Genomic DNA, 69,764 nt, shown 5'->3' with positions numbered 1-69,764 from the left:
TCTTGGTGCGCTTGGACCATGTTAGTTTGTTGGTGATGTGGACACCAAGGACACCTCTCAACTGTGGACACCACTCAACTGGCTCCACTGCAGCCCCGTCGATGAGAATGGGGGCATGCTCGGGCCTCTTTTTCCTGTAGTCCACAATCATCCCCTTTGTCTTGATCACGTTGAGGGAGAGGTTATTGTCCTGGCATCACACAGCCAGGTCTCTGACCTCCTCCCTATAGGCTGTCTCATTATTTTCGGTGATCAGGCCAACCATCAACCAATCAAATTAATTTATAAAGCCCTTCTTACATCAGCTGATGACACAAAGTGCTGTTCAGAAATCCAGCCTAAAACCACAAACAGCAAGCATTGCAGGTGTAGAAGCACGGTGGCTAGGAAAAACTCCCTAGAAAGGCCAGAATCTAGGAAGAAACCTAGAGAGGAACCAGGCTATGAGGAGTGGCCAGCCCTCTTCTGGCTGTGCCGATTGGAGATTATAACAGAACATGGCCAAGATGTTCAAATGTTCATAGATGACCAGCAGGGTCAAATAATAATAATCACAGTGGTTGTAGAGGGTGCAACAGGTCAGCACCTCAGGAGAAAATGTCAGTTGGCTTTTCATAGCCGGTCATTCAGAGTATCTCTACCGCTCCTGCTGTCTCTAGAGATTTGAAAACAGCAGGTCTGGGACAGGTAGCACATCCGGTGAACAGGTCAGGGTTCCATAGCTGCAGGCAGAACAGTTGAAACTGGAGCAGCAGCACGACCAGGTGGACTGGGGACAGCAAGAAGTCATCAGACCAGGTAGTCCTGAGGGCATGGTCCTAGGGCTCAGGTCCTCCGAGAGAGAGAAAGAAAGAAAGAGAGCGAAAGAGAGAGCATACTTAAATTCACACAGGACACCGGATAAGACAGGAGAAGTACTCCAGATATAACAGACTGACCCTAGCCCCCTGACACATGAACTATTGCAGCATAAATACTGGCGGCTGAGACAGGAGGGGTCGGGCCTCCCGGGTGGCGCAGTGGTTAATTAAGGGGGCTGTACTGCAGCGACAGCTGTGCCACCAGAGACTCTGGGTTCGCGCCTAGGCTCTGTCGTAACCAGACGCGACCAGGAGGTCCGTGGGGCGACGCACAATTGGCCTAGCGTCGTCCGGGTTAGGGAGGTTTGGCTGGTAGGGATATCCTTGTCTCATCGTGCACCAGCGACTCCTGTGGTGGGCCGGGCGAAGTGCGCGCTAACCAAGGTTGTCAGGTGCACGGTGTTTCCTCCGACACATTGGTGCGGCTGGCTTCCGGGTTGGTTGCGCGCTGTGTTAAGAAGCAGTGCGGCTTGGTTGGGTTGTGTATTGGAGGACGCATGACTTTCAACCTTCGTCTCTCCCGAGCCTGTACGGGGGTTGTAGCGATGAGACAAGATAGTAGCTACTAAAAACAATTGGATACCACGAAATTGGAGAGAAAAAGGGGTAAAATTCAACAACAAAAAAACAACAACAAAAAAAGAGACAGGAGGGGTCAGGAGACACAGTGGCCCCATCCTACGATACCCGGTGATACATGGCCAAACAGATATAACCCCACCCACTTTGCCAAAGCACAGCCCCCACACCACTAGGGTGATATCTCCAACCCCCAACTTACCATCCAGAGACAAGGCCAAGTATAGCCCACAAAGATCTCCCCCACGGCACAACAACTGTTGTGTCATCTGCAAATTTTATGACGGTGTTGGATATTGTGCCCTGCCGTGCAGTCATGAGTGAACAGGGAGTACAGGAGGGGTCTGAGCACGCACCCCTGAGGGGCCCCCGTGTTGTGGATCAGCGTAGCGGATGTGTTGTTACCTACCCTTACCACCTGGGGGCAGCCCGTCAGGAAGTCCCGGATCCAGTTGCAGAAGTAGGTTTTTAGTCCCAGGTTCCTTAGCTTATTGATGAGCTTTGTGAGCACTATGGTGTTGAATGCTGAGCTGTAGTCAATGAATAGCATTCTCACATAGGTGTTCCTTTTGTCCAGGTGGGAAAGGGCAGTGTGGAGTGCAATAGAGACTGCATCATCTGTGGATCTGTTGGGGTGGTATGGAAATTGGAGTGGGTCTAGGGTTTCTGGGATAATGGTGTTGATGTGAGCCATGACCAGCCTTTCAAAGCACTTCATGGCTACAGACGTGAGTGCTACAGGTTGGTAGTCATTTAGGCAGGTTACCTTAGTGTTCTTGGGCACAGGCACTTTGGTGGTCTGCTTAAAACATGTTGGTAGTACAGACTCGGACAGGGAGAGGTTGAAAATGTCAGTGAAGACACTTGCTAGTTGGTCAGCGCATGCTCGCAGTACACGTCCTGGTAATCTGTCTATGTTGACCTGGCTAAAGGTCTTACTCACATCGGCTGCGGAGAGGGTGGTCACACAGTCTTTCGGTACAGCTGGTGCTCTCATGCATGTTTCAGTGTTATTTACCTCGAAGCGAGCATAGAAGTAGTTTAGCTTGTCCGGTAGGCATGTGTCACTGGGCAGTTTTCGGCCGTGCTTCCCTTTGTAGTCTGTAATGGTTTGCAGGACCTGCCACATCCGACGAGCATCAGAACCGGTGTGGTATGACTCGATCTTAGTCCTGTATTGAAGCTTTGCCTGTTTGATGGTTCATCGGAGGGCATAGCGGGATATCTTATAAGCTTCCAGTGTAGAGTCCCGCTTTTTGAAAGCGGCAGCTCTAGCCTTTAGCTCAGTGCGGATGCTGCCTGTAATCCATGGCTTGTAGTTGGGGTATGTACGTACGGTCACTGTGGGGACGACGTCATCGGTGCACTTATCGATGAAGCCAATGACTGATGTGGTGTACTTCTCCATGCCATCAGAGGAATCCCAGAACATATTCCAGTCTGTGCTAGCAAAACAGTCCTGTAGCTTAGCATCTGCTTCATCTGACCACTTTTTTATTGATCTAGTCACTGGTGCTTCCTGCTTTAATTTTTGGTTGTAAGCAGGAATCAGGAGGATGGAATTATGGTCAGATTTGCCAAATGGAGGGCGAGGGAGAGCTTTGTATGCATCTCTGTGTGTGGAGTATAGATGGTCCAGAGTTATTTTCCCTCTGGTGGCACGTTTAGCATGCTGTTAGAAATCTGGTAAAACTGATTTAAGTTTCCCTGCATTAAAGTCCCGGCTCCTAGGAGCACCCCCTCTGGGTGAGCGTTTTCTTGTTTGCTTATGGCGGAATACAGCTCATTTAATGTTGTTATCTTAGTGTCAGCCTCTTACTGTCCTGGTATGTAAAACAGCTACCAAGAATATAGATGAAAACTCTCTGGGTAGGTAATGTGGTCTACAGCTTATCATGAGAAACTCTACCTCAGGCGAGCAATGGCTCGAGACTTCCTTAGATATCGTGCACAAGCTCATCATCAAGCTCGGGGTCCTGGATCTGAACACACCCTGGGCAACTGGGTCCTGGACTTCCTGACTAGCAGCCTCCAGGTGGGTAAGGTAGGAAACAATACCTCCACTTCACAGGTCCTTAACACAGGGGCCCAACAAGGATGCGTGTTCAGCCCACTCCTGTACTCCCTGTTCACCCATGACTGCGTGGCCACACACACCCCCAACTCAATCGTCAAGTTTGCAGATGACACAACAATAGTAGGCCTGATTGCTAATAATGACGAGACAGCCTGCAAGGAGGAGGCGAGATCCCTGGCAGAGCGGTGCCAGGAAAATAACCCTCAACGTCAACAAAATGAAAGAGCTGATTGTGGACTTCAGGAAAAAGCAGAGGCAGGTCGCCCCTATCCACATTGACGGAACCGCAGTGGAGAAGGTGGAAAGCTTCATGTTCCTCGGCTGATGATCTGAAATGGTCCACCTACACAAACAAAGTGGTGAAGATGGCTCAACAGCGCCTCTTCAATATCAGAAGGCTGAAGAAATCTGGCTTGGCCCCTAAGACCCTCATACTTTCACAGATGCACAATTGAGAGCATCCTGTCAGGCTGTATCAACCGCAGAGCTCTTGACAAGGTGGTCTGCACTAAGCATTCCCTGGGGCACACTGCCTGTCCTCCTGGACACCTACAGCACCCGATGTCACAGGAAGGCCAAAAAGATCATCAAGGACATCAACCACACGAGCCATGGCCTGTTCACCCCACTATCATCCAGAAGGCGAGGTCAGTACAGGTGCACCAAAGCTGGGACCGAGAGACTGTAAAACAGCTTCTATCTGATGACCATCAGACTGTTAAATAGCCATCACTAGCCGGCTACCACTTTGTTACTCAACCCTGAACCTTAGAGGCTTCTGCCCTATATACATAGACATGGAATCACTGGTCACTTTAGTAATGTTTAAAAACCGCTTTAGTCATGTCATGTGTATATAATGTATTGTATTCTACTGTATTTTAGTCAATGCCACTCCTATCAAGTTATAAGGTAAGACCCAGATGCAGACTGTAACAATGTTTATTACAAAAGGGGCAGGCAAACGACAGGTCAGGTCAGGCAGAGGTCGGTAATCCAGAGTAGTAGGGCAGCAGGCAGGCTCAGTGCAGGCAGAATGGTCAGAACTGGGAAACTAGAAAACAAGAGCAAGCAACAGGGAGCATGGAAACAAAATGCTGGTAGGTTCTACGAACAAAACAATCTGGCAACAGACAAAGAGAGAACACAGGTATAAATGCACAGGGGATAATGGGTGACACCTGGAGTGGGGTGGAAACAGGAAGGACAGGGGAAACAGATCAGGGCGTGACAGTACCCCCCTTCTAGGGACGCCACCTCGCGTCCTACTGGGCGCATACCTGGTTGAGCGGGGTGCCGGCGTTGTAACTCAGAGATGAGGCCTGGGTCCAGGATGTCCCTAGCAGAGACCCAGCACCTTTCGTCCGGGCAATAACCCTCCGAGTCACCCAGGTACTGGAATCTCCTGCCCCTAGTCAAACCTTCAGGAGTCAAAGGGCTGTGAGACATGGTTTTAATTCTAGACACAGGAAAGGTAGGAAGTATACGGAGGGTACAAGGCAACAGAGGACCAACAGCAGAGGGGTTAATGATCTTGGAGCAGGGGGGAAAGGTCTCGGCTTCCGGGAGTGTAGCCGCAGGACAATAGCAACAAACACAAAGATAGGTGAAACAGATCAGGGAATGACAACTCCGACAATGCTCGTCCTAATATTAATATGTTTCTTAATTCCATTATTTTACTTTTAGATTTGTGTGTATTGTTGTGAATTGTTAGATATTACTGCATTGTTGGAGCTAGGAACACAAGAATTTCGCAACACCCGCAATAACATCTGCTAAATATGTGTATGTGACCAATAGAATTTGATTTGATTTGGAGTGGCCAGATGTAAGCCACTCCTCAGTAAAAGGCACTTGACAGCCTGCTTGGATTTTGCCAAAAGCCACCCATGAGAAACAGATAATGAGAAACAAGATTCTCTGGTCCGATTGAACCTGAATGGCATGAATGCCAAGCGTCTGGAGGAAACCTGGCACAGTTAATCACCTGGTCAATACCATCCCTACGGTGAAGCATGGTGATGGCAGCATCATGCTGTGGGGATCTTTTCAGCGTCAGGGACCGGGAGACTAGTCAGGCTTGAGGGAAAGATGAATGGAGTCTCTGAATGTCCTTGAGTAGCCCAGCCAGAGCCCAGACTTGAACCCGATCAAACATATCTGGAGAGACCTGAAAATAGCGACACTCCCCATCCAACCTGACAGAGCTTGAGGATCTGCAGAAAAGAATGGAGAAACTCCCCAAATACAGGTGTGTAAAGCTTGTACCATTATACCCAAGAAGACTCGAGGCTGTAATCACTGACAAAGGTGCTTCAACAAAGTACTAAGTAAAGGGTCTGAATACTTATGTAAATGTAATATTTCAGTTTTTGTATATATATATATATATACACATTCGCAAACATTTCTAAAAACCTGTTTTTGCTGTCATTATGGAGTATTGTGTGAAGATTAATTACAATTTCAAAATATATTTTTTAGAACAACAAAAGTGAAGGGGTCTGAATCCTTTCCCGAATGCACTGTATACAATGGTGGTTTACATTTACTTTGTTAACAAACATCAGAGTAAATAAAACAAGCTTATATTTTGGGTTGTGATGGGGTAGTTCCTGAGGAAATATAAGTTATATTCTTCAAGAAAATTCTTTTTTAAAATTATTATTGAAACATTATCTTCCAACAAAAAAAATAGGATGGAATATTGTTTTCAAAGAAAAAAACTCAAATGTAGCTGGACCGCTTGCTAACGTTATGTGCATGATCTTATTATTCGTATCTCAAAGCCATTTTCTTGGAGAGTTATAGCCTAATGTTAGCTATTTAACATGGAACCTGGTTGATTAGTTACCTGCAGATTCATGCAGGGTAGTAACGTCATGAGTTGGGATTATGGTTCATTGTTTAGCTACATGTCTTTACAAAAGACTCCATCCACTATGCAAGTAATCATTTCAGCTGCATTCGTAAATTCAGTCTGGCCATCTACTCCAATTTCAGAGCACTCTTGTCTGAGTGTGCCAGAGCGCAGAATAACTAATTAATTTAAGAACACTCAACACCCGTTGAATATGGCCAATGTCAGTAAACGTTGGCCAAAAAAAAGTCATTCAATTGTTGCCAGCAGCCCAGTTACAGTCACCAACGCCCTGGATAACATGAAAACAGCCTAACCAGCTCTGCTAGGGCGAATAAAATGGTCAGAGTTTGGGTGGTGGCTAAAGTTTAAGAGGGTGTGAGTAGGTACCAGAACATTCAAAAGCCATTTTCTCAAAAGTGAGGTTACAAGTTTATCAACTTTCAAAGCAGAATTACTTTCCCATTGTTCCTCAAATGATATACCATTTTATAACTCTGTGTCTGCTTTTATCCAATGTAAAAAACACAATTTCAAATAAACCTGAATCAAGGCGGTTGGTCACAAATGTGTGCAGTAGAAGGTTAATTTACAACTAAAGATTCTAGCTTGAAGTTACAGTGAATAATGTCTTTATAACAGTCTCGGTGACAAAATCTGATTACAGTCATTTGAATATGTCAAATTATTGGTCATAGCAGAACAATGTGGATGCATTATAAGATACTTTTTTTTACCTCGATGTAAGAAAAAGACAAAAAGGAGACAATGACATAATTGGTGTCCTGTCTGTCCATTGTGGTAGGTCTATTTAATTCTTACATGAACCAGGATTGAGTCATCCTATGAGTAATTGCAGTTCCCTCTGAATTCGCATGGTCCATTTTTACTGTGTGAAACACCCCACACTATCCCGACTCAATGCTTTATCAGGAAAATACTCATTCTCATCTCAATGTCATTTCCGGGGAGAAAAAAAACAACATTTTATTTTCATCCCCATCATCTCAAAGAGGTGTGACCGTAGCACTGGAAAGAGACTTTATAGCTGTGGTCTTTACAGAGTACACCCTGAGTTTTTAGGAGATTTCTCCATCACACTTGCAGCAGCATGAGGCCATGTTTCCCATCACTGGTCTTCAACTATGTTTAGGAAGTGACTTGTTTTTATATGCATTTGTATATCCATCCAATGTCTGTCATATTTGATGTCACCTACAGTAACTGCTTTCTCCATATTTCATAACTCAATGGACATTATAATGGATGCTGATGAATATGCGATGTTGTATAACTCTTGAGTAAATAAGATTTGGGGAGGTCTTTAGGGGGAGGTCCTTAGCCATGTCCATAGTAAATTTCCATTGTTGTAAATAAATGGGTTCTTAACTGCCTTGCCTAGTTAAATAAAGGTTAAAAAAGTTTTTTTTTTAAATAAAAATTAAAAAAATTATAAGAAAATGTATTTTTGCTTTCTTTGTAACAACTACAGTAGTAGAGATGTACATAAAATACTAGAGATTTTCACAAACTTTTATTAGTAGCCATGTGTTCTTTAGTCATACAGTTGAAACAATGACAGAAACATGTTTTACCATAGAGAGCTGGAAACAAAAGTGTATCATAAAATGCAAATACTGAAAGAAAAGCAATACTGTAGTTCAGCAAAGAACACCAATACTGTAAAAATAATAATAACAAAAGTTTAAATAAATGTAATATAATCATGTACTTAAACCTGGAATCCTTAATGGTGAAACAACCACGTCCTTTTGCGATATTACAACAACAAATAAGTTACTGTAAACAACAAACAGTTTCTTCCCCCCCGGATATCATTGCACGTGTGATAGAACAGCACAATATGTACTGCAATTTTCTTAGCATGCTGTGCGAAGCTCCTCAACTCTGCAACAAAAACAATAACAGCAGTGGAGGGGCGGACAGTGGCGCTGATTCCATCTTTAATATCTGTCTCTCATACAATTCCTTACGACACTACATTTCCTGTGGGGCTCAGTTTTTAAAAGGAAGAGAAAATGTTGAAAGATAATATGTATGCATACATTTATGTATGTACAGTGCATTCGGAAAATATTCAGACCCCTTGACTTTTTCCAAACTTCGTTACATTATTACAGCCTTATTCTAAAATGGATTAAATTGTTTTTTCCCCTCATCAATCTACACTCCACATAATGACAAAAACAGGTTTTTAGAAATGTTAGCAAATGTATTACAAACAAAAACATCACATTTACATAAGTATTCGGACCCTTTACCTACTAGATTGTTAAAGCACCTTCGGCAGCGATGACAGCTTCAAGTATTTTGAGGTATGACGCTACAAGCTTGGCACACCTGTACTTGAGGTGTTTCTTCCATTCTTCTCTGCAGATCCTCTTGGATGGGGCGCGCCGCTGCACAGCTATTTTCAGTTCTCTCCAGAGATGTTAGATCGGGATCAAGTCTGGGCTGTGGCCGGGCCACTCAAGGACATTCAGAGCTCTGGAGAAGGTTTTCATCAAGGATCTCTCTGCACTTTGCTCTGTTCATCTTTCCCTCGATCCTGACGAGTCCCTGCTGCTGAAAAACATTCTCCAGCCACCACCCTTTTTCACCGTAGGGATGGTGCCAGGTTTCCTCCAGACGTGACGCTTGGCCTTCAGGCCAAAGAGCTCAATCTTTGTTTCATCAGACCAGAGAATCTTGTTTCTCATGGTCTGAGAGTCTTTAGGTGCCTTTTGACAAACTCCAGCGGGCTGTGTTGTGCCTTTTACTGAGGAGTGGCTTCTGTCTGGCCACTCTACCATAAAGGCCTGATTGGTGAAGTGCTGCTGAGATGGTTGTCCTTCTTGAAGGTTCTCCCATCTACAGAGGAACTCTGGAGCTCTGTCAGCGTGACCATCGGGTTCTAGGCCACCTCCCCGACCAAGGCCCTTCTCTACCGATTTCTCAGTTTGGCCTGGGGGCCAGCTCCAGGAAGAGTCTTTGTGGTTCCAAACTTATTCCATTTAAGAATTATGGAGGCCACTGTGTTCTTGGGGGCCTTCAATGCTGCAGCCATTTTTTGGTACCCTTTCCCAGATCTGTGCTTCGACATAATCCTGTCCCCGGAGCTCTACGGACAATTATTTTGACCTCATGGCTTGGTTTTTGCTTTGACATGCACTGTCAACTGTGGGACCTTATATAGACAGGTGTGTGCCTTTCCAATCAATTTAATTTACCACAGGTGGACTCCAATCAAGTTGTAGAAACATCTCAAGGATGATCAATAGAAACAGGAAGCACCTGAGCTCTATTTGGAGTCTCATAGCAAAGGATCTGAATACTTATGTAAGGTTTTCTGTTCAAAAGAAAATGATATATTTGCAAAAATGTCTCGCTTCATCATTATGGGTATTTTGTGTAGATTTTTGTTTTGGGTAAAAAATAATATTTAATCCCTTTTAGAATAAGGCTGTAACGTAACAAAATATGTGAAAAGTGAAGGGGTCGGAATACTTTCCGAATACCTGTGTGTTTATTTGCAGGAACATTATGCAACAATAGATCAACTAAATAAAAAGGCCCATACCGTTTGGACAAATTGTTTAATTTGCTGGGACAAACAAACAAAACAACAACCGTGTTTGCTAGTCAACTGGTGGTGGTAAAAGGAAGGAGACAAAAAGAGGCAAAACATCCACTACCACTGAATGTACAGATGGAGTGAGAGGACAATAACATGAGGGAGCCAATCAGATTCCAGCCCCCACCCACTCTGATTTAATCTCTGCAGTAAATAATCTGATAGAAAGAGTGGCCCGTGGGCATAAAAACACAACCGCAGTCTCTCCATCCCCATCCTGACTATACTGAGCACACAGCACAGCGCTTCCTTCAGTCCTGCTTGCAGAGCTCAGAGTGAACGGTCATACTCTCCCAGGCCTCTAAATCGAGTGCAGAGTTCATCCCCCTAGTCCAACAAGGCGGGTGGAGAGGGAGCTAAACCAAATCCAATCCAATCGAATGAAGATAAACCACAAAATGTTGTTTAGATTTATTAGCCTATGGATCTCAGATTTTAGACAACACAAGGAATCCGGTGAAAATACCACAATTTGAAACTCCAGTGAACAAGATAACCATAAATTACATAGTAAAGTGTATAAAATATATATTTTTTTCTCGTCTGTATGGTTTCTCAGCACTCAGACATAAATAGTATGGATGCTGTTTCACAATATTCAGTAATGACAACGACTGAAGTAAAACTTTGAAAAAAGGACAACTATTTTCAAAAATCCATTTAGCTTTTTTTTTTAAATCCCAACGGGTTAAGCCAACCCCGGAAACATTCTGTTTGGTAAATCACATTAATAAATAACTTAAACGCCCCCCTTTAGTGTCCTTTTAATGTTATTGCAACCCAATTAGAGTCTGAAAAAGTATGATAACGTGTTGTGTACAGCACTGGCTAAGATTATTTCCAGATATCACTTCCTTGGTATGCAAAACACACACCTCTCATTCTAACTTGATCCACATTGAGATTAAGAACAGAATCCCAATCTCCTGCTTTATGTACAAGAAAAGATCAAGCATTCACCACTGGTTGGTCATCCATGAGAAGCAGCAAGTCTCTAATGCTCTCGTAGCAACCCGGCTCTCTATCCTCCCCCCAAAAAACTGCATGTAGAAAACAGAGCAGAGGACTCCACCCCCTACTCTCCAACCCAAGCCTTTTATCTCCTACGTTTTTATGGTCTTTGACATGTTTTTCTTCCCCCTCTCTTCCTCCATTTCCAAACCATGATGCGATGGATGAATAATCCATAACTTGGGATATGATCTGCTCCGTCCCCCTTCTGGTGATCAGGCTGGGGATTGGCGGAGAGACACAGTAGTGCGAAAAGCCTCCATAACCCTCCTCCTTATCACCATGGTTTCTTGGTTTCTTTAGCAGCAACTACGCAAAGTCTGTTTTTTGTTATTTAAAGCTTGGGTTGATTTGGTGGACTTAAACCGGAAGGTGGTTTAGGTTTAAGGTAATCCAACAGTATGAGTCCAGACAGTGTAGAAACTCTATGGTATTTCAGGGTCAACATCCTACTGTACCCACAGACCAAGCAGAATGAGGAGAGGACAAACTCGCAGATGTATCTTTTCGCCAGTTAATGTGTGGTTATAACTGAGCGTAAGACAGAGGTTCATGGGAGAATCACAGTCCCACTATCTGTCCCAGTTGCATTATCCATCCATTTCCATGAGTCCTCAATGCCACCAGGCGGCGCTGATGCCACTAAACGTCAGTGCTGATGCTGCAGCTGCGGTTGAACATGTCCCTCATAGTGACCGACCGGGTCAGGTTGAGTTTGTGGTAGCTGGGGATCTCTAAGGGCAGGTCCAGGTCGTGTTGCTGGACACTGCGGTAGCTGACGCGGTCGCCGCCGTTCCGCAGTCCGTCTGGGTGCTGCAGGTAGAAGGGCAGCTCATGGTGCGTGCACGACGGGCAGAATGTCTGCGAGCGCGTCAGTTTACGCGCCAACGGCGGGGTGAAGAGGGCGGGGCCGTTGGGGTTGGAGGCGGCGGCCGACGCCGCCACGATGTTGTGGTTGGCGTGTACAGGCGGGAGGCGGGACGTCACCGCGAAGTCGGGCTCCTCCTCCTCCGACTCAGACTCCTCCTTCTTACAGCAATAATACTGTCGGGGGGACAAGAAACGAGGAGAACTTCAATATTCACTGCATATCCTTGAGATTAAGAAATCTTCTCCTTCGTACAGCAATAATAAGGTCAGAGAGAGGGAAATAGGGGAGACTGAAGAGATAAGGACATGAATGATCACAGCATGTCTGTCACTAAGAATAAAAAAAAAAGTTTTAGGTCTATTTGATCTGTGACCAACCAATAGTTTAAGACTTAAAATTCTCTTTTGTAAAGTCCACTACCAACATGAAGATAAACAATAATTGGTATTCAAAGTGCAGGTGACAGCAAAACATTCAGGAGATGACACAAAGAGCAATCCATTAAAGTGTACAGCTACATTACTTGAATGAGATGGCAGGCCTTTTTTAAAATCTCTGCTGCCTTTATGATACTGTCTCATGTGGCACACATTGAAGTTTGGTAAGCTGTTACCAAACATTACATTGAGCTATTACACAACATTACACTGAGAGGGAGTCAGGAATAGAGCGTAAGCATGCATGAGATGGAGATTAACCGACTATTTATACAATTACACTAACATGACTCTGAGAAAAGGAGCTGGATGTCTGTCTATTAGCTGAATGGAATAAGAATGGGTGGTTCGTTAATTAAATGTCCTCTCTTTCTGACCCACTTACTGTCTTATGGTAATACATTGTAATGGAAAAAATGTCTCAACACCCCCCACTCTCCCCTACCAGGTTTTACACTACAGTTTAAACAAGACTCCAAACATACCCCACTCTCCCCTACCCAGAACACTCTCCCCTACCCAGAACACAAGTCTTTATACCTTATAATGTCAAAAGTGGCCAGATTTACCCCACTCTCCCCTCCTCAGTTCTACACACAGCCTCTGTACACTACATTGTACAACTTGTCTCAAGACACCCCACCCTCCCCTACCCAATTCTATCTACACGCTGAAGGTTTGATGATCACAAAACCATCAGGTGTTCCAGAACCAAAGAACCCTTCTGCGTCAAAACATATAGTCTAGTGAGAGACTTCTGAATGCTCTGAGAAACACGTACCCGGCAAGCTGTGCGAGGGGGAACATACCCAAGTCAGTATGTGCAGCTTGAATATACAAAGGGGGGTGTGATGTTGTGATGTCTAACGGCTTCCTGTACCACATAGCCTGACCTCAGTGAAGAGGGGGACAGTCCAGAGGGGCACACCTTGATGAAGACACGTTTGCTGAAGTGCGCCAGTGTGCAAGGAAACTAAATAAAGGCTTTTCGATCTAGATCGAATTACGTGGTGTAATTTCTTTTAGCCTTTTTGTTTTTGGCTTTCAGCAGATTACTAAGCACCCAGTCAGAGGTCTCCATCAGAGGTATAGAGGGACTTGATGCTTATTGTGACAGTAACAGTTCAGTGACAGTACATGGCCTGACCACAATGAAGAGAGGACCAGAGCGTTGTAAGAGGGGCTTACCTGCAGCCTACAGTAACACAGTACTGCGATGATGCACAGTAAGATAACTGTAGCTAAAATACCGCCTGTGATGACCACTGTCCCGGCTGTCATTCGAAATCCTCTCCATCAACAGCCTACAGAAAAGAAAGAATGAAAGAGGAGGGGGGGGGAATTGAGAGAGAGCAAGAGCGAGAGAGAATGGAACAAGAGAGAGGGAGAGAGAGAGAGAATGGAACAAGAGAGAGGGAAAGAAAGGGTGAAGAGATAGATAGCGAGGTAGAGCAAGAGAGAGAGAGAGAGCGAGTGCATTGTGTTCATTAAGTGGATTAACTCTGTGTCATCCCCAGTAACGCTCATTGAATTATCCTTCCTATACATAATCTAGACTTTGTCTCACTGCTTGAAACACAGATAGAGGAGATAAAGAAACAGGAGAATGAGTCGTGGAAGGACAGATAGAGAGAAGGATGAAAGAGGTGGGATGAAAGGGAGGGAGAGATGGGGAGATGGAAGGGAGATGAATAGAGTGAGACGGAGGGCAAAGAGGTATAAGTGGAAAGACAGAGCGTAGAGCGATTGAGAGGAGAGATAGAGAGGAAAGGGAGGAGAGATGGGAAGACAGCGTGATAGAAGGAAAGAAGGTCAATATAAGCTGTGCGGTGAGGTTGGTTGGTAGGATGGAAAGATGGAAAAGATAAAATAAAAGGAGAGGGAGAGGATGGGTGGAAAGGTTTTGAGGAGAGAGATGAGAGTAGAGGGACCGGTTCATAAAAGAGATGGGAAAGGGAAAGGGGGATACCTAGTCAGTTGTACAACTGAATGCATTCAACTGAAATGCGTCTTCTGCATTTAGCCCAACCCCTCAATCAGAGAGGTGCGGGGGGCTGCCATAGAGATGGATGGATGGAGAGCGAGAGAGATTTGAGGAGAGATGGATGGATGGAGAGCGAGAGAGAGGTTTGAGGAGAGATGGATGGATGGAGAGCGAGAGAGGTTTGAGGAGAGATGGATGGATGGAGAGCGAGAGAGAGGTTTGAGGAGAGATGGATGGATGGAGAGCGAGAGAGAGGTTTGAGGAGAGATGGATGGATGGAGAGCAAGAGAGAGGTTTGAGGAGAAATGGATGGAGAGCGAGAGAGAGAGGTTTGAGGAGAGATGGATGGAGAGCGAGAGAGAGAGGTTTGAGGAGAGATGGATGGAGAGCGAGAGAGAGAAGTTTGAGGAGAGATGGATGGAGAGCGAGAGAGAGGTTTGAGGAGAGATGGATGGAGAGCGAGAGAGAGGTTTGAGGAGAGATGGATGGAGAGCGAGAGAGAGAGAGGTTTGAGGAGAGGTGGGTGAAGAGCGAGAGAGGTTTGAGGAGAGATGGGTGAAGAGCGAGAGAGGTTTGAGGAGAGATGGATGGAGAGCGAGAGAGAGAGAGGTTTGAGGAGAGATGGATGGAGAGCGAGAGAGAGAGAGGTTTGAGGAGAGATGGATGGAGAGAGTGAGAGAGAGAGGTTTGAGGAGAGATGGATGGAGAGCGAGAGAGAGGTTTGAGGAGAGATGGATGGAGAGCGAGAGAGAGAGAGGTTTGAGGAGAGATGGGTGGATGGAGAGCGAGAGAGAGAGAGGGGGGGGGGTAAAATCAAAAGTAACAGTAACAGATGCATTAAGTACTGCAGTGCATCTCCTCCTCATGGAATTCACCAGATTTTCCAGTACTTGCTGTGAGATGTTACCCCACTCTTCCACCAAGGCACCTGCAAGTTCCCGGACATTGCTGGGGGGAATGGCCCTAGCCCTCACCCTCCAATCCAACAGGTCCCAGAAGTGCTTAATGGGATTGAGATCTATGGGCTCTTCGCTGGCCATGGCAGAACACTGATATTCCTGTCTTGCAGGAAATCACGCACAGAACGAGCAGTACGGCTGATGGCATTGTCGTGCTGGAGGGTCATGCCAGGATGAGCTTGCAGGAAGGGTACCAGATGAGGGAGGAGGATGTCTTATCTGTAACGCACAGGGTTGAGATTGCCTGCAATGACAACAAACTCAGTCCGATGATGCTGTGACACACTGCCCCAGACCATGACGGACACTCCACCTCTAAATTGATCCCGCTCCAGAGTACAGGCCTCGGTGTAACGCTCATTCCTTCAACGATAAACACGAATCTTACCATCACCTCTGGTGAGACAAAACCGCGACTCGTATGTGAAGAGCACTTTTTGCCATTGGTCCAACGACGGTGGGTTTGTGCCCGTAGGCGACATTGTTGCCGGTGATGTCTGGTGAGGACCTGCCTTACAACAGGCCTACAAGCCCTCAGTCCAGCCTTTCTCAGCCTATTAAGGACAGTCTGAGCACTGATGGAGGGCTTGTGCGTTCCTGGTGTAACCCGGGCAGTTGTTGTTGCCATCCTTTACCTGTCCCGCAGGTGTGATGTTCGGATGTACCGATCCTGTGGAGGTGTTGTTACACGTGGTCTGCCACTGCGAGGACGATCAGCTGTCCATCCTGTCTCCTTGTAGCACTGTCTTAGGCGTCTCACAGTACAGACATGGCAATTTATTGCCCTCGCCACATCTGCAGTCCTCATGCCTCCTTGCAGCATGCCTAAGGCACGTTCACGCAGATGAGCAGGGACCCTGGGCATTTTTATTTTGGTGTTTTTCAGAGTCTGTAGAAAGTCCTCTTTAGTGTCCTAAGTTTTCATACCTGTAACCTTAATTGCCTATCGCCTGTAAGCTGTTAGTGTCTTAACGACCGTTCCACAGGTGCATGTTCATTAATTATTTATGGTTCATTGAACAAGCACGGGTGTCACAACTTCCGCCGAAGTCGGCTCCTCTCCTTGTTCGGGAGGCTTTTGGCGGTCGACGTCACCGGCTTTCTAGCCATCTCCGCTCCATTTTTCATGTATCCATTTGTTTTGTCTTGTTCCCTGCACACCTGGTTTTCATTCCCCAATCAATCTACATGTATTTATTCCTCTGTTCCTCATCATGTGTAAGATTGTCATCATTGTTTAAGATTGTTTGTGTTACGTGTTTATTGTTGACGCGCCAGACTGGTGTGTTTTTCCCCGTGGTATTTCACGAAGATGTTTATTGTTAAACATTATTCTTGTGACTGTTTTGCGCGTTTTGCCTCAAAGTGTGCGCCTGTTCACAAATCTCTGCTCTCCTGCACCTGACTTCGCTACCAGTACGTACACACCTGACAACGGGAAGCAGTGTTTAAACCCTTTACAATTAAGATCTGTGAAGATATTTAGATTTTTTACAAATTATCTTTGAAAGACAGGGTCCTGAAAAAGGGACGTTTCTTTTTTTTGCTGAGTTTATAATGGCAACGGTGGTAGTCCAGATATCACATCATAACAACTGAATTAACAGCTAAAGTAACAACTTAACCAACGAACCTTAGCACTGACTGACACACCAATCTGAGACTGCACTCACTGACCGTCCAACCAACCTAACCTCTTCTCCTGTCCAGCTACAGTGTGTTTGGGTCCAATGAGAGAGAGCAAGAACCTGTCTTTGCCAAAGGCCCTTTACTTTGTTTGGCCCGGCGGATCTGATCAAGTCAATCTAGCAAGCTGTCTACAAACAGCACATACCTACCGGATGGACTCTAATTTGACAAATCTAATTTACAGGTCAAGCCCTCAAATGAAATCAATAGATCTGTGCTAAGGATTGGAAAGAGAAGAAACAGAAAATACAATTTAAAACAGACAAACAGAATAAAAGTCTCATACAGAAAGGACAGAGGGTAGTGTTAAAATATATATATATATATAATAAAAAGAGTATTGTACTACAAAATATGACAAATATCTTTGGGTAATATGTCTGTGTGTGTTTCTGGGAGTATTGACCATAGACATAAAATCACTCTATTCTAGCTATATCATTCAATTTAAAATGGCACTGACTTGGTTGTGCTGACCAGCTAGTTTTGGGTCAATGCTCTTTAACCCAATGAATCCCACCGTAACGTCGGCAGGTTTTCAACTTCTAACCCCTTTTTAAACATTTTGTGTTTGGGCTACAGACTTCTGGGTTGTACCATTGGATTAATCTATTTCTTCTGTATCCGTTAGTCTGTGTGATTAACGGGGGCTGAGCTAGAGCGACAAGGGGCCCGGGGCCTGGTCTTTTTTTTACCAAAAACGTCTGTCGAGTCTGAATGTCTTGACCACATGTTTTGCTCTATGATGCTCACAAGCTACACAAGAGTCGTTCGAATTTGAGGGGGTTCTTCTACGTGGACAATCATAGAAAATCCGAGGACATAGTTTATTACAGTATTATAGACACTAACACAAGTGATCGTGAGATTTTAATACGGTTTTAAATACCTCTATGGACCGTAAAGGAAATCACACTACAAACTATCACCCTCAGACACTTAAGGAAATCATGAACGTCATGGATATATTGGAATTTGTGGAAATATGCAGGCTTAAATACCCAGATCTTGTGAGATACACATGGCGGAGGCTCGATCAAGCTACTCGTCTTGATTACTTTCTTATGTCATTCTCTATGGTACCAAAAGTTGAAACAAAGTGATGATAGGGGACAGAATGCAGTCGGACCATCACATAATTGGCATATACTGTATATTACTCTTACAGAATTTCCACGTGGGTGAGGGTATTGGAAATTTAATCGAAGCCTACTGGATGATAACTTGTTTTTAACTAGGACAGAAGAATTTATAACTAACTTTTTCCTGCATAACACAAGTACAGCAGATCCCATTTTTGTATGGGACACTTTTAAATGTGCCTTTAGAGGCCATGCAATTCAGTACTCACTTATAAAACAAAAGCAATTTAGGTCAAGAGTCCATATTAACAAAGAAAATTGAAGGACTAACAGTACAGATAGATAGCAATAAAAACTGTACCATAGAGGCTCAGAGTAAGTTGGAGGAAAAACAAAAAGAAATGGAGGAACTTATTCAAGAAAGATCCAGTGTGATGTATTATAAAAATAAAGCTAACTGGATGGAATATGGGGAAAAATGCAGACAAATTATTTTTCAATCTTCAACATAGAAATGCTACCAATAACTTTTCGCTGTAACTTGTGACAAATCATTGAGTCACTCATGATTCCATGAATGATCATTTGAAAGAGGAAGTAAAGTACTTTAAGGATCCTCTTAAGGATCTGTCCCTAAAATGACATACCCAAATCTAACTGCCTGTAGCTCAGGCCCTGAGGCAAGGATATGCACATTCTTGGTACCATTTGAAAGGAAACACTTTGATGTTTGTGGAAATGTAAAAGGAAAGTAGGATAATATAACACAATAGATCTGGTAAAGATAATACAAAGAAAAAACAACCATTATTTTGTATTTTTTTTGTACCATCATCATTGAAATGCAAGAGATAGGCCATAATGTACAGTGCCTTGCGAAAGTATTCGGCCCCCTTGAACTTTGCGACCTTTTGCCACATTTCAGGCTTCAAACATAAAGATATAAAACTGTATTTTTTTGTGAAGAATCAACAACAAGTGGGACACAATCATGAAGAGGAACGACATTTATTGGATATTTAAAACTTTTTTAACAAATCAAAAACTGAAAAATTGGGCGTGCAAAATTATTCAGCCCCTTTACTTTCAGTGCAGCAAACTTTCTCCAGAAGTTCAGTGAGGATCTCTGAATGATCCAATGTTGACCTAAATGACTAATGATGATAAATACAATCCACCTGTGTGTAATCAAGTCTCCGTATAAATGCACCTGCACTGTGATAGTCTCAGAGGTCCGTTAAAAGCGCAGAGAGCATCATGAAGAACAAGGAACACACCAGGCAGGTCCGAGATACTGTTGTGAAGAAGTTTAAAGCCGGATTTGGATACAAAAAGATTTCCCAAGCTTTAAACATCCCAATGAGCACTGTGCAAGCGATAATATTGAAATGGAAGGAGTATCAGACCACTGCAAATCTACCAAGACCTGGCCGTCCCTCTAACCTTTCAGCTCATACAAGGAGAAGACTGATCAGAGATGCAGCCAAGAGGCCCATGATCACTCTGGATGAACTGCAGAGATCTACAGCTGAGGTGGGAGACTCTGTCCATAGGACAACAATCAGTCGTATATTGCACAAATCTGGCCTTTATGGAAGAGTGGCAAGAAGAAAGCCATTTCTTAAAGATATCCATAAAAAGTGTCGTTTAAAGTTTGCCACAAGCCACCTGGGAGACACACCAAACATGTGGAAGAAGGTGCTCTGGTCAGATGAAACCAAAATTGAACTTTTTGGCAACAATACAAAACGTTATGTTTGGCGTAAAAGCAACACAGCTGAACACACCATCCCCACTGTCAAACATGGTGGTGGCAGCATCATGGTTTGGGCCTGCTTTTCTTCAGCAGGGACAGGGAAGATGGTTCAAATTGATGGGAAGATGAATGGAGCCAAATACAGGACCATTCTGGAAGAAAACCAGAAAACCTGATGGAGTCTGCAAAAGACCTGAGACTGGGACGGAGATTTGTCTTCCAGCAAGACAATGATCCAAAACATAAAGCAAAATCTACAATGGAATGGTTCAAAAATAAACATATCCAGGTGTTAGAATGGCCAAGTCAAAGTCCAGACCTGAATCCAATCGAGAATCTGTGGAAAGAACTGAAAACTGCTGTTCACAAATGCTCTCCATCCAACCTCACTGAGCTCGAGCTGTTTTGCAAGGAGGAATGGGAAAAAAATTCAGTCTCTCGATGTGCAAAACTGATAGAGACATACCCCAAGCGACTTACAGCTGTAATCGCAGCAAAAGGTGGCGCTACAAAGTATTAACTTAAGGGGGCTGAATAATTTTGCACGCCCAATTTTTCAGTTTTTGATTTGTTAAAAAAGTTTGAAATATCCAATAAATGTCGTTCCACTTCATGATTGTGTCCCACTTGTTGTTGATTCTTCACAAAAAAATACAGTTTTATATCTTTATGTTTGAAGCCTGAAATGTGGCAAAAGGTCGCAAAGTTCAAGGGGGCCAAATACTTTCGCAAGGCACTGTATTATTCCAGCCCAGGTGCAATTTAGCAGTGTATGCGCAAAGTTTTAGACTGATCCAATGAACCATTGCATTTCTGTTCAAACGTTTGTATCAAGACTGCCCAAATGTGCCTAATTTGTTTATTAAAAACTTTTCATGTTCAAAATTGTGCACTCTCCTCAAACAATAGCATGGTATTATTTCACTATACTAGCTACTGAAAATTGGACAGTGCAGTTAGATGAACAAGAATTTAAGCTTTCTGACAGTATTAGATATGTCTATGTCCTGGGAAATGTTCTTGTTACTTACAACTTCGTGCTAATCACATTAGCCAACTTTAGCTCAACCGTCCTCTGGATGGGACACTGATCCTGAAGAAGATTTATTAAGAATGTTTTCCCTTCAGTCTCCTCCATCTCCACTAACCGAAGCTAATTGTATGGATTATTTTCCTATAAACAATGTAAAATGAACATCTGTACAGAAAGACTCATGTGAAGGCCAAATTATAGAGGAGGAACTTCATGATGCAATTAAAGTCTGGAAAAACTCCAGGGCTGGATGGCATATCAGTGGAAGTATACCTATTTTTTTTTATATACTCAGAGGACCATTATTAGCATGTTTTAACCACTCCTATATTAACAGAAGATTATCGGACACGCAACAAGAAGGTCTGATTTCATTATTATTGAAAGTGGTATATATAAAGATCCAGTCCATTTAAAAAAATTGGAGGCCTCTTACACTTCAGTGTTGTGATGCAAAAATTCTAGCTAAATGCTTAGCGCATACAATTGAAAAGGTTTTGTCAGATATTATTCATCCTAATCAGACAGTTTTTTTTACATGGACGATACATTGGAGATAATATAGGACAAGTACTGGAAACAATAGAATACTATGAAATATTAGGGAATCCAGGCCTGGTTTTCATAGCTGACTTTGAAAAGGCTTTTGATCAAGTACAGCTGGAGTTCATATATAAATGCCTGGAAAGTTTCAATTTTTGAAAATCTCTTATAAAATGGGTTAAAGTTATGTATAGTAAAGCTAGGTGTAAAATAGTAAATAATGGCTACATCTCAGAAAGTTTTCAACTGTTAAGAGGAGCGAAACAAGGTTGTCCACTATAGACATATCTATTTATTATTGCCATCGAAATGTTAGCTGTTAAAATGAGATCCAACAATAATATTAATGGATTATAAATCCGTGTCTTAAAAACAATTATAATCCCTCCACAGCCTCATAGAGGATCTAGATAATTTGTCTAACCTCTCTGGATTAAAACCAAAGTGTACTATATTACGTATTGGATCACAAAAAAATGCTACTTTTACATTACCGTGTAATGGTCTGATGGGGATGTGGACATATTTGGTATACATATCCCGAAAGAAAGAAATTATCTCGCTCCAATACATTTTAATAAAAGTTATCAAAAATAGATAAGATCTTGCTACCATGGAGAGGAAAATACCTGTCTACTTGTGGAAAAATCCCCCTGATTAACTTTTCAGTCACATCACGGTTGACCTATTTGCTTTGCCTACACCTAGCGACCTGCTTTTTAAATTATATGAGCAAAAGATATTCAATTTTATTTGGAATGGCAAGCCAGACAAAATTAAAAGGTCCTATTTATATAATGAATATGAATTCAGAGGGCAGAACTTATTAAATATTAAAGCAATAGACCTCTCACTAAAGGCATCAGTCATACAAAAATTATACTTAAATCCAAAATAGTTCTCTAGTAAATTAGTAAGAACATCTCACCCCATGTTCAAGAATGGCCTTTTTCTCTTTATTCAGATTACAACCGCTCACTTTCGGTTATTTGAAAACTAAATAATCTCCAAAATATAGTTATTTTTTAAACAAGCCATAGGTTGCAATTTCAGTTTAATCCACCTGAAAAGACAGAACAAATAATACAAAAAATATTGTGGTTAAACTCAAGTATACAAATTGATTTAAAAAATGAAGTATTTTTCAATAAAATAAAAAAGGTCTAATCTTTGTAAATGATATCATAAATAGGACTGGTAGATTTATGTCACACATGCAGGTAACACAGACTTATGGAAAAGTCTGCTCTACCCAAAATCACAACTAACTAATTGCAGCATTACCAGAAAAATGGAAGAGGCAAGTGGAAGGGGGAAAAGTAAGGAACTTGTCTGTCGGCCCTGAATTAAAGACCAACAATGGTTCAAGAAAATTGTGAGAAATAAAAATACATACTAGTTTCATTTAAGGACCAAAAAATTGACAGCTGTGCCATATAAATTGCAAAATAGTTCGGAAGAGATTTTCGATGTACCAAATCCATGGCACATGGTGGCTGAATGGTTTATGAAATATCGCCAGATTCAAAACACAAGCATTTTCATTTTTTTAATGCATTTTTTATTTAACCTTTTTTTCAAACTAGGCAAGTCAGTTAAGAACAAATTATTATTTTCATTGACGCCAAACCCGGACGACGCTGGGCCAATTGTGCACCGCCCTATGGGATTCCCAATCATGGCCGGATGTGATGCAACCTGGATTTAAATGTAAATTATTATAAAAATGTATTGCAACCAATAGAATGTTAATATATGGGGGATTCAATCTTCCCAGCTCTGCCGATTTTTCTGCGAGGAGGCAGAGTTATTAGATCATTTATTTTAGTACTGTTCATATGCAGCTCGTTTTTTGGTCACAGGTCCAGGAATGGCTGAAGAATTGCAACATTTACCTAAAACTAACACTGCAGATAGCAATACTGGGTGACTTAAAAAGTCATAGTCAATCTAACGATAATATAATAATTGTTTAATTAATTTACAATCTGTAGAATCTATGAGAATAGAAAGGTTCAGTAGTTTTGTGAAGCATCACAGCACAGTTGAAAAATATATGGCAAATGGAAGTCCAAAATGGATGGTGTTAAGAGATAGATGGGAGGGGTTGAATGGAGCTGAAGGGTGGGACTAATAACAAGATAGCAAATAAATCATTCTCTCTATAATTATTCTGACATTTCACATTCTAAAAATAAAGTGGTGATCCTAACTGACCTAAGACAGGGAATTTTTGCTGGGATTAAATGTCAGGAATTGTGAAAAACTGAGTTTAAATGTATTTGGCTACGGTGTATGTAAACTTCTGACTTCAACTGTAGATACTTTTGTACCGGTTTCCTCCAGCACCTTCACAAGGTCCTTTGCTTTTGTTCTGGGATTGATTTACTCTTTTCGCACCAAAGTACGTTCATCACTAGGAGATCATCCTGAGCAGTATGACGGCTGCGTGGTCCCATGGTGTTTATAGTTGCGTACTATTGTTTGTACAGATGAACGTGGTACCTTCAGGCATTTGGAAATTGCTTCCAAGGATGAACCAGACTTGTGGAGGTCTACAAAAAAAATTCTGAGGTCTTGGCTGATTTCTTTTGATTTTCCCATGATGTCAAACGAAGAGGCACTGAGTTTGAAGGCAGGCCTTGAAATACATCCACAGATACACCTCCCATTGACTCAAATGATGTCAATTAACCTACCAGAAGCTTCTAAAGCCATGACATCATTTTCTGGAATTTTCCAATCTGTTTAAAGGCGCAGTCAACTTAGTGTATGTAAACTTCTGACCCACTGGAATTGTGATACAGTGAATTATAAGTGAAATAATCTGTCTGGAAACAATTGTTGGAAGAATTACTTGTGTCATGCACAAAGTAGAAGTCCTAACTGACTTGCCAAAACTATAGTTAACAAGAAATTTGTGGAGTGGTTGAAAAACGAGTTTTAATGACTCCAACCTAAGTGTATGCAATCTTCCAACTTCAACTGTATGTGGGTATGTGCATGTATATATATGGATATACACTACCGTTCAAAAGTTTGGGGGCACTTGAAATGTTCTTGTTATTGAAAGAAAAGCACATTTTTGTCCATTAAAATAACAAAATTTATCAGAAATACAGTGTAGACTTTGTTAATGTTGTAAATGACTATTGTAGCTGGAAACGGCAGATTTTTTTATGGAATATCTACATAGGCATACAAAGGCCCATTACCAGCAACCATCCCTCCTGAGTTCCAATGGCACGATGAGTTAGAAAATCAAAGTTTATCATTTTAAAAGGCTAATTGATCATTAGAAAACCCCTTTGTCAATTAAGTTAGCACAGCTGAAAACTGTTCTGATTAAAGAAGCAATACAGCTGGCATTCTTTAGACTAGTTTAATATCTGGAGCATCAGCATTTGTGGATTTGATTACAGGCTCAAAATGGCCAGAAACATAGACTTTCTTGTGAAACTGGTCAGCCTACTCCATGCAAGAAATTGTCAAGAAACTGAAGATCTCATACAATGCTTCGTACTACTCCCTTCACAGAACAGCGCAAACTGGCTCTAACCAGAATATAAAGAGGAGTGGGAGGCCCTGGTGCACAACTGAGCTAGAGGACAAGTACATTAGAGTGTCTAGTTTGAGAAACAGACGTCTCACAAGTCCTCAACTGGAAGATTCATTAAATAGTACTAGCCTAACACCAATCTCAATGTCAACAGTGAGGAGGCGACTCCGGGATGCTGCCCTTCTAGGCAGAGTTGCAAAGAAAAAGCCATATCTCAGACTGGCCAATAAAAAGAAAAGATTAAGATGGGCAAAAAAACACAGACACTGGACAGAGGAACTCTGCCTAGACGGCCAGAATCCCGGAGTCGCCTCTTCGCTGTTGACGTTGAGACTGGTGTTTTACGGGTACTATTTCAAACATATATATAAAAAAACACAAGTGATTGCGTTAGCTCCATTGTTGGCTAGCTCCTCTGGACAACAGCATCCTGACGAATGAGTACATTTTCTATGCCAGGTGAAATCACGCCTCATTAGCTCATTGTTATCGATGTACCCAAATAAATGTCACTAGAAAACAGCTAAAACAAACGCAAATGCGACTTCTTTGCTGTTATTCTGCCTGCACTTTTTGAAGTGACTAAGTTACAGTAGTTGGCTAGCTAGCTAGCTAGCAAGGGATAACTACGTTGCCAGCCAGTATGGCAATGGAACATTTAGAACGGACGACTGGGTCGCGTCAATAGACACAGAACAAAAAGATGACTGGGTCGCTTCTCTAGCAACAGAACCATAGAACAAACAACCAGCAACCCTAGATTTGTGTCGGGACTATGTCTTGTGGAAGGATGGAATAGTGTGAATAAATTCACCAAAATAATTTTTTGAATTAAAATATGTTGATCATTATTTTATGTTGGTAACCTGTTGTATACAAGTGATAATGCCCTCAAAGCCAGTATTTGGAGGATATATTGGTACGGTTTGCTGGCCATTGTCTTTGTCTCGGGCCTAACAACACCCGTGCCAATATATTCTTCAAACACCAGCTTCTCGGGCATTATCACTCAACTCCAAACTCCAAACAGTTATCACATTTACCAGTGAGCAAACAATTTCTGTACTTACAGCATTCATTTAAATTCCCTTTTATCAGGTTTTTGTTTTGGCAGACCTAATTGATGTTAGTGAAATTTGTCAAAAGTCCTGAATGCAACTATTTATGTGAAATTGTCCTGGTTGTCCTGAAAAGAAGATGGTAAAACACTTCATTGTGAGGCTAAATATAAGGGCTGGACATGCAGATAAATTCAAGTCCTGGGGTCTCAGGACTGATAGGTTTAACCTCTGTGTCACACCCTGATCTGTTTCACCTGTCCCTGTGCTTGTCACCACCCCCTCCAGGTGTCACCCATCTTCCCCATTATCCCCTGGGTATTTATGCCTGTGCTTTCTGTCTGTATGTGCCAGTTCGTCTTGTCAAGTCAACCAGCGTGTTACTCCGTGCGCCTGCTTTTTCCTTTTCACAGATTTCTTCTAGACCTCCCAGTTTTGACCCTTGCCTGCCTTCACTCTGAACCCGCCTGCCTGACTATACTGCCTGCCCTGACCTCGAGCCTGCCTGCCACTCTGTACCTCCTGGACTCTGACCTTGTTATGATCTTTGGCCTGTCCTTGACCATTCACTTGCCTGCCCCTTGGATACTAATAAATATCAGTGACTCGAACCATATGCCTCCCGTGTCTGCATCTGGGTCTCACCCTGTGCCTCTATACTCTGACCTGTGGCTAATTATGTTGCGGGTACTAAATTACCCAAACCCCACACAGACCAGGAAAATCTGATCAGACTCCCACTCACAGAAGATTGAGGAAGCTACCAATGCAAATACCTTTTCCCTCAGTCTTCTGTGAGTAGGGGGTCTTGATCAGCTTTTCCTGGTCCGTGGGGATTTGGGTAATTTAGCACATGTACAGTATGTGTTATAATCACACAAACTCACGTGCACACGCAGGGAGAACCACAGCGCTGCGGAGGCCGAACCCCTAGTGTCCCCTAGGGATGACCTAATGATAGCGTGCGAGAGATGTGTTGCCGTAACACGACGTGCTGCGTTAATTATTTACCACAGACACACCGGAAGGCGTGTAATCAGAAAAACATAAAGCGTGTCCCGCCACAAACTACAGGAGACACACCATTGTTCAACAATGGAGAAATCTTGTTGGCTCAGCTCCTGTGTGTCTTATGGAATAACAGATGTAAGGGGTGGTGTTGTGTACAGTGCACACACACACAATGCAGACATTCTCACAGGTACACACAGTGGTACAGAGACAGAGACACACTAAAAAACAGACTATAGACACACACACACACACACCTCTCTCGTCCCCTCCTTCTGCTCCCCTCTCTCTATCCCGCTTTCTCACTCTGTTCTACACACAAACTGACATACAGTAGTTCTAGCTCTAACACACACAGACAGTGGGTCGGAAGGAATAAGTTGGTACGTTAATGTAACATGGCACAAACCACAATAGGAGTCTTGCCAATTACTTTCGACAATCATAAAGTTGAAAAGGGAGAGAGAGAGAATACACGGGCGGGGGTGAAAGACACGCACCGGGAAATAGGGATACTACCACAGGGGCTGATTCAACAAAGCTAGCTCAGAGAAACAAAATAATTAACTAGAAGTGTTCTCACTCCTATAAAGTTCTTTCTTTTTAACAGTGACAACCTAATCTCGTCCAATGGCCGCCTCTCTCTCTCTCTCTGACGAACCGTCTGGTTTCACAGCGCCTCAGAATGGGACTTGACTGGAAGTCTCTAGCTAGCCTATGTGGTTTCGACAGAAAACGCTAACATCGGGCTTTCAGGGATCTTCCCCTGGAAAAACTGAAGTGGGAACTCCGCTCAGGTATCTTTCTACGGCTGCTACGTTAGGTTAGTCTATTTTCCTGGCTACCCAGGAAATGTCCTTTTATTCATCATTAGCTTTGATACTTTGATTGGTTAAAGATGATCCATTCGCTGATGATTTTGCTTTGTACAACACCCCTCATTTTGACATCACCACAATCTACTTCAACGATTGTAGTCTCAGACTGAATTACGTAGCCAACGATAGGAGCAGTGGAATAATTCAGTTAGTCTATAGCGCCAGGCAATTAGTCTATAGCAGGAGCATACGAAACAATCGCTGGTTTAATTGGCTGATCTCTCAGTCCATCGCCATCTAGAATTTGAGATCAAACCGGATGTGATATGTGTTCAAGAAACATGGCTTATACCACATCTTGATTTGTATTATTCTTGGCTATTGTTCAATCAGATCTGATAGATCAATTGGACAGGGTGGTGGTTGTGCTACATTCATAAGGGAAGGTCTTGTATATCGTAACATACCTGTCCCATCTGAATATGAATGCTTGATGGTGGAAATCTACAGTCCAGTTAGTAATATTAAAGTGTGTTTTTTATTTACAACCCTTGTCGTCAACTATCTGTAGCGATGTTTGATGAAATATCAAGAGACATGGTGCGGCAACTTCCATGCACAGAATAGTTTATGGGGAAGCACACATACAGATGCTAATGGTACTATTGTGGAAGATAGGATGGAAACAAGAGCATCAGTATGTCTTAACGATGGATGTGGTACAGGAGTTGATGTTGTTAGAGGGGTGACATACTGCCTGGACCCCGCACTGGCTTCTAACTCTATTGCATCTACGTGAGAATGGAATGTAATGAATGATTCTGTTGGATCATTTCCTGATTTTGTGTACCATGAACCTTGATGTTACTATTCCAGATAGGGTACCGTTCTGCTTTCATAAAGCAGACTGGGAAAAGTTTGGTGATCATTGCTTATTAAAAGTCTGTTGGAGAGTTGTCTTTCGAGGGGCCGGTTGATGTTTGTGCTGCCTCTGTGATCTCTCTTGATTTTGAGTGCTGCGAATTTATATGTACCAGTGAGTGAAATGGGTGAGAAAAAGAAGAAGGTTCCTTGTTGGACCGAGGAGTGCACTGCGGCTATTCGAGAAAGAAATATGGCTTACAGAGGAATATGACTCTGAAAAATATAGTTGATTTTGAAAGGAAGAGAGCTTTAGTACGTAGGGTCATTAAGTCTGTCAAGAGCAATGCATGGAGACAGTTCTGCTCTACAATAGGCAGAGGGTACTGAGCTGTGGGGTGTATGGTCTATATTGAAGAAGATGACTGGAAGAAGCAAGTCCACGCAAATTGCAGTTTTGGTTGTGGGTCCAGAAAATGTCCCTAATTGATGATGAAAAAGGTGTGAGATTTGGAATGTTCATGTCTATAAGGAAAGGGATACGGTTGACTCTTCTTTGGATGCTGTTTTTACCATACATGAGATGCATTCAGCCTTAATAGGTTGTGGATATACAGCCTCAGGTCATAATCAGTTGTGCTTGTTTTTTAAACTAGGCAAGTGAGTTAAGAACATATTCTTATTTACAATGACGGCCTAGGAACTGCCTTGTTCAGGGGGCAGAATGACAGATCTTTACCTTGTCACCTCAGGGATTCGATCTAGCAACCTTTCGGTTATTCGCCCAACGCTCTAATCACTAGGCTACATGCCACCCCGCTCATCTACCTGATTGTGTCATACATGTTCTCTTGAGATTATTTAACAAGATTTGTAGTGAGGGGGTTATAGCTTCTGGTTGGAAACGTCCGGTAATATTACCTTTTGTAAAGCCTGGTAAGGACACTTCATGTGCTGATAGTTACAGACCAATAGCACTGACCTCAAACTTGTGTAAACTGATGGAAAAGATGATTGTCATATTTCCTGGAACATGAAGGTTTATTGAGTCAATGTCAAAGCGGATAGCGTAAAGGTAGATCTATTTTGGATGCATTAGTAAAAGGTGAGCAATGAAATGGAAAAAATCTCTGAAAGTCTTATTTTTTTTATTTTCTTTACATTGAATATGCTCATGACACCACTGTGTGGAGAGAAGGCCTACTGATTAAGATGGAAATACTTGGTATTGGTGGGAGATTATATAACTGGGTTTGGCCTTCTTATTTAATCTAGGATTGCTACCCAAACCGGCTGGTCAATCGTTCTATCCATTTCATTTTATGCCTATGGAGTAGACAATGGTACTCCTCAAGGCAGTGCTATCAGTCCTATTTTGTTAAACATTATGATTAACAATGTGTTTTCAATGTAGGTAGGAGTATTGGGGCTTCCCTATATGCTGATGGAGATATTTGGAAGAGGGGAAGGAATATCTCTCGTGATCAAATCTATTCAACAAGCTATAGTGGATGTTGAAATATGTTGTATATTCTTCTTGAAGAATAAAGTTGATAATATACAGTTGTTTCTGTATGGACAGCCTATGGGGAGGGTTTCTAAGTACAAATAATTGTGTCTATGGTTCAATAAGCGATATACTGTATATGGAAAGATCATGTCATACATTTTGAAACAAAGTGGTGAATCTTATGCTCTCGGTCTCTGGATATGAATGGGGTGTTGATAGATAATCGTTGATGGATATTTATAGAGCTCTGATCAGGGCAATTTATTACGGGTGTATAGTTTATGGAACACTGAAGTGTATGGTCATTGAGGTTGGAAGGGATTTGGGGGATGGGGATTGTATACTAGAAGTTAGTAGGGCTCTTTTTTAATTTTCTCAGAAGTACTGAGTTTGGTAGGAGGATTTAGAAATGTTGTAAACTGTGACCACACACTCCAGCACAGCAGGTGGTGGCATGAACCTTTAACGTTTGTTTGTGGACCGCCATTATATCATAGAAGAAAAAGATTTGAACAAGGAAGTGAGTTTGGAAAATCTGAAAGTACGCATCTTAGAAATAGTTTTCCCATATTAACTTTATATGCCCGAACTCAGAATCCTTTCAGCTTTCCAAAAATAATATGGTCAATTTGATATAAGATTGATTTTGATTGAAAAATGTTGAAAATCTGCAAATCTCATCTAATACAGCTGTAGCGGGCTCACTCCCTCTACTGCCTCAATTTTAACCACAACCCTTTTCAAGTTCCACTTTGCTGCAGTGTCACCAGGCTGTATGAGCCCGCAATTCGAGCCTGGGGACGAGGTTAGTGACAACCCGACAACTTGAATGTTCTTGGCTTGGCTGTCTTCTTCACTCTGTAAGGCATAGAAAGTACACACTTTAATCTCTCCGTACAAACCTCCCGTAGCTCTATCTCACCAAGAACCCACCTAATGCACCATAAAGTGCCAGAAGAAATGGTGCTATAACCAAACAGGTTTTCAATGGCTTGGTTCACCCTCAAAAAGGTTATATAGAACCGCAAAGTACTCTTGTATTTTTAGCAGTGCACACCTAAGCACAAGAGACCATTCGTTAGCCTTTACAGAGTCACCTCCAGTCCATGTCAATAGTAAATAAATCCAATCCTAACAGTCGAGGTGTGCTGTAAAACCTTTCGTTGTACTGTACTGATTTTAATTGATGCAACTCCTTATTTCCCCCTCCACTGAATAGGCTCAAATAAGAGACGAATTCTAAAGTTATTTGTAGGACAGAGAGGTACACTAATTTCCTGAACACATGAATGACAGTGGAGGGGGAAAGGAATGGATTGGGCATCCTTGGCAGCATCCCAAATGGCACCCTATTCCTATAGGGCTCTGGTCAAAAGTGTTGCACTATATAGAGAATAGCGTCCCATTTGGGACAAAAACCTTGTGGTCCGACCTACACTGCATAACCCTTCTCAAGGCACCATCTAACCAAATAGCATTAGTAAATGAAGGATAGGCTTTGTCGCTATGCCTTTAAATGTAGAAACATTAAGACATTTCAAAACGGATGAAACATATACCCAGGGGAATATTCTTGATTTATGGATCACAAAGTCCATTTTTTTCACCTGTTCAGACCTTCAAGTAGATTTATTCCAGGATATTAGGCAGCCTTTTGGCGTTGCGCTTTAAGTTTTTATTACAGAGAGAAATTTAGTTCCTTGAGGATGGCGATATATATATATTTAAAAAAAGCAATCGCAGCTGAGCACATGACTGACCAGGTAACAAAACCCTTGGGTCAGTGGCACACAGAAACTGAGATTTCCTAATTGCATGAAAAATAAATGCTGCCGCTACTTCGCCTCCAAACCAAGTTGCATGAACCGTAGAGCCGACTGAAGTTGGGGGGGAAAAAATGAACCAACACTTTTTACTTTAACCATCAACCTTTACGTTATGCTACATTTGCAATCTTTCAATAAGTCCCAGTATATAGGCCTACTGACCTAGGTAAGGAATCACAAAGCAGCCAGCGTTCTTCCTGTACCGTATAACTAAAATCAATAAACGTCAGCTTTCCCCTGAAATATTCAGACTCTAAACTGACACTTCCCTGAGCCTGGGTATGAAGATGCTCTAATAAAAGCCTGTCCATGCAATCCATTATAAAACTACCCACTTTTCCTCCTTCAAAGACACTTTTCCCATCTTCTGTCTCTTTTTTCCTAACCCCCATTCATTTTCTTCTTCAAGGACACCATGTCATCTCCCTGACACCTGTCCCTCTGCTCTGACAGACTACAATTAAAACATAGTTTCAATGCTTTGAACCTCGGCGCTTTCATGAGCATTAGTCCACATTGTGTCTCTCCTTTCATCTACGTCTCTCTCTTGCTCTCTAGCTCTCCCCCTCTCTTTCTGGTCCTGTCTTCTTTCTTTCACTGTTTCTCTCTCCCCACCCTCTGATGGTTGCCAAAGTCCCCATGGCAACCAGCAGATACAGTACCTGAAACAATTCACAAGCTTATTTGAGCATACAGGTGCAGTGTGTGTGTGTGTGTGCGTGCGTGCGTGCGTGTGTGTGTGTTGACTAGACGTGTGGGGTTGGAGGATAGGAGATAGGGCGAGAGAGGACGAATGCAACATGAAATTCATCAAGATAAACAAAATGTACCTGAGCAGAACGAGCGTCTGCTAGCCCCAGGATATTGTTTATTATGCTTCCTGCTCTTCATTTCTCTCCCTTTCACACGAAACATGTTACATCCTTGTCTCATGGGTTTCACCTCTACCCATGATAACAGCCAGTAAACTAACACCTTGTCTCTTCCACCATGGCCTTTACATTTAAATGTTGTGACAGAACATTCTTCTGAGTCAACACACTAACAACAGCAAGGTTGACACTATCCATAAAGTGCTGGGACGGGACATGAGTGACTGAGTTCACCAACTTAACATGACTACATTGCGAAATGGACTGTTATATAAGACCACAGCATACGTCCCAAATGGCACCGTACTCTCTACAACACTATTTAGGGAATAGGGTGCCATTTAGGATGCACCCCATATAACCATTCAACCCTTCAACCCATGTCTAGCTAATTAATATATGATATGATTGCACTGTATGTATAGGCTATATACAGTCAGGTCCATAATTATTGGCACCCTTGATGAAGATGATCCAAGATGGCGTAGCAGTAGGACGTATTGTCGTGTAGTGTCCCTTGTATATATCGTTTGTTTTCGTTTTTTTCTTCACATATCTTTAAAACTCTTTGCTGAACCTCAACTTCTTCTAAATACTCTCCTGCAACCCGCCTCACCCAACGTAGCTATTTTTCCTAAAGTATTTATATTTACTTCGGACCTGGAACCCCTCAACTGAAGCTAGCCAACGAACTACCAGCTTCAGCAAAACATTGCTAGCGGTCTTCAGCTAACCGGTCATCAGCTAACCTTTAGCTCGGAAAGCTCTCGCCAGTTCGAACAACGCGACTCTAACCAGAGCATAACGGACCTATTTATTATTTTATTTTTATTTTTCATCCCCGGATTCCCATCGCAAACGGAACATTTTGAGCTCCTGGGCTACAATATCCAGACCCACGACCGGTCCATCGATGTCACTGCATGAAGAGGAATAAACAGATACCCCCATCGCGACGTCCCCAAAGGCTAACTCTCTAGCCCTTGCTATCTCCTTGCTTGCAAATTCGGCCTGCTAACTGCTAGCTTGTTTAGCCCGGTCCGCTAACTGCTACCGTGTTTAGCACCGTCTACTAACTGTTAGCTTGTTAGCACAGGCCTGCTAACCGTCTGAATCGCCGCGTCCCAAACACTCACTGAACCCATATTTACTTTCTATCCCTTTTCGATTTTTAATTTGTTTATACCTTCCGGTAACCTGCCTCACCCAATGTGATACGGAACCGCTATTATCTTTACATTTTTAGAACACACTCAAGAACCTCCAGAAGCTAACCAGCTAACTGGCTACAAGCTATTTGGTCATTGTTAGTTTTCTAACCTGGATAATCACTCGCCAGTCCAGCTTCCCTGCCCCATCCACCGCTGCCCCTTGGACACTGATTCACTTGGCTACATAGCTGATGCATGCTGGACTGTCCATTAATCACGGTAATCCATTCTGCTTGTTTATGTTTTATCTGTCGGCCCCAGCCGCACTTAGGCTCTGTGTGTAGTTAATCCGACCCTCTCTGCCTAATCAATCGCCATTCTACCTGCTGTTGTTGTGCTAGCTGATTAGCTGTTGTCTCACCTACTGTTTTAGCTAGCTCTCCCAATTCAACACCTGTGATTACTGTATGCCTCGCTGTATGTCTCTCTCATATGTCAATATGCCCTGTATACTGTTGTGCAGGTTAGTTATCATTGTTTTAGTTTACAATGGAGCCCCTAGTTCCACTCTTTATACCCCTGTTACCTCCTTTGTCCCACCCCCCACACATGCGGTGACCTCACCCATTACAACCAGCATGTCCAGAGATACAACCTCTCTCATCATCACCCAGTGCCTGGGCTTACCTCCGCTGTACCCGCACCCCACCATACCCCTGTTTGCGCATTATGCCCTGAATATATTCTACCATGCCCAGAAACCTGCTCCTCTTATTCTCTGTCCCCAACGCCCTAGGCGACCAGTTTTGATAGCCTTCAGCCGCACCCTCATACTACTCCTTCTCTGTTCCGCGGGTGATGTGGAGGTAAACCCAGGCCCTGCATGTCCCCAGGCACCCTCATTTGTTGACTTCTGTGATCGAAAAAGCCTTGGTTTCATGCATGTCAACATCAGAAGCCTCCTCCCTAAGTTTGTCTTACTCACTGCTCTAGCACACTCTGCTAACCCTGATGTCCTTGCCGTGTCTGAATCCTGGCTCAGGAAGGCCACCAAAAATTCTGAGATTTCCATACCCAACTATAACATCTTCCGTCAAGATAGAACTGCCAAAGGAGGAGGAGTTGCAGTCTACTGCAGAGAGAGCCTGCAAAGTAATGTCATACTTTCCAGGTCCATACCCAAACAGTTCGAACTACTAATTTTGAAAATTACTCTCTCCAGAAATAAGTCTCTCACTGTTGCCGCCTGCTACCGACCCCCCTCAGCTCCCAGCTGTGCCCTGGACACCATTTGTGAATTGATCGCCCCCCATCTAGCTTCAGAGTTTGTTCTGTTAGGTGACCTAAACTGGGATATGCTTAACACCCCGGCAGTCCTACAATCTAAGCTAGATGCCCTCAATCTCACTCAAATCATCAAGGAACCCACCAGGTACAACCCTAACTCTGTAAACAAGGGCACCCTCATTGACGTCATCCTGACCAACCGGCCCTCCAAATACACCTCCGCTGTCTTCAACCAGGATCTCAGCGATCACTGCCTCATTGCCTGTATCCGCTACGGAGCCGCAGTCAAACGACCACCCCTCATCACTGTCAAACGCTCCCTAAAACACTTCTGTGAGCAGGCCTTTCTAATCGACCTGGCCCGGGTATCCTGGAAGGACATTGACCTCATCCCGTCAGTTGAGGATGCCTGGTCTTTCTTTAAAAGTAACTTCCTCACCATTTTGGATAAGCATGCTCCGTTCAAAAAATGCAGAACTAAGAACAGATATAGCCCCTGGTTCACTCCAGACCTGACTGCCCTCGACCAGCACAAAAACATCCTGTGGCGGACTGCACTAACATCGAACAGTCCCCGCGATATGCAACTGTTCAGGGAAGTCAGGAACCAATACACACAGTCAGTCAGGAAAGCTAAAGCCAACTTCTTCAGGCAGAAGTTTGCATCCTGTAGCTCCAACTCCAAAAAGTTCTGGGACACTGTGAAGTCCATGGAGAACAAGAGCACCTCCTCCCAGCTGCCCACTGCACTGAGGCTAGGTAACACGGTCACCACCGATAAATCCATGATTATCGAAAACTTCAACAAGCATTTCTCAACGGCTGGCCATGCCTTCCGCCTGGCTACTCCAACCTCGTCCAACAGCTCCCCCCCCCCCCGCAGCTACTCGCCCAAGCCTCTCCAGGTTCTCCTTTACCCAAATCCAGATAGCAGATGTTCTGAAAGAGCTGCAAAACCTGGACCCGTACAAATCAGCTGGGCTTGACAATCTGGACCCTCTATTCCTGAAACTATCCGCCGCCATTGTCGCAACCCCTATTACCAGCCTGTTCAACCTCTCTTTCATATCGTCTGAGATCCCCAAGGATTGGAAAGCTGCCGCAGTCATCCCCCTCTTCAAAGGGGGCGACACCCTGGACCCAAACTGTTACAGACCAATATCCATCCTGCCCTGCCTATCTAAGGTCTTCGAAAGCCAAGTCAACAAACAGATCACTGACCATCTTGAATCCCACCGTACCTTCTCCGCTGTGCAATCTGGTTTCCGAGCTGGTCACGGGTGTACCTCAGCCACGCTCAAGGTGCTAAACGATATCATAACCGCCATCGATAAAAGACAGTACTGTGCAGCCGTCTTCATAGACCTTGCCAAGGCTTTCGACTCTGTCAATCACCGTATTCTTATTGGCAGACTCAGTAGCCTCGGTTTTTCGGATGACTGCCTTGCCTGGTTCACCAATTACTTTGCAGACAGAGTTCAGTGTGTCAAATCGGAGGGCATGCTGTCCGGTCCTCTGGCAGTCTCTATGGGGGTGCCACAGGGTTCAATTCTCGGGCCGACTCTTTTCTCTGTATATATCAATGATGTTTCTCATGCTGCGGGCGATTCCCTGATCCACCTCTACGCAGACGACACCATTCTATATACTTCCGGCCCGTCCTTGGACACTGTGCTATCTAACCTCCAAACGAGCTTCAATGCCATACAGCACTCCTTCCGTGGCCTCCAACTGCTCTTAAACGCTAGTAAAACCAAATGCATGCTTTTCAACCGTTCGCTGCCTGCACCCGCACGCCTGACCAGCATCACCACCCTGGATGGTTCCGACCTTGAATATGTGGACATCTATAAGTACCTAGGTGTCTGGCTAGACTCTAAACTCTCCTTCCAGACCCATATCAAACATCTCCAATCGAAAATCAAATCAAGAGTCGGCTTTCTATTCCGCAACAAAGCCTCCTTCACTCACGCCGCCAAACTTACCCTAGTAAAACTGACTATCCTACCGATCCTCGACTTCGGCGATGTCATCTACAAAATTGCTTCCAACACTCTACTCAGCAAACTGGATGCAGTTTATCACAGTGCCATCCGTTTTGTCACTAAAGCACCTTATACCACCCACCACTGCGACTTGTATGCTCTAATCGGCTGGCCCTCGCTACATATTCGTCGCCAGACCCACTGGCTCCAGCTCATCTACAAGTCCATGCTAGGTAAAGCTCCGCCTTATCTCAGTTCACTGGTTACGATGGCAACACCCATCCGTAGCACGCGCTCCAGCAGGTGTATCTCACTGATCATCCCTAAAGCCAACACCTCATTTGGCCGCCTTTCGTTCCAGTTCTCTGCTGCCTGTGATTGGAACGAATTGCAAAAATCACTGAAGTTGGAGACTTTTATCTCCCTCACCAACTTCAAACATCTGCTATCTGAGCAGCTAACCGATCGCTGCAGCTGTACATAGTCTATTGGTAAATAGCCCACCCATTTTCACCTACCTCATCCCCATACTGTTTTTATTTATTTATTTTTCTGCTCTTTTGCACACCAATATCTCTACCTTTACATAACCATCTGATCATTTATCACTCCAGTGTTAATCTGCATAATTGTAATTATTTGCCTACCTTCTCATGCCTTTTGCACACAATGTATATATAGACTCCCCCTTTTTTCTACTGTGTTATTGACTTGTTAATTGTTTACTCCATGTGTAACTCTGTGTTGTCTGTTCACACTGCTATGCCTTATCTTGGCCAGGTCGCAGTTGCAAATGAGAACTTGTTCTCAACTAGCCTACCTGGTTAAATAAAGGTGAAATAAAAATAAAAAAAAAAATGAGCAAAAGAAAGACTATCAAATAAAATATTAAATGAAATATTATTTTATACTAATGAAATTGCTCCCCAAAGAATATACTGTTTATCAACGCCCAAACCACCACTGGTGTGCGTGGCCAAAGAGCTCTATTTTCGTGTCATCTGACCATAGCACCGCCTGGAGTTTGATAAAACGTCATTGGCACTTGGATTGGAACCGGTGCTACGGCATATATGGCATAAAAATAGAGCTCTTTGGTCACGCACACAAGTGGTGGGTTTGGCGTTGAAAAACACAAGCATATGAAGAAAAGTACCTCACACAGTAAAATATGGTGGTGGATCTTTGTTGTGGGGCTATTTTGCTTCCAGTGGTGGAAAAAGTACTCAATTGTCATACTCGAGTAAAAGTAAAGATACCATAATAGAAAATGACTCAAGTAAATGTGAGTCACCCAGTAAAATATTACTTGAGTAAAAGTCTAAAGGAGTCTGGTTTTAAATGTACTTAGTGGTGGAAAAAGTACTCAATTGCAGCATTCGAAATGTAGGTACTTTGGGGTGTCAGGGAAAATGTATGGAAGTAAAAAGTACATATTTTCTTTAGGAATGTAATGGAGTAAAAGTAAATGTTTTCAAAAATATAAATGGTAAATACCTTACAGTGAAATGCTTACTTACAGGCTCTAACCAATGGAGCGGGGAAAAAGGTATGTGTGTACAGTGGGGCAAAAAAGTATTTAGTCAGCCACCAATTGTGCAAGTTCTCCCACTTAAAAAGATGAGAGAGGCCTGTAATTTTCATCATAGGTACACTTCAACTATGACAGACAAAATGAGAAAAGAAAATCCAGAAAATCACATTGTAGGATTTTTAATTAATTTATTTGCAAATTATGGTGGAAAATAAGTATAATCACTAGCCTGCTATTCCGTGGAGTGGCTGTGTGGTCCCTTATCTCGGATGATCTTTTCCAAGTTTAAAATGATAAACATTCAACATTGGCCATGCTGTCAATGAAGCATGATTTGAGTTGTAAATCTGGCCTCTTTCTAGAGCTACGACCTGAAGATCAATGACGTCATCATGATTGGGCCCAGTTTTCTTTCAAGTTCCCAGTTGTTTTGAAAGCACCATAAAGTCAGAGAATTACAGACTTTGATGACAAAATTGCCCACAAAGGACCGCCGTGCCACCTTCCTGTTCAAGTGAGCACAGCACAACAAGGTGAGTTCAAAAATGTATTGTATGCTGCTGCATAAATGATGTAATATGCCAGGGAGAAATGTATACTGTAGCTTCGAAAAGTAATACTAAATGTATATAGTGTAGTAAGATGTTAGTAGACCGTGTGCGTCACCATAATAATTTGGTCTATTGGTGGTGCACATGTAGCCTATAATCTGTTTTAGAGAAATGTAATCATCAAATATTGTAAGAGCTTTTATTGTCTGGTTATATGCCGCCTTTATTTATCCTACGGTTCTGACTTGGTGTACAGGGAGAGCACTGTAAGAACGGCTCATGTTCTAAATTCTGTCGCTGTACATTTCAATAGTTATTTTGCCTTTGTCCGTCCTAGCTCGCTCATTAATGTCTTCAACAAAATTACGGATTGCCTCTTATCCGCTTGTCATCCCCTTATGCCATAGTTTGTAACCTGAATTGTCATTAGAAACCACATTTGTTTAAGCAAGTCAGCCATATAAGCTATGTTTTTTTAAAGGAAGTAAATGAGGCTGAATGAACTGTTTCGTTGCTAGACAAGGCTCCGCTGATAGCAAGGTGTAACAGTGGTAAAGTGTTGTGACTGCTGTTGGGAAAGCTTTATGTAGGCCCAACAGTTTGTGGGCACCGTTTGTCACCGTGGTGGTGTAGTGGCTTTGCTGGCATGCATCCCACTTCTTTTTTTTTTTTGCCCCACCAAGATTAACATGCTAAAATCGCCACTGAATTCTGTACATTTTGCCATGTCTAATGTGTATTTATGCGATATTTGAGTGACTAAAAAAATTACAACAATGTCTATGGGCTAAAAAAAACGAAATAAAAAAACAGCTGACTTGGGCTAGTTGATCTGGACATTTCTGACAAGTTAGAAATAGCTCTGTAAGGTATGCCATTGACTAACATGACAAGAGGAACTGATGAAGCACTACCCAATTTCGAAATCTCACCTTATGCATTCTGCTATTACAACTTTTGAGAGTAAGTTTAAAGCCTGAGTTGCTTAGAAGAAAAAAAAAATTAAGAAGTTAGGACAAGTTTGCCATTTATCGCAACAATTTGTGTGACAACTATCGGTAGAAAAAAGCAACGGAAACACATTAAACTCATGTTTTATATTCGGTACATGAAAACTACACTGCAGGAAATGTTAAACTTGTAGTGAATTTGAGGTTGGAAAAAAGTGTCTGAAGTTTGTAATTTGCACTTTTTTCCCCTTACGAAAAATCAACATAATATTTAGCATTTCCTGTTGCTGCATATTTTCTCAAATTAAGATCCCATATCTGTACAGACTTTAATGCGCAACAAAGTGAGTCTGATGGAAACAACTCTGGTGGCAAAATGTCCATCTTTTAAATTAAAATAAATAAATAATATTCACATGAAAATCTGTCACAAATTGGATGGAAATCTAGCTAAAGATTAAGACATGAACACAACAGTTCCCTCTTTCTTCCTCCTATCATCCCGTCATCTCCCTCCTCCAGCGTCTGCGAGGCATGGCGCAGTTGTGAGGCAGGTGGCGGAATAGAGAGAGAGAGAAAGAGAGAGCGCGCACCCGAAAGAAAAAAGAGAGGTCCATCAATCCCCACCACGACTGGACAAATGAGGCACACAAAGAGAGAGGGGGGGGGGGGGGGGGGGGGTGAGTTTATCAGAGAGACAGAGACACCACAGGGCCAGGTAAACATGATGCTGCCAGTGACACGGTGACACAGCTAAAATATGCCCAACTGACCAAGACAGTGTAAACCAACTGTTATACAGGCTCGGGAGTTCATCAAGTTCCATATTTTTTATGTGGTGGTGCCGCACCATGAATTATTGCAAAGTACCTGGACATTTCTCAGAACTATGGCACACAGTTTTAACATAACGCGCAAATATATTTCCATTATACATGTTTTTTTGTGAGCTGTCAGTAAAATATAGACTGAGGTGAAGTGTCATGGTGGATACCCAACCCTATACTTCCAAGGGGGGCCAAAAGGACTGAGCCATATACTTACTGTGAAAGCCAATTTATGCTTGATCCAAAGATGTGGTCGGAGGCTTCGGAGGCCAAATCAAATTTTGTAACAATGCGGATGGCTCCGTATAGCTCCGCATTTACATGATTGGTTGACGGTAGGTGCGGGCGGTACGTCCTGTTTAAACACAAACTCACTTCATTGACAACCTCCTTCACAGTAGCTCTGCTCTGCTAAGCACAAGAAGTATGAAAGCCCTGAAGTTTGCGGAGAGCGGCATCGCAGTAAATGGTGTACAGCCAATTCTGACATCAGACTGACCATGCAACGCCTTTAAGTCAGATCTGTATCTTTAGACAAAGACAAACTAGTTTTGCCTGTGGCCCCCCTGTCTGGGAACATATATGACCATGATGTCTTATATTACATATGCCCGCTAGTCTATGTATACAGAACGTACACAGCTCGAGAAGCCAACACATTCAGTACATCAGGATCATACTATGGCCATTCAACCGTCCCCAACCTTGCCCTCTGACAGGTCAACATGACATCCTTACTATAACAGACACATCAGTTCCCACCCCTTGGAGCACAAAATGTCAGCCTGTAGTCATGGCAACAGCATATTAACATGTACCCTTGGCTTCTGGTGTTGAGAGGCTGAGGCGAGTCGTTACAACCCACGCATTCCATAGTGCTGTGATGCACGTAGCTAGTGTGTGTGTGTGAAAGACGGGGCCAAGAAGGTACGCACCAAGTCACACATAAATGAGACACACAATTCAATTAAGCCTGAATTGCACTTTTGTGATCTTGTGATTCATCAGCATTGTTCCAAGAAGACACACAGTAAGAAACACTGACAGAGGCAGACACGTATAGCTCAAACACCCGACTTGACAATGGTCACCATCTAGCTACCACCAACCAATCTATGGGGAGATCTCTGGCACCACACGACTACATGGTGAATAACTCCGCCGAAGGAACGCAGAGATAAAACAGGAAATAGATCAGACATCAGACAGCTGACCAAAGCTTTGTCCTGACCTGGAGCAAATTGTGTTCCCACATAGCGTATGCCTCCAGGACGGAAGACGATTGATGGAAAATGAATAGAGAGCAAATTGTGTGCAGAGTCCAAAGGTTATCCATTTACTGTGCCTAGCACTAATTAAACTTCGAGCAGAGGAGTTTCCATCTAAAACCAAGAAGACCTCATACACTACTGTTCAAAAGTTTGGGGTCACTTAGAAATGTCCATGTTAAAAATCTGCCGTTTCCAGCTACAATAGTCATTTACAACATTAACCATGTCTATACTGTATTTCTGATCAATTTGATGTTATTTTAAAATGGACAGAAAATGTGCTTTTCTTTCAAAAACAAGGACATTTCTAAGTGACCCCAAACTTTTGAACAGTAGTGTATATAGAGGCCATTTATTTCATATGATGCAAGAGGGACTGGATTAGGATTGGACATGTGCCTTTTCACTATAAACTGATTATTACAATGCCATAATAACGCTATAACTAACAGTTCTATATTAGAATGGACTCTAGAATCATCAACAGTATAATATGAAGACTAGAATCATCAACAGTTTATATAATATGAAGACTAGAATCAACCGTTTATATAATATGAAGACTAGAATCATCAACAGTATATATAACATGAAGACTAGAATCATCAACCGTTTATATAATATGAAGACTAGAATCAACCGTTTATATAATATGAAGACTAGAATCATCAACCGTTTATATAATATGAAGACTAGAATCAACCGTTTATATAATATGAAGACTAGAATCATCAACCGTTTATATAATATGAAGACTAGAATCATCAACCGTATATATAATATGAAGACTAGAATCATCAACAGTATATATAATATGAAGACTAGAATCATCAACAGTATACAGTGGGGAGAACAAGTATTTGATAACCTTCCTATTTACAAAGCATGTAGAGGTCTGTCATTTTTATCATAGGTACACTTCAACTGTGAGAGACGGATTTTAAAACAAAAATTCAGAAAAACACATTGTATGATTTTTAAGCAATTAATTTGCATTTATTGCATGACATAAATATTTGATACATCAGAAAAGCAGAGCTTAATATTTGGGACAGAAACCTTTGTTTGCAATTACAGAGATCATACGTTCCCTGTAGTTCCCACTCCTCCATACAGACCTTCTCCAGATCCTTCAGGTTTCGGGCTGTCGCTGGGCAATACGGACTTTCAGCTCCCTCCAAAGATTTTCTATTGGGTTCAGGTCTGGAGTCTGGCTAGGCCACTCCAGGACCTTGAGATGCTTCTTACGGAGCCACTCCTTAGTTGCCCTGGCTGTGTGTTTCGGGTCGTTGTCATGCTGGAAAACCCAGCCACAACCCATCTTCTTCTTGAGGGAAGGAGGTTGTTGGCCAAGATCTCGCGATACATGGCCCCATCCATCCTCCCCTCAATACGGTGCAGTAGTCCTGTCCCCTTTGCAGAAAAGCATCCCCAAAGAATGATGTTTCCACCTCTATGCTTCACGGTTGGGATGGTGTTCTTGGGATTGTACTCATCCTTCTTCTTCCTCCAAACACAGCGAGTGGAGTTTAGACCAAAAAGCTCTGTTTATGTCTCATCAGACCACATGACCTTCTCCCATTCCTCCTCTGGATCATCCAGATGGTCATTGGCAAACTTCAGACGGGCCTGGACATGTGCTGGCTAGAGCAGGGGGACCTGATTTTTAATACATGACGGCGTAGTGTGTTACCAATGGTTTTCTTTGAGACGTGGTCCCAGCTCTCTTCAGGTCATTGACCAGGTCCTGCCGTGTAGTTCTGGGCTGATCCCTCACCTTCCTCATGATCATTGATGCCCCACGAGGTGAGATCTTGCATGGAGCCCCAGACCGAGGGTGATTGACCGTCATCTTGAACTTCTTCCATTTTCTAATATTTGCGCCAACAGTTGTTGCCTTCTCACCAAGCTGCTTGCCTATTGTCCTGTAGTCCATCCCAGCCTTGTGCAGGTCTACAATTTATCCCTGATGTCCTTACACAGCTCTCTGGTCTTGGCCATTGTGGAGAGGTTGGAGTCTGTTTGATTGAGTGTGTGGACAGGTGTCTTTTATACAGGTAACGAGTTCAAACAGGTGCAGTTAATACAGGTAATGAGTGGAGAACAGGAGGGATTCTTAAAGAAAAACTAACAGGTCTGTGAGAGCCGGAATTCTTACTGGTTGGTAGGTGATCAAATACTTATGTCATGCAATAAAATGCAAATTAATTACTTAAAAATCATACAATGTGATTTTCTGGATTTTTGTTTTAGATTCCGTCTCTCACAGTTGAAGTGTACCTATGATAAAAATTCCAGACCTGTACATGCTTTGTAAGTGGGAAAACCTGCAAAATCGGCTGTGTATGAAATACTTGTTCTGCCCACTGTATATAATATGAAGACTGGAATCATCAACAGTATAATAAGAAGACTAGAATCATCAACAGTATAATATGATCAGTAGATGCCTACTGGACACATTTTCTTTGTATTGCTTTTAAATCTTTTTAATTAATTGTTTTTATCTTATTAACACTTTGTTCTAGCTAACTATTTGTGTAGGTAGCTATCAAGTAAACACAATGATATAGAATCATCAGCAGTGGCCACAAGGAATTCTTCTAATCATATCTAGCAGCCTCATACTGGATATAATGACTGTAGTTGGTCTCTTATGAAGAGAGACTATGGAAAAACACACACAAGAGGCAGGCAACAGGGCCTGACAATCATAACTATGCAAACAAGCTTTCAGTCTAGCATTACATTACGCATGTGTGTGTCTACTTTCATCAATAATACTGTCAACTGAGCTCTGTCTCTCTCTAACACATCTTACAAACGGCCATGCCACTGCTGGACCAGAACGCTGAGGATATAATAACTCACTGCCCTGGAACAAATTTAATTCACCATTTTTTTTAAATTCTCAGGAGTCTCAGTAGAATTAAAATTGATTATATTACACTAGCTCCCCGATGCCATACAATCAGATAATCCTAATGATTTTCCCTCAATCTTTTTCGTCTTAACACAGGACCAATCAAATCAGACCCAATCAGAGAGACTGGTTATTGGTTGGTTTCAGCTTGGAGGGCGGGGTCATGTCAGTTGACACCCCAGGCAGAGTAGGAAATGGGTTTGTACAGACAGACAACAGACATTTAGATGCACAAATACACATACATATTGTAAAACAGAGACATAGAAGCACGCACACAGACACACCTGACCTACAGTACCTGTACCCAGCCAAACCTTATAATACACAAGAGGCAGGCAACAAAGATGATATGAGTGGGTAGGTTTCTGAGAAAAGATCCAAGATCCATATTACATCATGAAAACCTTGTTAGCTAGTCCTCACTTCCAAATGACCCCAAAAGTGGGCTAAGGCCTTTCTCTTCGAGCAGGAGGGGAAGATCGAACTGTAAGTAGCACATTGTCAGCAGACAGATGGACTCCCCACACACACACACTTTGCCTAGAAGGCAGACAGCTTAATGTCAACGTAAAGATCCTGGCAAGCACACAGACAGACACTCCATAAGAAGAGCTCAGCTTGCCAAACTGTCATCCATCATATATACAATACGAAACCCAGAACACCACATTGCATGGAATCACATGATGGGTTCTAGAATGAGAACATTACAAAAGAACACTATCGATCACCGTCCCCATCAGACAGACATCACGGTTGTTGTATCCTGAATATATGTGTAGAGAACGTACACCGTGCAGGATTACGTCATGTCTGGCATTCAATGATCTGATCGTCTGTGAACCTTTGAAGAGTTGGTCTGTGCTGTGTGAAACTTCACTGTCTTGTTAGTGTTGATTATTCACTGCTATACGTCATTGCTGGTTCTAAACATGGGGTGCTAGTACCCACAGACCATATGTACAGTGGGGTGAACAAGTATTTGATAAACTGCAAAATCTGCAGTGTTTCCTACTTACAAAGCATGTAGTGGTCTGTAATTGTAATCATAGGTACACTTCAACTGAGACGGAATCTAAAACAAAAATCCAGAAAATCACATTGTATGAATTAGTAATTAATTTGCATTTCATTGCATGACATAAGTATTTGATACATCAGAAAAGCAGAACTTAATATTTGGTACAGTAACCTTTGTTTGCAATTACAGAGATCATACGTTTCCTGTAGTTCTTGACCAGGTTTGCACACACAGCGGCAGGGATTTTGGCCCACTCCTCCATACAGACCTTCTCCAGATCCTTCAGGTTTCGGGGCTGTCGCTGGGCAATACGGACTTTTAGCTCCCTCCAAAGATGTTCTATTGGGTTCAAGTCTGGAGACTGGCTAGGCCACTCCAGGACCTTGAGATGCTTCATACAGAGCCACTCCTTAGTTGCCCTGGCTGTGTGTTTCAGGTCATTGTCATGCTGGAAGACCCAGCCACGACCCACCTCTATGCTTCATGGTTGGGATGGTGTTCTTGGGGTTGTACTCATCCTTCTTCTTCCTCCAAACACGGCGAGTGGAGTTTAGACCAAAAAGCTCTATTTATGTCTCATAAGACCACATGACCTTCTCCCATTCCTCCTCTGGATCATCCAGATGGTCATTGGCAAACTTCAGACGGGCCTGGACATGCGCTGGCTAGAGCAGGGGGACCTTGCGTGCGCTGCAGGATTTTAATCATGACGGCGTAGTGTGTTACTAATGGTTTTCTTTGAGACTGTGGTCCCAGCTCTCTTCAGGTCATTGACCAGGTCCTGCCGTGTAGTTCTGGGCTGATCCCTCACCTTCCTCATGATCATTGATGCCCCACGAGGTGAGATCTTGCGTGGAGCCCCAGACCGAGGGTGATTGACCGTCATCTTGAACTTCTTCCATGTTCTAATATTTGCGCCAACAGTTGTTGCCTTCTCACCAAGCTGCTTGCCTATTGTCCTGCAGCCCACCCCAGCCTTGTGCAGGTCTACAATTTATCCCTGATGTCCTTACATAGCTCTCTGGTCTTGGCCATTGAGGAGAGGTTGGAGTCTGTTTGATTGAGTGTGTGGACAGGTGTCTTTTATACAGGTAACGAGTTCAAACAGGTGCAGTTAATACAGGTAATGAGTGGAGAACAGGAGGGATTCTTAAAGAAAAACTAACAGGTCTGTGAGAGCCGGAATTCTTACTGGTTGGTAGGTGATCAAATACTTATGTCATGCAATAAAATGCTAATTAATTACTTAAAAATCATACAATGTGATTTTCTGGATTTTTGTTTTAAATTCCGTCTCTCACAGTTGAAGTGTACCTATGATAAAAAATTACAGACCTCTACATGCTTTGTAAGTAGGAAAACCTGCAAAATCGGCAGTGTATCAAATACTTGTTCTCCCCAATGTAGGTGCTATATAATATCAGCCTATCTAGTATTCTATATCTATGCTAGTACCCCTGAGGATACCCAGACTAAGCCTTGTTAAACCAGCTTGATCTCGAGAGCAGCTCAAAGGGAAGTGGAACTTAACGTGAGCAAAGCAGTCAGTCTGGTTTCACAAGGCTATCCTCAAATCAAATCAAATGTATTTGTCACATACACATGGTTAGCAGATGTTAATGCGAGTGTAGCGAAATGCTTGTGCTTCTAGTTCCGACAATGCAGTAATAACCAACGAGTAATCTAACTAACAATTCCAAAACTACTACCTTATACACACACAAGTGTAAAGGGATAAAGAATATGTACATAAAGATATATGAATGAGTGATGGTACAGAGCGGCATAGGCAAGATGCTGGCCTATTCACAGTGTATAAAGTGGGGAAGACTCATAAGAGAAATTGTGTGGTTAACTGTATAGATAAAAGGCAACATTGTGCTGCCCTCTTCATTGACCTGTCAAAGGCTTTCGATACTGTTCACTCGTTGCTAATTCAGAGGCTTTTCTCAATTGGCCTAGACCAGGCTGCATGTAACTGTCTTAACAATAACTTGACAGATAGAACTCAATGCATATCTACTGATGGTGTTATATCAGGTTTCCTGGATATTATGAAAGGTGTCCCGCAGGGCTTGATTCCGGGTTCTATACTTTTTACATTAACAATATTGACGTGTCTGTAAAAAAAATGTAACCTGCCCTTGTATGCCGATGATACTGCTATGTATGCTATTGCCCCCACGGTTGACCAGGCTCTATCTGAACTACAGTCTGCCTTCATTGTATTACCGAAAACTTTATCGACCTGAAATTAGTATTGAATGCAGGCAAAACGAAGTACATGTTGTTATCTAGAGCACATAAAAATAACTCTGATGATTTAAGAATATGTACTATATATGTCTATATTGATAGTGTCACTGATACATATATCTGGTCACTTGGATAGATGAAAAGCTGTTTTTTTTTATAACATTTTACTGCAGTGGCCAGATTAGGGTCACATAGACCCAGTAATCTTGAACAAATCTACTTTGAAACAAAAGTATACACCTCCCACACATGGTTAAGGGCTTAAAAAATAAGACACCTGTACCATGTCAGATACAGAGTTGAAATGTATAACATTTTTAGTTTGCATCCCAACATTACACTTTATATAGATCACAGAAGACTGAAAAATAACAAAACCGTTTAACATGGAAACGCCAGAATTTCAGTGGGTTTTCAGAAATAATGTTTATTAATGATGAAAAATATTAATAACATTACGCCCATAAGGCCAATAGCGGGCAATTTGGTCATTTGACCGCAGGAAAGGGTTGAAAAACCATATCCATGAGTTGAAGCTAAGAATAAAAATGTCCGTCTTCTATAACAGGCCCTGCCTCCTGCTAAATTGTAGAAAGCAGATTATTCAGTCAACGTTCCTATGGCGACATCATCTATATGAATGCAGCTGCCACTTCATTAAAGCTGTTAGATGCAGGTTGTCATAGCGCTTTATTAAGGGCAACAGTTTTAGTACTCATCACTGCATTCTCTACCAGTAAGTTGGTTGACCCACTTTGATGTCAAGTCGGTTGATACATTGCTATGTTTTCATTTATAAAGCCCTTTTGCAAAAAAAGCCCCACTGTATCTAACATCGTTACTAAACTTAAGACATAAGAGTTACCACACCCGGTCTCAGGGACGGCTAACTCTGAAAAAAATTCCTTTGTTCTCTACTGAGTGGAGTAAATGAGCTTTTAGTTTTTATGCACCTTATTTGTGGAACAATCTTCAAAATGTTCTTAGAATGTGATGTGCTGGTGTCTCTAGGGCAATTCAGAAAGCTGATTGAGGACCTTTTACCGATTAATGTTATTTTTTTTGTGTCCTTGTTTTTCTTTCGGCTTGCATTTTGTATTTATAGTTTGATGTGTGTATTTTTTTTTCTGTAATTTCTGTAATTCAGGGTTCATCTGTAAAAGAGACCTTGGGCTCAGTATGACTCCCCGATAAAATAAAGGTGAAATTATTTTTTGTTAATGGCACCCTATTCCCTGGGTCTCGTTTCCCAAAGCCTTCGTAGTGTTAAGACCTCGTTAGAGCCAAGGTGTTTCCATGAGCCTTCGTTAGTAACCTTCGCACATCTATGATCGATCCAGACCACTCATAGAGCAGCCAAAGTGCATCATTAGATGCTTTTTTTGCTCGTCCTCATCACTTTATTCACAGAACATCTCAGCTAAACATGGAATCAATATGTTTATGCCATCTGTCTGACTGTGACTGCCAATATCTTCAGAACGAAGTTGACTACAAATACAACGTTACCGAAGTATTGGCAATTGTTACATCAAGTGAAAGATAAAATGAAAACTGAGATGATGGCATGAAAATATAGCCTATTTACAGCCATAGGTGGTAATTTCTCTCTAGGTCAGGAGCTGATCGGTTATCAGTATTGTGGAATATTTTTGAAGTTAAAGTACGTTTTGAATGGAGAAAGCTGATCCGAGAGCAGCACTGCTTTTCTTTTTATCCTATCAGTATCCAAATGACACACTTAGCGAACGTTCTCTCTACTTGATTGCTTGTTTGGGAAATTCGCTGGTACTTTTGTATACTTTTTAGGCAGTATTTGTCCCAGAAAATTGCACACTAAGTCACAAATGTGAAAATGTGGGCATGATATTATTGCTCTCGCGCTCTCTGCTGTGTGTGCCTCATGCTACCTGCCACTCAAATGCCGAGGGGGGGGGGGGGGGGGGGGGGGGTAAATGTCAAGAAAATGGTGCCACACAGCTTCTAGAAAACAGTTGCTTTCAAACTAGGGATGTCTTGGCTAATTGAGGTGAGACAGTAACTCTGCTCATAGAACTACACATTGACACATCCAGCCCAAAGTGTGAGGTTTAGAAAACACTTACTAGTCACCAAAGTACAGGATAATGTCTTTAAGTTACAAGCAACTGGGAAATTAGGCCCTGATCCCTATGGGCCCTGGCCAATAGTGGTGCACAGTGTTCCATTTTGGACGCAGACTTGTCCTAATGGCCAGTTGCACATGAGGGGGTACTCCCTGGGCAGAACAACATGTAAGCCTGGGTTACATGGGAGCCTGGGTTACATGTAACAAAAGAAGGTTGAGACTGTTGGCTGAGTGAATATCAACAGAGGTCATTTATTAGAAGCTGAAGGTTAACCTCCGAGCTCTGCCTTCTATTTTACTGGAAAAGTTGTCTCCTCTAACTTCTGTTTACCAGAATGAAATAAAAAGACCCTTTGTCAGCACACGCTGTGTGCATGTTTTTTTTGTCACCTCTCCCTCTTCCTCTTTACAGAGTGGCTTCTGTAGGGCAAGCGTGTACAGTCAGCGCCACTAAAATAGTTGATTTTCTTCATCTTTTTATATCTCCATCCTCTGTTTTGGCAGGCCGCCATTCAAGTATTTTTCTTGTTATTTATTCCGGCCCCCTTTCTCGCTCTCTTGCTGTTTGCCTCTGTGTTGCTGTGGTGACTGTAGGCGGCGGTGCATTGAAACATCGCTCGGAGAAATGTCGGATATGGACTAACCACTATGTTCTGACACACAGATACACGGTTGTAACCTGCTGTCTTTACATTCAACAGCAACAACAACATGCACATTCAAATTGCTACCACTAAGCCAGTACAGCATAACAAAAGGTACATTTAAATCCTCCAAGAGTCATCCAACAGCCATCCAACAAGAAAGGAGTTGAGATGTATCCTGTCTGCCTACTGTGCAAAGAACATACGATGCTGGTAACAACAAGGTTGCTTGTTTGATTCTTACGTGTGCCGTATCCTGAATATTTTGTATGCGTCACCGTTAACTGGCAGTTCTGTAAGTCGCTTTGGATAAAAGTGTCCGCTAATTTACCATACGATCGTACCACGCTCAAAGTCACTTAGGTCATCCGTTTTGCCCATTCTAACTTTCCATGAACGGGGTGGTGTACCTAATAAACGGGGCAAAACAGTGACAAACCATCCAAGAAATGACTTGAGAAATGCCCTGTATGTACTTCGTCCTGTACGACAAACACATCACAGACCATGTGACATTCGGGGTTATAACACAGACCGGGGAACATTACATCCCAGTGCCTTGATATCCATTGAATTAATTTCCAAAGGCCCTTTCTTTATGGGCTGGTGAGTCTAATGTGGAGACTTTGATGTCTTCCAAAATGGCACCCTATTCTTTAGTGCACAACCTTGGACCAGAGCCCAGTCAAAAATAATGCACTGTATTGTAATAGGGTGGCATTTCAGATGCAGCCTTTCATGTTGTTCGGTCATGGCCCTGCTGAAGGAGGCATGGCAACCAGGTCTCTAAGCACCCTGTGACTGAAGCTGAGGCCAGGGCTACATGATGATGGTAGTGGAGGAGGGGCCGGAGGAGGTGGGGGGAGGGAGGGGACATGTGTAGCATGCTGGGAGGCTGGGAGCATGATGGCTGCTGCTGGGAGACTGTGGTGTGTGTGTGTATATGTTTCTTCATGCGTGTGTGTCTTTCCTCTGAATCCACTCATCAGTAGAATGTTTTTGAAGTTCCCCTGCATGTTTGTGTTCAGTTTGTTCAGTTCTCCAAATAGCCTATATCTGTTATGTAGGCATGGAGACACATTTTATTTCCCTCACACAGAAAGTTTACGTAAAAAAAAAAAGTACATTCATTGCGGATGACAATTCCTCCGTCAATTACAAAAATGTTTACAACATTCCACTGATAACCACCAAGCCTCGGTGTGAAACAGTAAATTGTTCCGTATCTCCACACAGTAATGCGAACAGGCGTGGGCGTACTGGATGTGATGTGATTTTAAATCGAAGTTACCTGCTGCAGTATATCTCAGAGTTCTGCGCTCAGCTCTTTTGCTGCCAGTTGCTCTCTGTATATCATACAATGCGTCCATATGGCAGAGGGAGACACAATAACCAGAGTGCGGAGGCCTACCTGCCGTCCCACCATAGATTGAGCCCCATATGCGCAAAAGCCCACCATTCTATCCCACTAGCCTATAGTGGGCGGTGTATTTTGCAGAAGCATAGCGGGCCTAGCCATTCACCGTGACTCAAATGCAATGGTCAAGCGCAGCCTTTTCCCACGATCTAAGGGCGCTCTCTCTCATTGTTTGAATTTGATCTTTTAAAAATAATTTTAGAAACATTTTTCATTTCGATTTTTTTAAGGTCAACCACATGACAATGATTTTGAGGTACAAAAACGAGATTATAAAATATAAAAATATAAAAAATAAATAATAATATAAAAAATATAATATAAAATTTGAATATTTTATTGATCAAATGAAATAAAGATCTGTATAGATTTCTTCACCAGGCTTTTTGAAATTCTCCCGCGACAACATTTTCATATCAGGCTACCCCACACGGGGTCACAAGCCCTAGTTTGGGAACCGCTGGTATAAGGATAATGAAATTGTAAGACTAAAAAATATGGTTTGCAAAAACAAATTCTGCATGTCAAGTTATATCCAAATACGGTATGGAAAATGATATTTATAATCTACTATTCCTTCTAATCAACACTTCAAAATGCATTTTTTTCCCTGTTAGAATAAATGGTTAGTTAAAATGACTAAATGGTGAGCCTATCTGATGTATTGGTGACTAAACTAAATGTTCTCATGGCATTTCTCAGACAACTTTGATTTTGCATGAATGACTCAGGGGTGAAAGATGTGTTTAACTCTAATGAACACAATATCAAATGTTCTGAGTATAAAACAGGGGGCATTACGTGTTATTAGTCTAGAGTTTTTTTTAAATATACCACTTACATCTGAAAAAATGCACCAAAGTCCATGTAGCTCATGGGGTTACTACTGCACTCTCCTCTCTCAATCTGTGTGTGTGTGTGTGTGTGTGTTTACATGTGCGTGTATGTGTTTCTTCTGTGTGTGTGTGTGTGTGTGTGTTCTCCTGTGTTTGTGTTTACATGTGTGTGTGTGTGTGTGTGTGTGTGTGTTTCTTATTTCCCCAACTGTGGGGATTGGGTGGAGGGTGTCGTGGTGTCAGGGGACTTGTGAAAATGGGAGTGGGGATGTAATATAGGGTATCACATGTGTGTGCTGCTCTGCTCTCTCAACCTACTGGGCTTAGATGGGAGTCAAAGACAGCATTAAGAGGACGTGACAATGGAGCAGAGAGTAAAGCATGGTTCCCACTAGCGAGAGCAAAGGGTGACACCACACACACATCACATGACAGAGACTGGGCTGGTACAACAGAGTTAATAATCTTGGCACTCAGAATCAAATCTCACTTGCTGTGCATGCTGGTTAAGTTTGTCACAAGAGACTCTAGAGGCAATGGTTCTGTGCTGCCCAATCTTGATTATTCCCTTGATGAACATGCATGTACAGGCCTTGTAAGGTAGATCCAGCCTACTATAGACCTGTATGGAATTTACTGTATGTGGTGTAAGAATGCAGGCAGCCCCAGCCTACAAGTGATATGTATGAAAACATAAGAATATGTGAAAATCCCAATGGACTGTCTTGTCACCACGTGGACAGCATAACTACAGATACGAGTAGTCTTGATCTGGACCGTTTCTTCCTCAGTGTCTTCCTCCTCCTCCTGCTGCTTCTCCTCCTCCTCCCCCCTTGCTGGGATGACCCTTTGGAATGGGCTTGTATTTATCGCAATCACTCTTGCAATGAAGACGGCTCTGTTCATTAGTGTGTGTGCGCAATGTGTAAAGGTGCCACTGTGTGAGGGGGATGGGAGATGGAGACAATAGGGACGGGGAAGTGTTTAACATTATCATTGAGAATATGCCCTTCCCCCAATTCAGTCAGCCTTCCCAATCAGTAGTAAGGGAGTACGAGACCAGAAGGCAGGCAGGCAAGGAGGGCGGGATGGAGGGGGGCAGGCACGGAGGCAAGGAGGGAGGCAGGCAGGCAGTGAGGGAATCAGGCAGGAAGGGACATAGGCAGGCAGAGAAGCAGGCAGGGAGCGAGGGAGGCAGGGAGACAGGCAGGCAGGGAGGGAGGCAGTGAGGCAGGAAAACAGTCACTCATTGATGTGTTTCCAGGGGGCCAAGGGTGTTGGAAGGGTCACAGAACGAGTCACCACTGGGGATAACATATTCCGCCCCTCCTCCCTCTCCACTCAGAGAGACACAGCATCAGGGATGACATATGACATCACTGCTGGTGACTGTTGCAGACCCTGCCTAATCGCCCCCTGCCTGCTGTCCTTCACAGACATTGTGACCATGCTGGGGCTCTCATGACAGACTGTTACACACATACACACAACAAGGTTCTGGGTTCAAGGTATAATGCAGACACTGCCTCCATAACCTTCATCAGACTTCCTCTGCCTGATGTACCATGGAAACCCTGCTGGTGCAGGCCCGGCCTGTCACCATAATAGAAGCCAGTCCAAGCATCACTGAAAGTAAACTTGATAGGGAATGTCAGTTCTAGTGATATAATTTCTATGGCCTCCACAGCTTTAGGCCCCATGCCTGCTTTAGCCTGCTTTAGCATGGTGTCCATGCTGGCACAGACCCCCCTTACAACATAGAAATACAATGGGAACGTCCATTCCAGCCACTCTCTTGTCTATGGCTTCCCCAGCCCAGCTTGCTGTAGTCTTGTCTCCCATAGCCTTCCTCCCCTGCCTGCTGTAGACTGGTGTTAGCATGATGGTGACCAATGACCATGCAGACCTCTCTGCAGGCGGTTCCACTGTCACATAAGGGCTGCATCATAACACAGCATCAGATACAGACTATTTTGTGGAGAGGAGAGCAGCAGTGATACAGAGACAAGCACACAAGGAGGAGGAGGACATTTGAGTCTGGTTTGATCATACTACTTAAGTTTTGTCAGTAGCCAGCCCTAAACAGTTGGGTACATTCTGCAAACCTCTTCAACTCTGAACTCTCCCTGCTTAACTAGCGTGTACACACACACACACACACACACGCTCGACGCTAGATACAAGTTTGTGCACTTCAGCACCATGGACAGCAGCCTAAACGCTACTGGGGAGAGAGGAAACTCGAAAACCCAAGACTTCAATTATTCCAACTTGTGATTGTTTGATCGTAGGCCTGTGGCATAATTCGTTGTATGAAAATGTGTAACAGTGTATTTCGGGAGATAATCAATAGCCAACAATTACTCTAAATGTCAACCCAAAGAACAACAAAGCATGGGTACACCTGATTTTAGCGTCACCCAATAACATAAAAACTACACTGCATTTTTAGCTTGATTCGAGAAAGATAAAGTTTAGTCATGCTAATGTCGAGAAATTATACAACTAACAACAGCTTCTTCAGGAGGAAACAATCAGGACACACGTTCTAGGCAAAACATGCTGCTGGAGCTATGGTTAGGCTAACACCTTACCTTTGCAGATATTTGAAATGTACCGGGTCGCATCTGAGTTGTTGATGGCTCGTGAGAGCTCTATTCCGACCATCAGTGAGGCTGGCACATGAAACACCGAATGGTCGCGGGGCAGCCTCGGGTGATACTGATTAGCTTCTTGCCACTGCTTCAGTGTAAACCAAAACAGTTATGATGACCTCTTTCCTTCCAGCAAAGTGACCAGTCCACAAAACCGTTACATGAAGAACTATGTCATACGAACTATGGAAAGGATTGAAGAAGTAAAAGATGAGTTGATAATGTCTACAAAAATCACAACGAAATAAAAACTCAATAAAAATCCTAATACCTCAAAATAAATAGTGTGGAGTCCACACAAGCTACCACGTTTAAATCGCTGTTGTCCTTTAGTTATTTTCACGTTGCTTATTTGTTTTGCGTGTGTAGCTCTCCTCTTATATCCTCATTCATTTCGCGATAGAAAAGTCCTAAGGCCAATTCCAGGCTCCTTTCAATGCATATGTAACGCAAAAAATATAAACGTCTCCAAAGCTGCTTATGATAATCTCAAAATAACCTACATCAAAAGAGTCGACAAACTGTGTTTTTATAAGGCAGTCGTGCACCATCAGCGTCCACTTGGATGAAGTTTCATAGGTTGTAGGCTATTGTGACTGCCTGGTATCTTCAAAATACCGTCCCTACACCGATAACGCATATAAGGACAGCAAGTGTAACGGTCATGTGGGGAAAACACGACAGCTCCATATCACGAAGCTGTTATTCACCATTAAAAGGGGTCAGATTTCCAGTCTTCGGAGCTTCTTTGAGCAAGAACAGTCAAGGATTTGAATCTGTTATTTTTTTCCCCTACAAGTCTTGGCTTAACTGGTAATATGGGCACGGGCGCTTGTAGCTGCAGTTGGTAAATCCAGGCAGCCAGCTACTGTAGCCCGTATTGCTGACACTCGGTCAGATTCTTCTGCGGGGTAGTCGCTCAAATTGTTTTGATTGTCGTGTACTGCGCGTTGTAGCCTGGCTTTGTAGCCTATTTTCTTGCGCTCGCAGATCAAATTAAGATTAGTAGGCATTAAAATGATCGGCGTTGGGGGTGTTCCAATCGAAGGCGTTGAGATGGAGACAGAACAAACAAACGAAACACGAAATCTCACTGCTGAATCCGATAAACCGCAGATGATCAGAGAGCAGTAGTCCTTAAATCAGCGGTCCTCCTATGCCCAAATGTCCATTTAGAGTATGGAAATGGTAAGACTGTGGCAAGTTGAGTCCTTAAGAAATCGACTCTCGAGATTCAGCCTTCGGAAAGATGTCGACGTGGTGAGAGTTAGATTTGCCACCTCTTCTGTCATTCTCATCTTCGATGGGATGACTATATAAGAAGATCTACTCATCAGTTGAATTGCCCACTTTTCATAAAGCGGTTATGAACCACTGCAATGTAATAGGCTAGACTAGCCAGGTTGCCAGTCTGTTTCCTTTGGCACATGACATGGAGTACAAGGAGTGGAATGTTAGCTAACAGACTGGCAACCAGGCTAAGACTAGGCTACTCGCATGGCAAGTTTCTGTACACTTTGGTAGGTATTAACAGTCTGTTTCTATATTTCTGACATTTCTCACAGCAGCCCCATCAACATGTGACACACACACAACTGATTGAAGTTTGTATGTTTCAGCACCTACAAACATTTATAAGTGTCATAAGCCTTACAATTCATAATGAATTATAGCCTATAACGTTTACAATAATGCATAAAACATGTACATATACTAATAAGCATTTATAATGGCTTATTCATAACAGATATTATAAAGTGTAACCGAAGAGCAACGTGTGAGGGTAGGGCAGAGAGAGAGAAAGCAGAGAGAGAGAAGAGAGAAGAGAGATTGCAGACAGAGAGAGAGAGAGAGAGCATAGCGCTAGAGAACCCATACAGAAAGAGAGAGCTAGAGCAGAAGAGTGAAAACAGAGAGAGCAGACTGGGACACAAAGAACGCATCCAGCCCAACCAACCAACCAACGTGTGTCTGGGGGCCAAAACAAGCAGTGGTCCATCTGGTGGGCCTAGCTGTTTCAGCCAGAATGGTAATGATCAGTGACTGGGCTACTTAGCGGGTGCTGAGCCCCACTGGGCAGTTAGGGTATTGTTGGGTACTGCTGAGATGGCAGATCAGATGTCCATAACCTATTACAAATTGTAACGTTGAAAGACCGCAATATGTCTATTAAGCGGGTGCTGAGCCCCACTGGGAAAGCAGGTAGTTAGGAACGCCATTTGTATAAAGGATGGTTGGTGACGGGAAGTTGGAGGGAGGTAGAGGGGGGTATAAGACATTGCTGTCTAATTCCTTACTGTCTGTATTCCCTGATCATTTAAATTGAAAAAAATATTGATCACAAAAATAGGGGTTTTCATTGAAAGACAGGAATATGCATTTGTAAAAGATGCATGGATTCTCTAAAATCTCTTCGCCCCACAAATCTGTTTACAGTAATTATAATTGCTTTAGAATTTGGCTACCACATCTCTCTGATTCAGAGGGGTTGGGTTAAATGTGGAAGACACATTTTGGTTGAATGTATTCAGTTGTGCAGCTGACTAGGTATCATCTTTCCCGATATAGACAACCTGTACAATAATATGAGACGATTTGGATAGCAAAGAAGGATCGGAAAAATATGGAGAAAGCAAACGAGACTGGTAGAAAACATTAATTAGATGACGATCACAGACACCCCCACCCCACCTCACTTCCTCACCCCCAGAGCTCATCTCAGAGGGAAGAAAGTTATTTTTATTGCATTAATTATTCAACCTCCAAATATTACAGGAGGGAGGCTGAGATTGGGCTGTGTTGTAGTGACAAGGCTCTGTATTATTCATAGATGGAGGGAGACAGAAGGGAGGTTATTTTATTCTGTTCTGTTATCACAGTTCGCCCTTCCACACAGACAGAGACAACCCACAGGCCCCTCTGGGACTGCTTTATGGTACTGGATGTTAATTAACCTCTATCCCCCCCCCCCAAATTGCACCCTATTCCCTATGTCGTGCACTACTTTTGACCAGGGCCTATCGGGTATATCGGTCTAAAGTAGTGCACTACATAGTGCAGGGAATAGAGTGCCATTTGGGATACAGCCTGTGGTAATTGTTAACCTCTATGGTCCCAGGCCTCCTACACGTTGCCCAATGAGGGAGCAGAACCACAGCTGGCAGTCACGTGTGGTCAATATCTCTATATTGCACTGTGACTGTGACAGTGTTTCTTACAGCCACATATACTGTTTATAATTCATGCTACAATAATGGCAAAAATTGTATCTATTCTATACTGAACTATATTCGACTTTAGTTCCTAATATATATTGTGCTATTCTATATTATGTTATTGTCCCATTGTCATGCCCTGATCTGTTTCACCTATCTTTGTGATTGTCTCCACCCCCCTCCAGGTGTCGCCCATCTTCCCCATTATCTCCTGTGTATTTATACCTGTGTTCTCTGTTTATCCGTTGCCAGTTCGTCTTGTTTGTCAAGCCAACCAGCGTTTTTCCTGTCAGCTCCTGTCTTTTCCCACCCTCCTGGTTTTTAACCCTTGCCTGTCTTGACCCTGAACTCGCCATCCTGACCACTCTGCCTGCCGCCCTGTACCTTTGCCTCTGTTGCTGTAATTAACATTGTTACTTCAAAACGGTCTGCATCTGGGTCTTACCTTATCCTGATACCCATGTCCAGACCAGTAAGAAAGTGTCCTGTCCCGTCCTGTCATAGCCTGCTTTATCCTCTCCTATGCAGTCCTGTCTGAAAAGAGAACAGTATGCTGGGATGTTCCAGGAGTGAGTGACTCTCTCTCCCAAGTGAAGTGGATAATAAAGAAGAGTGGAATAAACTATATAAATTAACAGAAAACATTATGCTCACAGATGTTCCAAAATAATAAAGACATTTAAAATGTCATATTATGTCTACATACAGTGTTGTAACGATGTGCAAATAGTTCTTCACTGGTGTTGCCCTTTTCTCACTGTGGTATTTCACACAGTAGATATGGGAGTCCCACTCTCCCTCTCGTCTTTAGTTCACAGCTTCCTTTGTGGCATGCATTTTGTATTGCAGCTGCATCAGTGGAGCATCAGTAAGGGATTAATATAATAAATACAGTGTCAGACAGTCAATACAGTGCATGTGTGCCTGGTGCATAGTCACGTCTCACAAAGTGAGAGGGCATCAATCCCAGCAGACCCCTGGCCTCAGGGACTGGGCCCTCATTACGTTACTCATGCTGCCTCTCTAGCTGAGTGTGTGTGTGAGGCTATTAGCTCCACTCATAACCTCCCCCTGCCTCCATCCCTTCATCCCTCCCTTGCTCACACCCTCAACCTTCAAACCCTGATGGCCGAGGGGGCTAAGGCTAACCTTTTCAGCAAACAAGAAGGTGTCCGTGTTTCTTGATGTAGAGAAACACATTTGATAGCGTTCTGATTGTTGCTTCCTTCAACCCTGGAGGAATGGGCAGGACAATTGTTGGGGTTAATGGTGTGTTACGCGAGCGAGAGAGAGAGAGAGACACACACAGAAAAGCAGGACAATAGTGGAGTTAATGTTGTTTTACATTAGAGACATTGTGCGTCCTGCTGTTTGAATTAGCTTCCTCCAAAGCCAGGTGAAAGGTGATTGTTCCTAGAAAACTGACACCTGGTGAGGTTTCAGCAACTAGGACAAATAGCTAGATGTGTGTGTGTACTTCTATCTATCTAGCACACACACACACACACTCTATTTTCATTACAGATCTTTTTTGTCTTACTCCAGACAAAAGTAATGACTCTATCCCCCTACAAGGACTACATCTGGCATGTTCATTAAAATGTACTCATACATTTCCATGCACACTAAGGTTTCCGCTATTAAACGGATTATGGCAGTAGGCAGATTATTTACATTAGTCACGTAAACACCGTACTCTGCTTATCTTAAAAATCGGCGTAAGGTCATAATCAAAGTAAGCATACGCCGATTAAAACACCTGGATTTCTAAGCTATCTTTCAAATGATTAGGACATGCAAACCCCTTAATCGGAGTGTATTTGAGCTGCACGTGAGGTAGCATCAGCAGCTCAAGCTTCCTTCTTTTGCGCGAGTGAAGTTCGGAAACACTGAACGTACGCATCTCAGAAATGGTTTTCACATACTAACTTTATATGTCCGAATTTCACGTCACAACAAACCAAAACCAAACTAAAACAGATTTTTGCGTTTCCTGAAATCATAATCTTAAAGCAGTCGTCATGGCACAAGGTCCCAGAATTTTGCCTGGTCCAGTCATGTGGTCAGGAAGAACTCCTAGCTGGCCCATGTACATGTTGTGATCACAGACAGACAGTGACTGAAGGTCAGAGATTCAGTGCCAGACTTGTACAAAAGCTATACGCACACACATACGTACCTTTTCGCAGGTGATGGAGTTATACTGTAGGTGAACTCATGAACAATGAAAAGGAAAACTGCACTCTGCTGTTCGTACTCCCAGGTGATTTTATTGATACAGCGTTTCAACCCTAAAATCCAGCCAAACATCCCCAATTGGCCCACAAGGCCAAAACCAGGGGAGTTTGGATAGGCAATAAAACTCAGTTTGTCCAACTGGATTGCCTTTGATTATGTCCATGGTCTATCAGGATCAATTACGGACTGGCAGATGTCGAGAATCGTGCTTGACCCGAGGGCTTAAAGAAAACAAAATCACATTTTGCTCAACAAACAACGTCATTCAGCCAAATAAAGAGTCGGAGGTCACATGGGATCGCCTTTTAAGAGTAGAGAGAGGGACGAGTCGGGACCCAGAGACAGTCACATTCCAAAGGAGAAACAACAACCAAGAGGAGATGGGTCAGAGAAAAAGAAAAAGAGTTGGCACCCCGGTTTTCGATAAAATTCAAATCAAGAGAGAAAAACTGCTTAGAAAAATGAACTAAGACGACAGGATACTGTGAAAGACAGAGACTTTGGCATTAGACACCGCCTGGAGATGCAGAGTATAGCGAAGGATGGTAAATTGTGAAAAAAAACACCTGTAATGGACTGAACGTGTAAGAACAACAGAAGACCGACAGAAGACCGACAAGAGGAAGAGGAATACTTCTGCATTGACAGTCCGTATAACAAAGCAGACCGTCCTTTGAATGAGGAGATAAAGGTAGAGAAGAGGAAGATGGAGTTACCCTTAAACAGACCAACCTACTGACACACCGGCCAACCGACCGACTAACCAACTCACCAAGCAACCAATCTAGAGTATCGTGTGTCCCAGGTTGTGCGTCTCCTCGACAAGGACCTGTGGCTGCAGGACGTGACTCTGGTGTTCCTGACAGTCTTAACCATCCCGGTGGTGATCCTTGTAACCTCCTACCTGGTAGATCCTGCTACCAGCCCCTCCTGGGGAGGATCCACCCCCACCTCCAACTTCCCTGCTGCTGCCCTACCCCTCGACCCCTGTGGACACCACCTGTCCAGGAACATCTCCTACCCCCTCCAGGAGCTGTACCTGGAGGTGCGGTGCAGCGAGATGAAACACAGCCTGGTCCTGGGGATGTCACCAACGCTGACGTAGTGGTCATGTAGGATGATGGCCACTAGTTCTACTTTGGGGTAAGGAAGGGCACTAGTCCTACTTTGTATCCCAAACCCTATTTCCTATGGGGTGCACTACTTTTCACCAGGTTTCTGGTAGTTAGAGAGTGTGATGCTGACTAAGGTTACGGGTTCGATTTCTGCATAAGGTCGATCTTGCTCTGAGTTCAGCTCTGCCCCGATAGGCAGAACAAATGTGACTGGTTGGATGAAAGAAAGCACAGCTCTAACCTTAACCAAATTGGGATAACTTGCCTCAACTTAACCAATCCCATTTGTTTCTGCCCACGAGGCAAAGCTGCGCCCAGAACAAGCTTGAACGAGGAAAAAGCAAATCTGCCATATTGTAGCTGGTACCCGCTGTATTGCTTGCCTGTATGTAGAGGTGGTTCATTCTGATGGTAGAGAGTCAGGCAGGACGTGCCTTCATTGTGATCATCCTTAAGTGGGGAATTTTTCACAAGATTAGATAGATGCATATGGACAAAAAGATGTTGCGTGATGAAACATGAAGATGCCAAGTTCAAAAACAAATGACCAGAAATACTGTATACTTAATAAACTATTACAAACATATGATCATCCAAATGTTAGCTAATCATCTTGTGACTCATCAGATATGAACATGGGGAAAATTGTATTTTCTCAAAATAAACATGTCACATCAGTTACATTTTGCAATGCTCTCAAAATAATGTCTCTCACTTTCCATGCGAGGACTGGAGTCTGATTATAGGAATGATCCCAAAACACTCGGCCACACAACACTTCTCCCAGCCTCCATCTCTTTTCCCATCCCTCCCTTCATCCCTTACACTTCACCGTCCGTCCATCTACAGCTCGGTCAGGCTGACATGGCTCTCTTTCTCAACTCCAGACCACCTCAACACCTCAATCATTCTCTGCACACTCCCTCTCTCTCTCTCCCGCCCTCCCTCCCAGCTCCTTTCCTCTCTCTCGCTCTCCTTACTCCTCTCTCCCTCCTCCCTCCAGACCACCTCCATCACTCTTTCCACCCCTCCTCCACCCCCTTCCCCCTCTCTTGGTTGGGAGCAGAAAGGTCACAACGGTGTGCCAGCCCAACCCCCCCTCCTCTCTCTCTCTCTCGCTTCATCTTTATCTCAGTGAGTGGATCTGGTGGTTTATTCTAAACCATCGCAGGGCAGCACACATACATTATACATCCCTTTTCACTCCTCCTGCCTCTGCCTGGACCCATCCCGGGCCTGCCTCTCTGTGAGGAGCTGCTACTTAGCTGCGCCTTCTATCCAAACGAATGTTGAATGGCCCCTCTGATCCCTGTACCAGGGAGGAGGTCCAACAGGGACGGATGAGGGGAGAGAGTGAGGGATGACAGGGCGAGAGAGAGAACTCTGAACATCTGTTAAAAGCCTGGGACCACTGTGGTCACAACAGCACAATGAAACCGCTCCAAAATGGAGACTGAGGTGCACAGAGCCTAACTAACTCTGACACATGGAGCGTCCCTGGTTAATTTGGGCTTTTTACTAAATGCGTGGCTTTTTTTGGAGTCTTTACTCTTCCCAGAGCAATCATACAAGAAGAGAAAACTGGTCTTGGGTGGAGGGTTCTATTTCAGGGCGTGTTACATGCGGACAACGTGATTGGAGGAGATGGACTCAGTGGTTACGATTGGCTCCTGGGATATGCATCTTGCCTGCACACCTGAACGTAGGGTTAGGCATCCACAGAATGACGTCACACATGTTTTGTAAATACTTACTTGGCTATGAGATGTTTCCACAGTGTACATTTTTCTCTGGGGTTCTTGAATTGCAATTGTCCAGCATGTGGGCTGCTGTCCATAGTGCTGAAACATACAAAATGGACCTGGTATCTGACCATCATCTTGTGAGTGTGTGTGTGTTCATGCAGGTGTGTTTGTGCGCGTGCATGTGTGTGTACGCATCTCTCGCACTCTCTGTGTTACTCCAGGATGTGTGGAGTGACAGTCAGGGCCGTGTGAGTCTGGACAGTCAGCAGGACTACCAGCTGATGGCGGCCACTCAGACACCTGAGGGATTCTCTCTGCTGTTCAAGAGGTGAAAGAGAGAGACAGATCAGTGGCAGGTGGTAAGAGCATTTTTTTAGCACCTGTGACCCCATAGAAATAACACAGATAACATATTGTTATACTGTTCTGTACTGGGAAGGTGGGAGGGAGGGAGGGAGGGAGGGAGGGAGGTGCATTGCAGTTGTATTTCCCATTAGGCCTTTTTAATCTGGCTGCTTCTGAAACATTTTTAGTAAGGGTGTTATTATAAATTGAGTAAACCAATGGTGAAATTAGCTGTGCCAACTAACTTTAACTTGCATCTGACCATTCTGTGTGGGTCACTGTTTGTTGCAGGCAATATTCTCTTTGTGGATTTAAAACAGGACAGATGTTGCTCTCCAGTTTTAACTGTTCTCTCTGCTACCGCACGGCAAGCGGTTCCAGAGTGCCAACTCTAGGTCCAGAAGGCTTCTTAACAGCTTCTATCCCCAAGCCATAAGGCTCCTGAACAGCTAATCAAAGGGCTACCCAGACCCATCTTTTACGCTGCTACTACTCTCTGTTGATAATCTATGCAGTCATTTTAACTCCACCTACATATTACCTCAATTACCTCGACAACCGGTGCCCCCGCACATTGACTCTGTACCGGTACCCCCTGTATACAGCCTCGCTACTGTTATTTTACTGCTGCTGTGTAATCATTTGTTATTTTTATTTTATATTTTCTACTTATCTATTTTTTACTTAACACTCATTTTTATGCATTTTCTTAAACCTTCTTAAAGCATTGTTGGTTAAGGGCTTGTAAGCAAGCATTTCACTGTACTGTTGTATTCGGCGCATGTGACAAATAACATTATATTTGATGTGGTTGAATTTATTCTGCCACTGTGTGACACTTGTACTTTGGAACTGTCTGTGAAACAATGTAGGCTATGGCTTACCGGCATTAAATTGGCTATCACGGTGCCATATAAATGCATTTCTAACAGGTTATGGAGAAAACAAAACAATTATTGCAAAATTGGTTGTAAAAAAATGTTTTGCCTGGCTTGGCTTCCCCATTGATTTCACCCAAACACTGCTACTGTCCACCACCCGAAGGACACCCAGCCAACTTGTCACAACTGTGGGAAGCAATGGCATCAACATGGGCCAGAATCCTTGTGGAACGCTTCGACACCTTGTTGAGACCACGCCCCGACAAATTGAGGCTGTTCTGAGAGCAAAAAGAGGTGCAACTCAATATTAGGAAATTGCTACTGATGTTTTGTAGACTCCGTGTATTTTCCAAAACAATTAGCCTCCACCATCTCAAGACAGTCGTTAGGGATGTGCATCTTTCCCTATGAAGACGATTCGATACAAATCTAGATACATGGGCCCCAATACAATACGTTTTCAGAGAAGCATTACATCGCTTAGCTTTCCAGTGGCTCAAGGGGCCGCCGTGAGAAAGCCTCAAGCACAATAGACATGTCCCAGTGACGGGGCTAAATGCTTAAAGACCGGTTCTGCGTAAGCGACGTACACCCTCAAAAAGGAGGGGCAAAAGGGGGGGGTTGAATTCTGGGGGAAGTCAAGGATGTAATCTCTGTACTTATAGATAAACTAATGCAATTAGATCCAATAGTGATGTTGCTTTGTGATGACTGATTTGCACTCCGCCAACGGAGAGTGTGGTTGGCAGGAACCACAGTTGCTAAGAAAATGATTATACAAAAAGTGGATTCCACCTCATCAGTTACCGTTGCAACAATGGCTGCTCACATTAAAGGAAATTGTTCTCATGGTGCTCTCCACGGGCCAGGATCCACAGGGCCAAGGTGTCCACTCTGGTTGTACTTATGGAGATCTCCACGGCCAGGATCCACAGGGCCAAGGTGTCCACTCTGGTTGTACTTATGGAGATCTCCACGGCCAGGATCCACAGGGCCAAGGTGTCCACTCTGGTTGTACTTATGGAGATCTCCCCGGCCAGGATCCACAGGGCCAAGGTGTCCACTCTGGACACATGGAAAAAAGCAGCAAAGGACATTTCTGAATTCTTACCCAACAGGCCTTTACATCCATGAGTGTGTATCAATAATGTGTCACTATTTCTGAGGCTATATGATGGTTTTCAGTAGATTTACAATGTTATATGAATTTATTTGTTTTTATCTCATGATCCATTTCACATTCTACCAGATTGCCAGTGTGGGTATATTCCTTATATTAAGCAAACCAGACAGCACCGTTTTAATCTAGCATCTATTTATCGACAGGCAGGGGGACACTCCAACACTCAGACATAATACAAACCAAGCATTTGTGTTTAGTGAGTCTACAAGATCAGAGGCAGTAGGGATGATCAGGGTTGTTCTCTTGATAAGTGTGTGAATTTCACAATATTCCTGTCCCATTGAAAATCTAATGAGTAGTTTTGGGTGTCAGGTAAAATGCATTGAGTAAAAAGTACACTATTTTCTTTAGCAATGTAGTGAAGTAAAAGTTGTCAAAAATAGAAATGGTAAAGTGCAGATACCACAAAAAAACAACAGTATTTTAAAGTATTTCTACTTAAGTACTTTACACAACAGAGGGTGCTAGTGTAACGGATGTGAAACGGCTAGCTTAGTTAGCGGTGGTGCGCGCTAAATAGCGTTTCAATCGGTGACGTCACTTGCTCTGAGACCTTGAAGTAGTAGTTCCCCTTGCTCTGCAAGGGCCGCGGCTTTTGTGGAGCGATGGGTAACGATGCTTCGTGGGTGACTGTTGTTGATGTGTGCAGAGGGTCCCTGGTTCGCGTCCGGGTATGGGCGAGGGGACGGTCTAAAGTTATACTGTTACACTACCCTACTGTGCAACTGTCGTTGACTGGACCTTTGGAGATCGTCCCTCTGTCCCCAAAAAGTCCTGCAATGAGGCATATAATCCTTGGGTGCAGAGCATCTGTGTAGGTCACACCACTTCCCCAAAAACGCATTGCCTGTTTGTGTAGGAGGGACACTGGCACTCTGGATCTTAAGAGAGTGGCCGGCTTGTTGCATTTCAGATTTATCCTCCCACATGCTACTGGGTTAGGCTGTCAAATCTCTCCGTATGTTTAGGTCAGCAGGTCCCTGTGTAATGGTGGCTACAGGCCTGGTTATAAAGACAGTCATCTCTGCTAACCAGGCTGTCCCTGGTCATGGAGGGGCTTGACAATGAGGGATAAACCTGTTACTTTGCTCTGCTTAGATTGGGGGTGTCAGGCATAGGAGAGAGAAAAAGTGTAGGGCATTACCCTTGATAGGGTGAGAGTGTGTCCCAGTTAACCGGGATACCTCGTAATGTGTCAGAGGCATGTGAGCATAGTGTTTCTTGCAAAACATGCTCGATCCTCTTGGACTGCTCCTTAACAGGTGGCAATGGGTATGGCTATGCCGCGTCACCAAGCGAGGCTTTTGCAAACTAGGCATGCATAGCTCACCGCATGATCATCAAACCAAAGACCAACTTTCAAAGGTTTTGTACTCTCAGTGTATACATACCATTCACACTGATATGGGGGCTTGGCATACTGTAAATTGCACTATGTTTGGCATGTCCATGCTCAGCCATAGTCAATAAGCAAGATTAAATTACTCTTGTTCCATGCGCATATGGTAAGTGTGCGTCACGGCTGGGGTTTCCGCTGTCAAGATTCATGCCATAACCAACCTTATTACTGCCAAAACCAGCTTTAGGTTGGTTTTAACAATCCCTACCAGCGCTACCTGAAATTAGCACTTTGTTTAATGGACACACCTCAAATATTTCCTCCCTTCTGAGCGCAACAAGCTGATATAAAAACAGGTAGAATGCCAATCCTTGCACAACAGTTTGAAAATGTTACAGTTAAAAAGTTGTTGTTGCTGCCAAGGCACCCTAGCAGCAGCCTAAGCAGAGAGCTCCTGTAAATATGTACATTTACAATTATTTGTACGTTTTTTTTAAATGTTGTTTTTTTAAATCAGCAGTTATGTTTTTGATAACATTGAGTTTTATTGCATAGTTCTGGTGGTTTTGACCCATAGATTTGCAGATGGACTGGCAGGTCAACTCTTTTTGGCTTGGCTCGCTGGCTAATTGTTTTTGTTAGAATGTCGAATCTGGACAGTTTGTTGTTGTTGTTTCACCAGGCTGCTGGTTCCTGATCTTTTGAAAACATCAATTGAAGAGTCACCTGAAGCTTGAGAGGAATGGGACATGCAGTACTGAGGCAGAGGGCTTGTAGTGAGGACTGGCTACTACCCTGAACTGGGTCCTGGACTACCTGATGGGCCGCCCCCAGGTGGTGAAGGTAGGAAACAACACCTGTGAGGGCCCTAGCGGAGTGGTGCCAGAAAAAGAACCTCTCCCTCAACGTCAACAAAACGAACAAGCTGATCGTGGACTTCAGGAAACAGCAGAGGGAGCACTCCCCCTAGCCACATCGACGGGACTGCAGTGGAGAAGGTGGAAAGTTCTTCGGCGTACACATCAATGACCATTTTAAAAATGGTCCACCCACACAGACAGTGTGGTGAAGAAGTCGCAACAGCGCCTCTTCAACCTCAGGAGGCTAAAGAAATTTGTCTTGGCCCTTAGACCCTCACAAACGTTTACAGGTGAACAATTGAGAGCATCCGGTCAGCCTGGTACGGCAACGACACCGTCCGCAACCTCAGGGTTCTCCAGAGGGTGGTGCGGTGTTCCCAACGCATCACTTGGGGCACACTGCCTGCCCTCCTGGACACCTACAGCACCCAATGTAACAGGAAGGCCAAAAAGATCATCAAGGACATCAACCAACCAAGCCACGGCCTGTTCACCCCGCCACCATCCAGAAGGCGAGGTCAGTACAGGTACAT

The 69,764-nt window shown here is 43.3% G+C and overlaps 1 protein-coding gene across 1 annotated transcript; it reads right to left on the bottom strand.

Moving 5' to 3' along the window:
- Nucleotides 1-11,342: 11,342 nt before the first annotated feature.
- Nucleotides 11,343-56,371, bottom strand: LOC139410061 (protein FAM163B-like). The gene is made up of 3 exons (XM_071155497.1): nucleotides 56,251-56,371; nucleotides 13,521-13,636; nucleotides 11,343-12,068 (listed from the first exon to the last, which is right to left on the bottom strand). Exons 2-3 carry the CDS (start codon nucleotides 13,611-13,613, stop codon nucleotides 11,667-11,669), a joined length of 495 nt encoding a protein of 164 aa, XP_071011598.1. The 5' UTR covers nucleotides 13,614-13,636; nucleotides 56,251-56,371; the 3' UTR covers nucleotides 11,343-11,666.
- Between the last annotated feature and the right edge of the window lie 13,393 nt (nucleotides 56,372-69,764).

Source organism: Oncorhynchus clarkii, chromosome 5 (genome assembly GCF_045791955.1).
Source record: "Oncorhynchus clarkii lewisi isolate Uvic-CL-2024 chromosome 5, UVic_Ocla_1.0, whole genome shotgun sequence".
NCBI classification, from domain to species: domain Eukaryota; kingdom Metazoa; phylum Chordata; class Actinopteri; order Salmoniformes; family Salmonidae; genus Oncorhynchus; species Oncorhynchus clarkii.
This window is presented reverse-complemented; position numbering and strand designations above follow the sequence as displayed.

Excerpts from the sequence above, each read along its gene's own strand:
- LOC139410061 (XM_071155497.1), bottom strand. The coding sequence starts at position 13,613 with ATGACAGCCGGGACAGTGGTCATCACAGGCGGTATTTTAGCTACAGTT. Across the intron at positions 12,069-13,520 it reads TGTGTTACTGTAGGCTGCAG|TATTATTGCTGTAAGAAGGA; the intron begins GTAAGCCCCTCT and ends TCCCCCCGACAG.